The sequence below is a fragment of the Rhineura floridana genome, chromosome 5 (assembly GCF_030035675.1).
Source record: "Rhineura floridana isolate rRhiFlo1 chromosome 5, rRhiFlo1.hap2, whole genome shotgun sequence".
Classification (NCBI taxonomy): Eukaryota; Metazoa; Chordata; class Lepidosauria; order Squamata; family Rhineuridae; genus Rhineura; species Rhineura floridana.
In genome coordinates this window covers 8,392,814-8,464,902 of record NC_084484.1, presented here as the reverse complement: position 1 = coordinate 8,464,902, position 72,089 = coordinate 8,392,814, and the positions used below count along the sequence as shown (strand labels likewise).

Below are 72,089 nucleotides of genomic sequence, written 5' to 3'. Positions count from 1 at the left end.
TCAAGGTCTGGTCAGTGCCTGCATGGGAAACCACATGAGAACCATCAAGGTAGTAATATCAGCTTGGACAACACAAAAAAGTTATCTGAGGGGAGAAACTGCATTAAGGCCTAAGACCACCCTATTTGTTCTAGCCAAAGTGCTGAGTTTCCCTTGATACTTGGAGCTCTTTTCAAGGAAACATGTAACCAAATTATCTAGGTAGGGTCTTTCATAAAACACGGGTAAAAAACTAAAGATAGAGAGATCTGTCAGTTTTGGTTCTCTCAGTTTCTCATTTTTCCAATCTTAAATTCAGTTCTCAACATTTTTGCAGCAATTACTGTATTTTAAGAAAAAAATCCTCATGAAAATTCTCCAGCATTTTAGTGTAAATTTCTCCCAATAAACACATTTTTGTAGGCAGTTTTGATTAATGTACACATTTTCTCATCATATAATGCATTTTGCATGTTATTTTCATTCACATTCATTTTATGCACACTTTCCACAAATATATATGCATTTTTGTAAACATTGTTTGGTTGGCAAACTGCATTGCAAAATTCAAATAAGTGCGAATTTTGAAGGATACTATGTTTCAGTTCTTGGTATTGTTTTGGAAAGTGTGAATTTAATAAATTCAGCTTGAAATGCTAACAGTTGAAATTCTCCTCCATCCCTAGTGCAAACAGATGCCCTTCTTAGATAAAACACAAAATGGCATAAAAATGACAAGATTTTTATTTTATTTTAAATATTTCATTTCAGCAACTTGCCTTTCTTTTCAGGCATCTCTCCCAGGAGAATGTTCAGCTCAAAGGAGGGGGAGCATTTGCTCAGGAGTGGAATGTGCTGTGAAAATCCCTTCTGGCTCTCACCTCTTTCTGCTACCACCTGCTTTGTGGTGGTGCTCTTCCTCTCAAGCAGTGTTGTTCCTTTTAGCAGCTGACAGAGTGAGAGACATAATTTCCCCCAGAAAACCTCAGGAAATGATGCTACATTATGGCTTCCAAAACAGAGGTTGGGTCATTTTTAACAGAGTTGTTGACAATGTGAAACTATCCACACCTTTGGAATCATGGCTTATATAAGTCACGTTCATCACAAATGGGAGGTGCATCCCTATATGTGATCCCTCACAGTTGAGGTGCGTGTGTGCATAGTGAAATCATATTAAGTAGGGCCAGTTATGCTAGCTAGAGGAGAGAAAGGCCAGTGAAATTTGCCTTGTTCAAATGCTTTCTTTTTTTAAAAAAATATGAAAAGCTTTTCAGTCAAACTTAAATTGCTGCCCTGTTTCTGTGTTTCAAAGTGCTATCACATCGCAGCAGCTTATCTATAATAAAATGTTCATGCTCTTTTAGTCTCCATCCATAAGATAAATTTTCAATTCCCATAATCATTCTAGGTTTTTGTTTCACTTTGCATCAGCTTGAATTCAACTTTCTTGAACATAGGTGTCCCTCAAAGCATAGCTATGCTCTGGCACAGCTCCCTTTCATATTTATTTTATTTATTTATTTATTAAATTTCTATACCGCCCCATAGCCGAAGCTCTCTGGGCGGTTCACAACAAGCAAGACAGCAAAATACAATTAAAACCACTTATAGAACAATTTAAACATACTAAAATACAAATATACTAGCATACTAAGATGCTAAAATAAGTTGAGATGTTAAAATGTTAAAATTAAAATTATTAAATTATTAAATTTATTAAAATGCCTGGGAGAAAAGGAATGTTTTAACCTGGCATTGAAAAGATAATAATGTTGGCGCCAGGCATACCTCCACAGGGAGATCGTTCCATTATTCGGGGGCCACCACTGAGAAAGCCCTTTTTCTGGTTACCATCCTCCAGGCTTCCCTCTGAGTAGGCACCCGGAGGAGGGCCTTCGATGTTGAATGAAGTGTACGGGTAGGTTTGTATCAGGAGAGATGTTCCATCAGGTATTGTGGTCCCAGGCCGTGTAAGGCTTTATAAGTTAAAACCATCGCATTAAAACCATTCATTGCATTGCAAGGGGCCACACTCAGTGATGGTGTGCATGCTTTCCCTGCAGAAGGTCCCAGCTTCAGTTCCCAACACCTCCTTTTAAAAAATTCCCAGTAAGGCTACAAAAGACCTTACCTGAGACCCTGCAGAGCAATTTCTAGTCAGAGTATACTGTACTTAGATGGACCAATGGTGTGACTCAGTATAAGGCAGCTTAAGATGTTTGCTGCCACATAAGTAAACATTCCCAGGGGATCAAATTCCCAAACAAGAGCTAATTCATTTTATATCTAAAAATACAACTAGTTCCCAGGAGTGATTGCCATGGAAAAGGATAGCCTAGCCAGGATTATCCATGCAGTGGTAATCTCCTATTAAGACTACTGTAATGTGTTATACGTGGAGTTGCCTTTGAAGATGGTCCTGAAACTAGAGCTAGTACAAAATTCAGCTGTCAGAATCTCAACTGGGACAGACTGGTTGGAAAACTACCCCAGTTTGGGCAGTGGTTCATTGACTGCTAATTCATTGCCAAGCCTAATTCAAGGTGCTGGGACTTTCCAACAATGCTCTATACATCTTGTTTGTTATCATTCAGGTGTCAGGTAAAAGCATTTTTATACTCCCTGGCTCTCTGGGTGTGTTTTATTACATCCAGGCTGTGTACACATCATACATTTAAAGCACATGCCTTCCACCAAAGAATCCTGTGAATTGTAGTTTACCCCTCACAGAGCTACAATTCCCAGTGTCCTTAACAAACTAGTTCCCAGGATTCTTTGGCGTAAGCCATGTTCTTTCAATGTGCTTTCAGTGTATGGTGTGTACACAGCATAATATTTAAATAGCTTTCTGTGGTTGTATTCCTCTGTCCTGCTATTTTACTTTTGGGCATTTTAAGAACTGTTTTATATTGTAATTATTGTAAACTATCCCAGGATCAATTTGATGAACAGTGGTATAAACATTTTTGGGTAAAGCAATCCTATGAAGGCTGGAGTGGAGAAGATCTATGATGGAGGAAACACCACTTCCAAATCCCTGCTGACCTTGTGTTAGCTAGAGTGGAAGATGTGGAGAGAGGGGGCAGCTTTTTATCCATTTCTTTATTCTTTTTCCTTACTTGATTCCTATTTTAAAAATTCTCTTATTGTTTTATTTATTTATTCCCCACCTTTCTTCCATCATGAAAACCAAGGAGGAACTCAAGTAAGGTGGGAGCTTAAGTGTCTTCAGAACATGCCTAGTTCACTAGGAGGGAAAATAACCATATCTGCACAAGGGCTTGCATAGTTTCCCCCCTATTTTGGAGGTATGCTCAGGGAATCTACCTTACATGCTCATGGAGAACCCCCATTTTATTTACATTTTTATCTCACTCTCCAGCTGAAAATATGTCCTATACTGCAGTGATGACACTGTTTGTTCTTGTTCTTAAATAGATCAATAGAGAGATTGATGAAATTTGCCTTGCTGTGAATTCCATTTCCCAAAAGATGAATTCATTTTTAGTAGTCCTAAATAGCATGTCATATGAAACATAATATTCCTTACATACCTCTTCCATAAAAGTGCTCACTAGAGAATCCCATTATTATTAGTGACCATAATTGAATCCTCCATGTAATTTCATGCACACTATGAGTCCATCTCAAAGAAATGGTGCCTTTATGGAAATCATATATTTTTGTAAACAAATCTCAGCTGGATAGTATATCACAAGCCACTGTTGAAATAACTGGCAAAATGAATATAACATAAAGGTGTAAGTATTAACGTACCAAATTAAGCCTGCAGCAGTAGTGCAGTGGCAAATTCAGAAGTGCAGGGTCCCTTCATGATAGTTACAGCCATGGCTAGGCTGAGTATTAGAACTTTGTTAATTATTTTCCCACAACAACAGATATCCCTAGGAGCCAATCAGCATGAATGGAAGAGTGTTAGCTACTAAAAAGAGTCTCCTCAGTGGCTGGCTCACTTCCTTTCACTTTGATTAGCTCCAATCAGCAGGAAAGGATAACAAAGCATGTTAGAAAACTCTTCTCAGTGGCTAACACACTCCCCTTTCATGATGATTGGCTTGTAGGATGCTAGAAACATAGGGACCCTGCTCCCAAAAAAGGAAGGAGTTTAAGACCCCCTGAGCCCCTAGACGACTACACCCCTGGCCTGCAGGTGCAATTATTTATTAATAAGCAGTGAAAATGTTGAACTTAGCAATAAATGAATGATGATCAAATTGTCCTGTTAATGGAATGTTTTCTCAATGAATTTCAAAGTTACCCTAGAGCAGTGTTCAATCGTTCTTTTCAATAGGGAAAAGCAGATTCCTTAAGTTTCACTCCATTATATTGTATCCCCTTGCTAACAAGATACATTTTACCACACACACACTGTGGTAAAGCAATGCCTCTGCTCATCACTGTCCAGGTCCCAAGAAAGCTTCATCCCCTCTGTGGATCTAGATGTCCTTATAAGTTCATAGCTATGGGCTATGTTAACCTGTTACTGATACTCTCTCAAGGGTAACTCAGCTACCACCATAGATATTGTTTCCACCTTTGTTTATCTTACATTTGTTGTGATAGCTAGCCAAGAACCAGGTGTGTATTTAAACCAATCAGATTTATTTAACAATAGATATTAATATAAACAAGAACACTCTAATCTCAGGTTCTCAAGCACATGGTTATAGAATAATGTTATTCAGATTTTATAAGTTACACTCATTTAGTTATACTAGGCTTTTCTTTTTAACTTGCCAACCCAGGATTGAACATTTGCCTCATTCTGGGAGTCTGGACTCCTATATTAATTGGTTCCACGCTTGTATGTATATTTGGTAAATTAGAACCCAGTATCTGGGGAGGAATCTAGCAGACGTAAATTTCATTAAGACTCTCTGGTGTTCAGTATTAGTTCCCCTCTATTCAGCACTGGTTAGGCCTCATCTTGAGTACTGCATCCAGTTCTGGTCTCCGCACTTCAAGAAGGATGCAGACAAACTGGAACAGGTTCAGAGGAGTGCAACAAGGATGATCAGGGTACTGGAAACAAAGCCCTATGAGGAGAGACTGAAAGAACTGGGCATGTTTAGCCTGCAGAAGAGAAGACTGAGGGGAGATATGATAGCACTCTTCAACTACGTGAAAGGTTGTCACATAGAGGAGGGCTGGGATCTCTTCACGATCGTCCCAGAGTGCAAGACACAGAATAATGGGCTCAAGTTGGAGGAAGCCAGATTTCGACTGGACATCAGGAAAAACGTCCTAACTGTTAGAGCCATACGACAATGGAACCAATTACCTAGAGAGGTAGTGGGATCTTCGACACTGGAGGCATTCAAGATGCAGCTGGACAGCCCTCTGTCGTGAATGCTTTGATTTGGATTCCTGCATTGAGCAGGGGGTTGGACTTGATGGCCTTGTAGGCCCCTTCCAACTCTACTATTCTATGATTCTATGGGACCCAAGACCCATCTGCAGCATGAGATCCATTTTACTGCACATGTCTGACTCTATACTCATTCTAGGGTAGTCTTTCCTAATCTGGTGCCAAATGTTTGGGACTACAGTGATTTTTGGCATTTGGCTTTTCCCATGCAAGGATAACCTGCTGAAACTTCCTTTTCTATGTTACCCCTATGCAACCTTCTTTTCATCTGATCACAGAAACCACAGTTCAAACATGTATACAGCTTAGCTTCATTTCTTACAAGCATCTGAGGATAAGTTTACAGTATAATTCACGGTTCCCCTTATGAGGTTGTTCCCTTGTGAGGCTGTTTGTGTTGCAAAAAGTTAGAAAGCTTTGTGGAGAAATTATCCAGAAAAATACTTAACAGCTGGATTTCTAGTTGCCAGCACTGCTCTTGCTACTAACTGTACAGACATACCACTGAAAATAATGGTGCCAATTAAGCCTTACCTAATCATATTCTATCAAGGGACCAGTATGGACTGCCTTCAAGTCTATTCCATCTTATGGGCGACCCTTTGACTAGAGTTTTCACGGTAAGCGGTATCCAGAGGTGGTTTTACCATTGCCTTCCTCTGAGGCCGAGAGGCAGTGACTGGCCCAAGGTCACCCAGTGAGCTTCATGGCTGGGTGAGGATTCTAACCCTGGTCTCCCAGGTCAACACTCTAACCACTACGCCAGTACTGAGGTCTAAAAAGACTGTCAGCTATTTTTATTGGTACATATAGCAGTGAAGTGCAAAAATGAATAGTCTGGTAAGACTGTTGGTTGAAGGAATAATGGAATTTTAAGGGTTATTACTCCATGGAAATAAAGCCATTCTGAGTACAGATATACATGCAGCCATTATGGAGTCATGAGGTTAACACTAACACTATCTAAGAAGGTAGAAAGAAGTAAAGCCTGAGAAAAAAAATTCTACATATCAACAAGTAGTTACTAAGGGCACAATCTAAACATAGATACGCCAAGCTGAGGGGCGGCTGGATGCGGCATAGTTGTGGCAGAGAGAAAGGGTGTCGGCGCTGCCGGGCTTCTCCGGCAGAAGCCCCTCCCCTGCAGCACTGGGAAACTCCACCACCACATAGGTGCAGCCGGCTTAGCTAAGACCAGCACACGTGGAGCCTATGGAAGACCTGAAAAGGGGGCATTTGCGGAGCATGTCGGGTGGACTTACACCACATCCTGAGCCCATTTGGCTTGGTACTACAGCCCTCTGTCCCGGCACCTGATACACTGGGAAAAGGGGTGGCAGAAGGAATCATACATTTTGTTCCCTTCAGCCACACCCTGCTGCTGTAGCCATTGTCCTCACCTCCCAGTGGCTCCTGAATGGCAGTTGGATGTAGCAGCCCCTTCCAATGGCTGTACACTCTCGCCAGCCTCGTCTGAGCTGGAATGCTCTGTAAAGAAGGAATCAGTGAGAGAATAGGTTCCCTTTCTCTCTATCACCCCCCCCACTGGTTCAAGTTACTTGTTACAAGTGTTGCTGCTTTAATCCTAACAGTTTCACACTTCCCAGACCAACCAGGATCTGTCTATGATCTCTGATCTGAACTAGGATCACCTCCCAGAGTATTGTGAGAACTGTATATTTAATGATATTGTTATGAGCATGGGGGGAGGGCTGGAATGGATGATTTCTGTGGGTCACCTTTCCAGCCTCTGATTTGGAATCCTTTTTTTTTTTTTGCAATTAATTTTTATTCCAATTTTCAAAACCAAAACAATACAAAAAGAATACAACACAAATCAATAACTAGTACAATACAAAAAGAGATATATATATAAAAGAATATTGACTTCCGATTTGTCATAGTTCAGCTATAAATCTATAATATATATCAAACCTATCTCTTAATAGATTATAAAATCACCTTCCTCCAGCGGTTATCTTAGTTGGTTTCAAATCTCATTAACATCATATCATTTTAATCTTCCACAAAAAGTCAAAGAGAAGTTTCCAATCCTTGAGATATATGTCAATCAATTTTTTTTCTAAATAAACATGCCAGTTAATCCAACTCATCAAATCTACTAAGTCCAGTAATTTCAAATCGCTATAATTCAGCTATAAATCTATAATGTATAACAAACCTATCTCTTAATAGATTATAAAATCACCTTCCTCCAGCGGTTATCTTAGTTAGTTTCAAATCTCATTAACATCCTATCATTTTAATCTTCCACAAAAAGTCAAAGAGAAGTTTCCAATCCTTGAGATATATATCAATCAATTTTTTTTACTAAATAAACGTATCAATTAATCCAACTCATCAAATCTACTAAGTCCAGTAATTTTAAATCACTCTTCTGTCATTATCCATATTGGGTCCATCTTCCATCTTCCATCTTGACGCACCCAAAAATCTTGCTGTCATAGTCATATAATAAAAGTCTGATAGGAATTTCCTGCATCACAGATATTTTCTTGCCATCAAATCCAAACGTATCACTGAAGTATTGTTGCAAAGCCACATCTCTGTTCCTCTTTTCCACATGATACACTAGTACATCTCTTGAAGATTTTTCCATTGACACAAAACAGGGATTAATTCTGTTAACTTTCTCCATTTCAAGTTCCATCAAATCCTTCCAGTCCAGGAATTTTTTTGAACCGATAATATCTTTATCTCCAATCTCTTCAATTCCTTCAGGGACAGCGCTGAATTCCAAACTGTAATATTTGTCTCCAGGATCCATCACAGCCAGGAAATCCAAATCTTTTTTCATGTCCATAATTAAGCCAATCTCCATAGTTTGAACCTTGCCTTTAATTTCTCTGTCATCCTTTTTTTGTTTTCCAGATCTATCTTTATTCTCCTTTCTCATAGAATCCTGAGTTTCTTTCAGCTCCTGTCTCATTTCGTGAAATTCAATTCTCCACGCTTGTCTATTATTTCTCAGTTCTTGTTTTATTGAGTTAATCCCATTCATTATTTTCTGAAACATGTCTAGAGATAAAGTCCCTTATTGTACATCCATGATCTTCTTAATTGTCATTCTTAAAGCCAAAGGAACAAAACTCCTTCAATTTTCAATGTCCCAAACAAAGAGCAGCTTATTTCTTTAACCAGTTACTAAGGAGTTCATCTTTCCAACCAACTAACGTCACACGCTAGACAGCCCTTATCTCTTATCTGCCCGGAAGTGTAAGAACTGCTTTAGTTCACAGTGTCCAAATAACTAGTAGCAGAGAGAATGAGCAGATTCGTCAAAAAAAAAAAGTAGATCAGGAAAAATAGTCCCAGCCATATATTACACAAAAGTCTTATAAATCAAAAAGATTTCTTATCTCTTCCAATCAGAAATCTCCCGTCCGTTGTAATCTTTAAAATGCTATTTTCCATGTCAGCTTTTTGCAATAAAAAAAAAGATAAGCTATTTATATTTTCTTCCCCCTTAGTTCCGTGAATAAAAAAAGGAAAGTCTTACCTCACCTAGGTTATCTCAATTGCTGTTACTTTGACAAATCTCTTTAGCTGTATAGATAAGAAAATGATGAATGTAGACAGGAGGATGTTTGCCTGTTAATCCGTAAAAAAAAACGGGTCACTTATCCAGCTGAGCTAGCATAAAAATCCTCGCTCTGTCTGTGCTGCTGGAAGACAGACAATTCTGACGAATTCCAGACTCCAACAATCAAAGCAAAGCTGTGTGGGAAATCTCACGTTTCTTCCTTATCCAGAAGAAATTATTCCCAGTCAGAAAAGAGTCTTCTGACTGAATTTAAACTGGATAAGTTTCATCCAAGACGGAGCTCGTCTCAGAGGCTGCACAGGCGTAGGGATCCTCCTGGGAAGTCTCCAGCCTCTGATTTGGAATCCTATGCCTGGGAGGCTGGCTCTGCTAGCCAGATGAATCTCCCTTGTTAATCAAATAGAGTGGCCAGGTAGTTAATGGGCCTATTTAGTTGCCCCGGCAACTGGTGAAAGGGGCTAGGAAGATCCTTTTGTCATTTTGGACTCTGCAGGAGAGCCTTCCCCCCACTCCTGGCAGCTAGCAGAGGTGTGTGCTTGTGGTTTCGGGTGTGTTCCACAGGATGGCTGGGGCTGCAGCCATGGAGAGAGACTGGCTCCCTGCATCATGGCAATAGGATGCCCCTGCACCCAGATGGAAAAGCTGATATTAGACTGCTGATGCCTTGAACCCCTCCATCCTAAGCTCAGGTTGGAATGTGTGTACATAAATAAACCATATTTCATAAAGACACCGCAGTCTCCGCTGACCTTCTTCCCAAAGGAAACCAAACCCTGGATGGGCGCAGGGACCCCCGAAATCTTACCGCTTGGAGATTGGGGGGAGGCGCACAACACTATTCTCTAATTCCCTCTTTATATATATATAAAGGGCACATCTTTCTTTGAGGGCATTTGGAGGAGAGACATGTTTCAGTTGCTATTAGTAACTGATTTGTTATTTTAATGGATTGTGTTTTTATGGATTCGATGCATTCTTATTTACTTGTTTTATTGTAAACCACTCTGTGGCTTGTGTAATAATAAACAAATAATTTAAAGAAACAAAGTGGGGCATGGGGAGCTACATTTGGGGTTAATACAAAATGCCAGTGCCATGTGCCACCAACTCACCAGGATCCCAATTTTTAACATGATATCACTTTTAAAAATGGCTACTCTTAGCCCCAGGAATACCTCATCATGCCCCAGTTCGGATCAGAGGAAGGCCAGGCAATTCAGATCAGAAGCTCAGTGTGCTGGGCCTGCATCATCACTGCTCACCACACATTCTGATGTCTAGTTAGCATCAAGGTAGTCCACCTGACAGTCTTAGATTATATCACGTCAGACTGCAGATGGTGCCCCACATGAATGCATGCTCTTCCATACCCTCCACATAATAAGCTTAGCATGTCAGGAAGAAGCTTAGAGTAGAACCCATCTCTCCGGCCTGTTCATTTGCTGCAAACAGGAAATGTTTATCTTGTTTTGTTTTACATGTACTAGTATACAATCAAGTGAGCTGTCATCTGCACTCCGACATAGCTTCACCACCTCAGTGAGAAATTAGTTCACTATATACATGAACCCCTACAGTCACTCATCACATGTTGAAAGTTACTTCCCTTAGCAAATACAAAGTTAATTTAAAAATAAAACAAAACAACAATTTCTTAGCAAATTGCCAGTTATCATGTGATAGGTGCAATCATCACATTAAGATTATGATTCTCAAAATCTGTAGCTATAACAGTGAGCTTTGATCCCATTTTTCTGGTGCATTGACAATGCCAGCGCAAAACAGTTGCCTGGGGTGATGGTTTGGGGAGTGGTCTGGGAGAGTGGGGGCAGTTTTAAAACTTGCATCTGTGTATGTGTTTGTGTGTGTGTTTGTAAGCCTCTGGCTCTGTGTGTGTGTATATGTGTCCATTTGGGAGCCCCAGGGGGATGTTGAGCCTCGGCTCCCCCTGAAGGAGCAGGGAGGGGAGAGGCATGAGTTTCAGGCGCCTCAGCCACCAGAAGGCACGGAAGACCAAGGAGTTGTTGAGTCTGCTCGGGACCTTCGGGGGGGCGGTGAACTTGAATTCCAGCCAATTACCACGGGTGGCACGAGCTCCGTAGAGGAGAGTGCGCCACCCCCAGTAGTTCCTGAGGGCCCGTCAGGAGACGCCCCAGAGGTTGTACCAACTCCTCCCTTGCCAAGCAGTTCCCAGGACACTTCCAGCATGACGCCACCTCCTGACCTCAAGCCTGCAGCCCAAGAGCAGGTGTCTTCCGATGAGCCATTGGAAACATGCCCCCCCTCGCCTTGTGCCCGCCGCAGTGAAACATGGACAAGGCAGAGACAGGACTTACAAAGGAGTCAGAGATTACGATCAAAAATAAGCTGGCCTCTCAAAGAGGGGAGTCGCTGAGTCAACTTCCTTCACACGCCACAGAGCATGTCTAGTGAGTAAGGCAGGTTTCTATATGAAGCACAATCTCCTAGATGTATCCATTACTCTAATAAAGCAAGATTTAATTGCACCCGCGTTTCCGTCTCGTGGTTCCAGCTTTGGATGGGACAGCGGGTTGGGAGTTCCTGAGCACGGGAGTCCATGTGTGTGTTTGTGTGTGCGTGTTTGTCCTTGTGTTGGGGGGTTGGTGCGCAGGGGCAAAGCCCCTAATATATAAATATTATTGTATTATACTTAAAAGGTCTGAATATTAAGGGATGGTGGTGGCTTGCAATGAATGTATAATTTATTGCAAGAGTTATCAAAACTCCCAAAATCAACAAAAATAATTTTAACAGATATGACCGTGGGCCAATTAAAATAACAGTGAAGGAGCATAGTTGTACAGAAAAACTCTGCCCAGCTACTTCACATTTTGCTAATGATGAATATGTGAAATGTGAAATCACTGATGGGAAATAAAGTTGAATTGTTGAAACAAAGTTATGAAAGTCATTCTTTTTCTGAAATGATGTTGATACGAATAACCACGTTCTAATCTCAGTATGGGCCACTCTTTCCCAAGTTCCTCTTGCTACCTCTACAATTATTGTAGACATCAGCCACTGATCTATAGCTCAGTTATGCTCACAGATCCTGTGGGTGAGATGTCCCTGTTCCTGTTAGTGGAGGGGCCACTTAGGCAGAGCATTCTGCTCCACTAAAGAGAATGGGGAACCATTTGCAGGTGAAGAAGGTCTCAGTAAGACTCCTCTAAGAAATTGCTGAGTTGGGTGATTTTCAATACCCTACTTATATTTCTATGATACCTATTTCAATGAATGTATTCGGAAGAATCAAGTATATAACTGAATACTGTCTTATAAAAAAAGGAGTTCTGGAGAGTTCCTATTATTTTCACAACAGAGCTGTGAAAACAGAAAAGCTGCATTTCTTGTGGAGACTTACAATGTGGTACCACTTGAGAAAAGCACACTGTTCCAACATCTTCACAAAGAAAAATAGTTAATAGGCTTGACCTTTCACTGAGTCCAAATGAAAGATGGCAACATAATATAAAACTAAGCACATCCCAGTATGGATAGCCATTCCAATATCTCAGGGCATTAGTATTTTACTGGAACACAGGACAGAAACCTTCAATGAAAACAACCAAAAGAAACATATTGGGAATATGTAAATATGATATTTACAATGCATAGATTTCTTTTATGATGAAGGAAGATTTAAAATTATTAGGATTATGGCCATTCTGGAAATAAACCTCCATGTTTAGGCTAGCAGAATTTATCGATGCAGCACTTAATGTGCTCAGAGCCAAGGGTTAACTCACCTGGGCATGAATGGTGGGCTTGCCATAGTCTTGTAGTCTGGGTGGGTGCTGCCCCAGTGTACTAACACTGCAGGTGTAGCAACTAAAGCATCAGTTTAAGTGAGATGTCAGATGCATCCAAAGCCAGATGGTAAGATCTTCTTGCCAGCCTGGCATCACATTTAAACTGGTCCATGATCTAATTCTAATTTACAGTGCAATCATAAGCATGTCTATTCAGAAGCCAATCTCTTTAAGCTCAGTGGATTTTACTACCTAGTACATGTGCCGAGGATTGCAATCTTTATATGCTCAGAAGCAGAGGTGGCTGGTTTGCTAAATGAGTCTTACACAAAGTTAGGATATGTGGTCATTACAATTACAATTTATACAAGATTTTTAAAGGTTTTTTAATACAAACAATAACAAACATTAATACATACATATGAATTTTTTTAAAAAACACAGAATTGTCTCCTGAATCAAAAGTGCCTAAGTATTTAGTCCATACTAATGAATGAATGAATGTAAAAGCTGCTGGTTATCTTGCTTGTAGATTTTAAATCTGTGCCTCAATGGAGCAAGATGTGTATATTGTGGCCAGACGCGTTTCAACTTGTGTGTCTTTATCAATGGCCTTTCAAACACATACTATACAAGATAAAAATGTAAATAACATATTCATAAGTCTTCAATTCATATGGCTGATTAGGTTAAAAATTATATACAATTTCTTAAGGGATAGTGGAAAACACTTACTTAACAAGTTTTCACTTAGATGAAGAATAATAGGTGCAGGATGGATGCATTTCTATTTATTCTATATCCAAAATAAATTAAGATTAATTGTCAGTATGGGGATAGATCTTTTCATTCCAATTAATAAATATTTATTAAATTACTTACCATTTTTTATCCAGTTCCTTTGGACAATTTTTATCAACAGCATTCATGTAAAGCCCCCTTGAAATCAATGAGGGTTGAATGCAAATGCCTGCTAGGGTATTTTAAAAGGACTACTTGTTAAGTGGACTCAGCTGTGGGAGTTATCTTGAAGTCATATCGTGAAAGATTGATCTTGCTGGTTTTCAATCATCCCATAAGATAGTAACTTAATAATACATAATTTTGTAATGACTCAACATGAAAACTATACTCTACCACCTTAACTTTAAAGCTAATAGATAATTAATATACAGACACTGAATTCATAAATCTCATTATCCAATTGCTTACTGACATTTACTAAAACCATTGTTATAAATCTTTATTTTCCATATAACACATATTTGCTGTCACTTGCGAAACCTGGCATTGTGTTGATCCCTGATTTCTATTGACATATTGGATGTCATAATATTGGGAGCCAATTTAGATCTTCATTCAGGCCTTTTGGGGCCATGGTTTTTAAAGTATATATCCAGAAAAGCTCTCTCTTTTTTCGTTTCGTTTCTAACGCTGTTCCTGTAGCTTTTTCCATAATCCAAAATTTGACATCCTTTTCTGTATGTCTATGGCTAATGAAATGTTTGACAAGGGGTGTATGTTGTCTTTTGTTCCTAATACAACTTTTATGCTTACAGATTCTCATTTTAATCTTCCTCATTGTCATACCTACATATAAAAGATTACATGGACATTTTATGATATATATATAACCCCCTTGGTTACAATTGAAAAATCCCCTTAAAGTGTAGTTTTTATTATTACCATGGTTCAGAAATTGATGCAGTTTGATACAGTTATTGCATACACTACACTGATTGCACGGGAAATTCCCTAGAATTTTAGGATGCAAGACAGAATCGTTTGGTGGATTTGTGTTCCTATTTATGTTACTGTGAACTAGGAAGTCCTTCAAATGTTGAGCCCCTTTAAACACAAATAATGGCCTTTCTTTACACCTGGGAATATCAGATAAAAGATTCCAGTACTTCAAAATGATGTCTTGTATTTTCCCATTATATCCATCAAAAGTTAGCGGTATAGTCATTCTTGTTTTCATTATATTCTTTTTTCTTTGTTCAAGTAGCTGTCTCGTTTCTGTCGTTTTAGCTTTATATTTTGCTGTTTTTAAAAAATTTTTTAGGATAGCCCCTTTCTAGTAGTTGTCCAATTAAAATCTCTGTCTGTTTATCGAAATCTGCTATGTTGCTGCAATTTCTGTGCAACCTGATCATCTGAGAGAAAGGTAGATTTTTTTTAATATAGCTAGGATGAAAACTATCAGATTTTAGAAAAGAATTGGCATCTAGTTTTTTTGGAATGTATCTGTGGATAATGATGAATTCTGCTTCTTCACAGTAATATCTAGAAACAGGGCTGCCCTTAGGATGTGTGGGGCCCGGGGCAAAAGCATAGTTGCCCCCCCCACATTCTTTCTCTCTATATTATATATATATATTTAGAGAGAGAGAGCGATTTTATTTATGAATATATGTAATTATAATATTTAATTAGTTTTGGGATCTACATAACTGATGAAGCTTTATTTTACTTTTTGTAATATTGGGTCGGTTTTAAAAGCAGATATGAGAAAAATCAACTCCTTTGAAATGTGGTGTTGGAGGAGAGCTTTGTGGATACCATGGACCACGAAAAAGACAAATAATTGTGTGTTAGATCAAACTAAATCAGAACTATCACTAGAAGCTAAAATGATGAAACTGAGGTTATCATACTTTGGACACATAATGAGAAGACATGATTCATTAGAAAAGATAATAATGCTGGGAAAAACAGAAGGGAGTAGAAAAAGAGGAAGGCCAAACAAGAGATTGATTGATTCCATAAAGGAAGTCATGGACCTGAACTTACAAGATCTGAACAGGGTGGATCATGACAGATGCTCTTGGAGGTCACTGATTTATAGGGTTGCCATAAGTCGTAATCAACTTGAAGGCACATAACAACAAACACGTTTTTGAAAACATTGTTTTAAACTTGTGTGTGTGTGTGTGTGTGTGTGTGTGTGTGTGTGTGTGTGTGTGTGTGTGTGTGTGTGTGTGTGTGTGTGTGTGTGCAGAGCTTGGAAAGGTTACTTTTTTAAACTACAACTCCCATCAGCCCCAGCCAGCATGGCTACTGGATTGGACAGATGGGAGTTGTAGTTCAAAAAAGTAACTTTTCCAAGCTCTCTCTGTGTGTGTGTGTGTGTGTGTGTGTGAGAGAGAGAGAGAGAGAGAGAGAAGGGCCTTTGTGACACTTGTGCAGCTTCACTCCAAACAACATTGTGTTTTCAATAGACCAAAAAACATTCCAATCACAAGTGGGGTTGCATTCCAGATTGAGGAGGGGATGTCATTACATCTCTCTCTCTCACACACATTGCATATTTCATGGTTGTTATAAAACTATTCACAGTACTGTAGAGGTTTGGGGTTTTTTTTCCAGAGAACTGCCCTGAGATATTGATGCAGCTGAGGAGTAATTGGATGTGCTTTTTTTCCCCCCATGGCAGTGGGACAGGGAGGGGTTCCTGCTCTGTTGCCTCTGCCCAGCTCTAAGCAGTATGTCTGAGCTAGGGTTGCCAGGTCGGAACCATCCAAAACCCTGAGAAAATGGGAGCGGGCCCTAGTGACGTCAGGGAGCGGGCCCTAGTGACATCAGGGGGCGGGTCCTAGTGATGCCACAGGGCGGGCCCTAGTGACATCACAGGGTGGGCCCTAGTGATATCATTAAACATGATACAGTTGCTTGGAGCATACCATTCAAAAAAATTCTCTGGAGATTAAAATAGAAATCTTACCTAAAATAGGGTGTTCCTAGGTCCATCTGAAGTGACAAGGTCATTCTTTCTCACAAGCTTAGGGTGATGCAAAATGGAAATGGACTGCCTTCAAGTTGATCCCAGATAGGGTCTTCATGGTAAGCAGTACTCAGACAGAGGTGGTTTACTATTGCCTTCCTCTGAGTCTGAGAGGCAGTGACTGGCCCAAGGTCACCCAGGGAGCTTCATGGCTGTGTGGGGATTCGAACCCTGGTCTGCCAGGTCACAGTTCAATGCTTTTAGGGAACATTTAATCTAGCTTACTTGCTTCTGGCAAGAAGGGTTTACGTGCCCTCAGGCCAGGCCATTATTGGAAGAAAGGAGCTTAGTGTTGCAGAGACGTTAGATGGGAGCACAGATAGATGCCCCTGAAGGCAGCAACTGTAAACATGCTTATTAAGGAACTAAGCCCCATAGAACTCAATAGGACTTACTTCTGAGTAGATATGGTTGCAGCCATGTTAAGGACAAAGGAGGGCATTCTAGGCAAAACAGACAAATAATTGGGTGTCAGAACAAATTAAACCAGAACTATCACTAGAAGCTAAAATGATGAAACTGAGGTTATCATACTTTGGACACATCATGAGAAGACATGATTCACTAGAAAAGACAATAATGCTGCGAAAAACAGAAGGGAATAGAAAAAGAGGAAGGCCAAACAAGAGATGGATTGATTCCATAAAGGAAGCCACAGACCTAAACTTACAAGATGTGAACAGGGTGGTTCATGACAGATGCTCTTGGAGGTCACTGATTCATATGGTCGCTATAAGTTATAATCGACTTGAAGGCACATAACAACAACAACAAACCTCCCTGATAGACTGTGGGAATGCTGTGGACACAATATATTTCAACTTTAGCAAAGCTTTTGACAAAATGCCACATGATGTTCTGATTAGCAAGCTAGCTGAATGTGACTGGATGGAACAGCTATTGGGTGGATCCACAGTTGGCTACACAATCATATTCAGAGTGCTAATCAATGGTTTCTTCTCAACCTGGGGGGGGGTAACTAGCGGGCTACTATAGGGCTTGGTCTTGGACCCAGTGCTCTTCAACATTTTTATTAATGACTTGGATGAGGAGGGGCAGGGAATGCTTATCAAACTTGTAGATGATGCAAAATTGGGAGGAATACCTAATTCCCTGGAAGACAGAAACAAAATTCAAAGGGATCTTAATAGGCTGGAGCATTGGGCTAAAAACAGCAGAATGAAATTTAACAGGGATAAATGTAAATTTCTACACCTAGGAAAAAGAAACCAAATGCAGTTATTAAGATGGGGGATACTTGGCTCAGCAATACTACATGCAAGAAGGATCTTGGGATTGTTGTTGATCACAAACTGAATATGAGCCAACAGTGTGATGTGGCTGCAAAAAAGGCAAATGCTATTTGAAGCTGCATTAACATTTGGAGGCAATATGCCTCTGAAGGCCAGTTGCGCTTATTTATTTTATTTATCTATTAAACTGATATCCCGCCCTTCCTCCCAGAAGGGTCCTGCTTGCAGGCTTCCTATTACGGTTGGGGTGAGGAACTAGATGTTCTTATGTCCTTAAGGGAACCTGAAAACTACTGAAAGGTACCAGGAGAACAGATGGGCCCAACTCCTGCTGTGCAGCTCCCAGCATGGGCAGCTGAAGCAGGGTGGCCAAGGCAAACTAAGACTCCGAGCCCTGGCCTGAGGCAGGATTGGACCAGATGCGAGGATCCGCTTCATTTACCCAGGAATGTTGGATACAGACCCATGGGTGCTCTCTAGCCCAGTGCTGTCTGCACTGGCAGCGGCTCTCAGGGCTTCAGGCAGGGGTGTCTCTCAGCCCTACCTGGAGATGCCGCTGAGGACTGAACCTGGGCCCTTCTGCATGCGCAACAGTTTCCCTAAAAATAAAGTAAGATTCTAGTCCTTATGGTTCTGAATGAAGGGTGATTTAAACAGGGAGCTGCTTTATACTGAGTTAGGCCATTGGTCCATCTGGTTCAGCATCAGCACTGACAGCGACTGGCAGCGACTGTCCATGTTCTCTACCACTGAGTTACGGCCATCTTCCCTTGATTTAAAAGGGGGGGACGGGCTCTGGCCTGCAGGTCCCCTAATATCACCTGCTCCACAGGCTCTTCTCAGGCGGGAGGGTGTTCAGCACTGGGCAGTCTCTGCTTGAGGAGAATTTTGAAAGTGCACATTGGGCAGGCTGGCAGCTGACCCAAGGCATCTTCTCCTCAGGCCACTGACCCACAGACAAAGCCAGCTGGGGCCTCAGGTTGATTTGGCTGCTGGTGGTCAATGGCTCTTGACAGACAAAAAGAGGCTTCCTACTCTGCTGCGGGGGGATTTGCACGCACACTGAGAGGTTTAACTTCCAGAGTCTTGAGTGGAGGCAACTCAATGCTGAAAAAAGACTAGAAACTTGTTAGCAGAGTTAGGTTTGGGATCAAGAGCAGACCCAGCGCTGATGTGTGTGTGTGTGTGTGTGAGAGAGAGAGACTTTCCCTGTGAAGTAGCAGACTTTTACGCTGCAGCAATAACTGAGGATTCAGACTTAGTAAAATAAGGAACAGCTTGCTTCATTGATGGAAATACACAGAGCTTGGAAAAGTTACTTTTTTGAACTACAACTCCCATCAGCCCAATCCAGTGGCCATGCTGGGTGGGGCTGATGGGAGTTGTAGTTCAAAAAAGCAACTTTTCCAAGCTCTGATATACACAATAGATAGGAAAGGGATTCTAGTTCTAGTAAACTACCTGCATTGGAGGTTCATGGACCTGACAAGGCCTTTGCCCTCATGCTGCAGGTGAGAGAGACAAAGCAAAGACATCTCTTCTCTTCAAGAGACAGAGAAGAAGCAGGAAGGAGAGAGTTGGAAGGTGTGGTCGGCATTCCTAAGAGGTATCAGTTTTCAGGAAGGAAGATGAGCATATGACCAAAGGAAAGGCACAGCCTAGCAACCTGGAGGTCTCCTCTCTGTCTCCCTCCAGACGTGGAAACACCCAAATCGAGTTGCATTTCCACAATTCCAACACAAGTGATGCTTAAAATGGAAACTGTGATTTATCAGGGACAGGGATTAGGAAACAGACGTTGTTCCTGGGAAACCTGGCCTTGTTTTCCCTGCCTTCCGTCTGCAAGATTCTTTCTTTATTTTAAGACCCACTCTGCACCCACCTGTTCCCTGGGCTGCCAGCTTTCTTTGGGTGGCACCCAGAAAATCAAGATGTAGAACTTTCATTGTCACAGAGATGAGGGGACGGGCCTGTTCACCTGCTGAAGTTCCATACACACACAAACCCAGCTGGAAAAATCACATGGCAACCTCATCCTGCTATACATTTTGCTTATTTAAACATTTGGTTTTCAACAATCCAAGGAGCAGTGGCAGACATGGAACCACCAGCTTTCCACAATCAGAAGAGGGGGGGGGCTGGGGTGTGAGAGTGTGTGTGTGTGTGATGGAATTTCCTCCCCCAAGGTGTGGTGATGGCCAGAGACTGCTGAGCCCCATCTCTCAGGCCTCTCTCTCTCTCTCTCTCACGCTTCTCTCTCTCTCTCTCTCTCTGGCCTCTCAGGCCTCTCTCTCTCTCAGGCCTCTCTCTCTCTCTGAGGCCTCTCTCTCTCTCTCTCCTCTCTCTCTCTCCTCTCTCTCTCTCTCAGGCCTCTCTCTCTCTCTGAGGCCTCTCTCTCTCTCTGGCCTCTCTCTCTCTGGCCTCTCTCTCTCTCAGGCCTCTCTCTCTCTCTCAGGCCTCTCTCTCAGGTCTCTCAGGCCTCTCTCTCTCTCTCTCAGGCCTCTCTCTCTCTCTCTCTCAGGCCTCTCTCTCTCAGGCCTCTCTCTGCAATCAGCCGCAGTCCAACCTGCTCCTGCCACCCAGCAGCCTTCTGCTTCCAAACGAGATTCCAAACTGCTCTATCGGCCACGATGCAAACCGCAGCCAGAAACGCCCATCGCGGCCGCTCCTCCCACCCAGCAGCCATGCGTGTCAATCACGCATGCGTGCCTGAGGGGGAGGTCCAAAAGCCGGAGATCAGCCTCTTCACACCAAATATGGCCGGAGGCCGGAGACGGCCCACTTTTGCTGGAGACTCCAGCAGAAAACCGGAGACCTGGCAACCCTAGTCTGAGCTGATAGTAAAAAGCCTTCATCCACCTCACCCCCACCCACTGTTTGAAGCTGGGAAAATGAGTTTTAACCAGCCGTCTCCCCCCCCCCGCACCCCTGAGTCAGAAAAGCCATTGGTTGGACAAGCGGGTACTCCAGTTCATGGTATGGAGAGCATATTCTGTGGTCAATTATTGGCATCTCCTGGAGGCCAAGAATGTTGCAAAGAATGAAATGAAGACTCTGAACACCTGAGTCCAAGGGTCAAAGTGCATGGGGAAGAGATGGCCCATGGCCACTGCCTGGGGAGGGCGGCATTCCCAAGGGACATGAGAACTGGTGTGTGTTTACATAACGGGCCAGAGCGAGAGAGAGAGAGATTATTTCGTAACATACCCCAGGCGCAGATGGCGAGAAGATCCTGCTGTCTTGATGGGGGAAAGCCCCGTTGCCTTCGAAGTCGCTCAGCTCATTTTGCTGAGGAACTAAATACGCGGGTGGCTTCAGATATGCCTATGAGAGCAGGACAGGGCGGCACGCCTGGAGGGCAAGACCGCGAGCCAAACGGTCTGTGCGAGCAGCCTCAGCAACCTTTGCAAAGGAGCATCCCAAAGGAGAGCGCGGAGGGAGGCCGGAGATTCCCCGGCGAAAACAGCCGCTCATCCTCGGACACTTTGGCTGCTCCTGCACAAAGCAGGTGTGGCGGTGGGAGCAGCTGTTGTCCCTGAGGTGCGCAGAGGATGGGGAGGTGACAAAACACTCCCAGCAGCTTGCACTTGTGCCGGGGGATGGTTCCCACAGCGGAGCAGATCAACAAGCGCGGGGACTCCTCCAAAGCGCGGGGCCTGGGGCAACTGCCCAACTTCCCAGGGCCTAGGGGCGGTACTGTCTAGAAAGTTAATTTGTGAAATGCTGTAATTCATATCGAATTTTATGGATTGGTGCTTGCTGTTAATATTCATCTTAAACTTCAACTGTACCTTCTCTGTACCTTCCCAAATGAGGAAAACATCATCCAGATATCTCTTGTAGGCATTTATATACTTAAGAAAATGGTTGTCATTATTTAAAATATGTTCCTGCTCAAGCTACTTGAACAAAGAAAAAAGAATATAACGAAAACAAGAATGACTATACCTCTAACTTTTGATGGATATAATGAGAAAATACAAGACATCATTTTGAAGTACTGGAATCTTTTATCTGATATTCCCAGGTGTAAAGAAAGGCCGTTATTTGTGTTTAAAGGGGCTCAACATTTGAAGGACTTCCTAGTTCACAGTAACATAAATAGGAACACAAATCCACCAAACGATTCTGTCTTGCATCCTAAAATTCTAGGGAATTTCCCGTGCAATCAGTGTAGTGTATGCAATAACTATATCAAACTGCATCAATTTCTGAACCATGGTAATAATAAAAACTACACTTTAAGGGGATTTTTCAATTGTAACACCAAGGGGGTTATATATATCATAAAATGCCCATGTAATCTTCTATATGTAGGTATGACAATGAGGAAGATTAAAATGAGAATCTGTGAGCATAAAAGTTGTATTAGGAACAAAAGACAACATGCACCCCTTGTCAAACATTTCATTAGCCATAGACTTACAGAAAAGGATGTCAAATTTTGGATTATGGAAAAAGCTACAGGAACAGGAACAGCGTTAGAAATGAAACGAAAAGAGAGAGAGCTTTTCTGGATATATACTTTAAAAACCATGGCCCCAAAAGGCCTGAATGAAGATCTAAATTGGCTCCCAATATTATGACATCCAATATGTCAATAGAAATCAGGGATTTACACAATACCAGGTTTCACAAGTGACAGCAAATATGTGTTATATGGAAAATAAAGATTTATAACAATGGTTTTAGTAAATATCTGTAAGCAATTGGATAATGAGATTTATGAATTCAGTGTCTGTATATTAATTATCTATTAGCTTTAAAGTTAAGGTGGTAGAGTATAGTTTTCATGTTGAGTCATTACAAAATTATGTATTATTAAGTTACTATCTTATGGGATGATTGAAAACCAGCAAGATCAATCTTTCACGATATGACTTTAAGATAACTCCCACAGCTAAGTCCACTTAACAAGTAGTCCTTTTAAAATACCCTAGCAGGCATTTGCATTCAACTCTCATTGATTTCAAGGGGGCTTTACATGAATGCTGTTGATAAAAATTGTTCAGAGGAACTGGATAAAAAATGGTAAGTAATTTAATAAATATTTATTAATTGGAATGAAAATATCTATCCCCATACTGACAATTAATCTTAATTTATTTTGGATATAGAATAAATAGAAATGCATCCATCCTGCACCTATTATTCTTCATCTAAGTGAAAACTTGTTAAGTAAGTGTTTTCCACTATCCCTTAAGAAATTGTATATAATTTTTAACCTAATCAGCCATATGAATTGAAGACTTATGAATATGTTATTTACATTTTTATCTTGTATAGTATGTGTTTGAAAGGCCATTGATAAAGACACACAAGTCAAAACGTGTCTGGCCACAATATACACATCTTGCTCCATTGAGGCACAGATTTAAAATCTACAAGCAAGATAACCAGCAGCTTTTACATTCATTCATTCATTAGTATGGACTAAATACTTAGGCACTTTTGATTCAGGAGACAATTCTGTGTTTTTTAAAAAAATTCATATGTATGTATTAATGTTTGTTATTTGCATCTGTTACGGTTGATTTTGAACTTTAGATCTTAACATTTGGTTTGCTAAATGAGACATTTGGCAACCACTGCATGGTGATCAACAGGGAAGAGAAATTCCAGCCCTTCCCTTTCAGTGCCAGTCAGGAGGTAGCAGTGGAGGTGAGGAGTTGTACTCTGTTCTGCATGGTGCAATTGCATAGTAGGGTGCAGGCTGCTGATATCAGCCGAAGAGATATCCACATAGCAGCTATATCCTGGCATGGTGGTGCATAAAAATTAGAAAAGGAATGCCCTTCCCTCTCGGTTGCCATGCAGTGGTTCCCTGCAGTTTCACCTAGCAGCTGCTGCTCAGAAGCTAACAAATACACACTCACTTTCAACAAAAATCATAACTCATTTCCATAGTCCCAGTTTTACAGGCATATTTTACAAGTGTTACTATTTTTACAAGAAGAATCTGGGAAAGAAAAAAGGACATCCTTCTTCCAGTTACTATTCAGAATCCTCCTGCCAGTTGCAAAATACAAGAGGCAAAACCAAGTTGTAAACAGAAGGAAAGCTGCAGCAACTCTTTTTTAATGTCCCTTGTGCTTATGGTAAAAAAACCCAAATGCAAAAATAAATCTTTCTAAGAAATAGCAAACAACTTAATTATACCCCAGGTATGTATTTTTTCAGTGTACAAAGCACATTTCATAACATGTACCCAATAAAGTGGTGATGTTAATTATAGCCTGTTCTTGGCTATATTTTTTGTTCTGTATGAGATGCAACAAAGGGGTCTAACAAAAACCCCCAAGCTTGTGCCCTCAGAAAAAGGCAGACTATTCTTCTGTATGGAAAGGATGGCCATTGGCCATATTCATTTGGAAAGGGGTTAAAATTTGCACAAAGGGCTCATTCACACAGGAGCTGGACATTGTATTAAATATGCAACTTTTGCCATCGCAACAGATTTGCAAGGTTCACACTTCCTACCTTCAATTCTGCTGTTTTCATTCACACTACTCGGCATTCCTCAGGGAAGGATTGGTGTTGCTGTTTCATGCCCCCGCCCCCAATTTTACATGTTTACTGCCTCCGGAGTATTGCTGTTGCTAAAAGAGAAGTGGATGGGGTTCTTGACAGTTTCATTGTTTCTTGTCAATTGCATGCCTCTCCAGGCTGAAGCTAGAGAGGTGGGGTGCAATTGATATGAAACTGATTAGAGGGGGGATTGAGTGAAGTAGGCAAACAGAAGGGGATTGCAAGCCTCTCCCCCTGAAGGTTGGATGCAATTGACATGAAACTGATTAGAGGGGGGAGTGAGTGAAGTAGGCAAACAGAACTCAGATGCAGAAGGACAGAGCGAGGTGGAAGTGGTTGCTGCTTAAGCCACTTTTTGCATCATCAGCAAATTGGGTTGATACTGATTAAAAGAAGAAAACTGTGTCATAGCTTCTGCTTGCCTGCAACATTGTGTGAACCATGCCAATTAAACAGGGATGCAAGTAGCACCAATCTCACAGTAAGTCACCGTGTGAACGAGCCCAAATTCTCTGGGGGTAGGGGAGAAACCTGTATGTGTGTACAGAATGTACCAGATTCAGTGTATGCTGTAGAGAGAGAAAAAAGGCATGTAGCAGGAATGAACTTATTTCAGTTTTAACCAAGCATCATAGCTACTGTTTGTTGCAGAGAAGAATTCTTGGCATGAACACATATGCTGTGTCAGCTGTAGCATCTCTTTCCCTCCCTTTGTTGTCTTGTTTATGAGCTGGTTCAAACTGGTACTAGAATAAGGCTTGTGTGCACACAACCAAGCACTGTATTGTGCTTGATTGTTAAAATACATTTTTAACAGCAAAAGCTTCAATGTCACTTGCCTGGTCTTGGATGGTCTTCTGCTTGGTTTTGGATATCATTAGGAGAGGATTAGACACATTCATGGAGGATAAGGCTACCAGTTGCTGGAAACCACAGGAGGGGAAAATGCTCTTGTGCTCAAGTCCTGCTTGCAAGCTTCTCATGGGCATCTGGCCCCCTCCTTGCAGTCCTTCCGTCGGCAAGCAAAGACTTTTTTATTTCAACAAGCCTCTGGAACTGAAAGCTGTTAAGGACAGGTCTTGAAGGGAGCTGCATTGCTGTTGCCTAATTGTATTATTTTAAACTGAGTTTGAATTATTTTAACTGTATGTATGAATGGTTTTAATACTGTAAATTGTTTAATTTGATTTTAATCTAGACTTTTGTATGTTGTTAATTATATGTGTGCTTTTATCTGGAAGCCGCCGTGAGTTCCAGTTTTGGAAAAAGGGCGGAGTAAAAATAATAAAATAAAATAAAATAAATAAATATCTGATTGGCCACTGTAAAAACAAGATGCTGGATGAGATGGGCCACTGGCCTGATTCAGCAGGTTCTTCTTGTGTTCTTATTTACACTTGAGGTAAGACTGAGAACTGAGTCACTTGGCTAACATGGAATCTCAGTATTTGAACATATAAGAACATAAGAAGAGCCTGCTGGATCAGGCCAGTGGCCCATCTAGTCCAGCATCCTGTTCTCACAGTGGCCAACCAGGTGCCTGGGGGAAGCCCGCAAGCAGGACCCGAGTGCAAGAACACTCTCCCCTCCTGAGGCTTCCGGCAACTGGTTTTCAGAAGCATGCTGCCTCTGACTAGGGTGGCAGAGCACAGCCATCATGGCTAGTAGCCATTGATAGCCCTGTCCTCCATGAATTTGTCTAATCTTCTTTTAAAGCCATCCAAGCTGGTGGCCATTACTGCATCTTGTGGGAGCAAATTCCATAGTTTAAATATTTGGCAACATCAGGAGAACTAAAACTGGTCATGTGATGAAATCATGTGATTGCTCTTGGAGTGCTTCTTCCACCAAGTTGTGGAAGAGCAGTAATGGGCAGTGAGGTGAAGTGGCAACCTCTCTGCCACCTCCCCTGCTCCCTTTCGCAGTGACTCACCTGTTGGGAGGTCAGGTAAGCAAAAATAACAAAAAAATGCATTATAATAGGGAAAAGTTTTGCCAAAAAGTGAATATTAGGGGAAATTGCATTCAAACATTATGCTTGGAGAAATTTGCACTGCACACATTTTATTAGGGTAGCTCGCTAATGTACTGAATTTGTTGTTCCTGAAGTGAAAGTACTGTCTGTGAGACTGGTGATCTGGAAGTGAACTAATAGCCAAACTGGATAGCAAGGAAAGAAGTAAGTAAGTAAGTTGTCCGTCAAGGGGAAACAAGCAGTTTAAGAACAACTCACAGTGCAATCCTAACCACATCTACTCAGATGTATGTCCTAGTGAATCCAATGGGGCTTACTTCTAGGTAAGTAGGGTTAGGATTGCAGCCTCAGATTGATAAACCAGTCCACAGTGAGCAGCTTTATCCCTTAGGCCCCCAGCATCACCTATCCTCTGCTGAGCTGAAGCCATGCTACCCTTTAATAATCTGTAGCTGCATGATGATATGCAGCAGAGAATCAGCTGACAATCACTCCTCTGGCCACTAAACTGCTGGAACAAATAGCAAACTGCTGGGCCCTAGTGTCTAGGGTTTCCAAACTGAAACACTTTTCACTTTACACCAGTCTTCCTCAACCTGCTGCCCTCCAGATTTTTTTAAACTACAGCTCTCATCAGCCCCACCCAGCATAGCCAATGGTCAGGGATGATGAGAGCTGGAGTTCAATACATCCAGAGGGCACTAGGGAGAGAAAGTTTGCTTTACACTGTCATGCACTGCACTGATATTCACACCAATCTACTTTTATGTAATGCCTGTATAACTCCCTAGTTGGTGGTAAAATAATGGATCAGTGAACCCGTCTTAATCTAACTTTTGCTATTGCAAGTGTTCAGATCAAATTAATTGCCAGATGTGCTGTGTTTTCCCAACACTCACTGCTGGCAGTCTGATGATTCACCCACACAACTGTCATGTTCTATTCCTAATCCATCAACACCTACTATCATAGACGTTTTCTAAAATTTAAAAATCAAGAAATCATCTTGATAGTAAATGGATGCATTGAAGGATATTCAGATCTGGGATTTAATATCTGAAGGACTTTCAGCTAGCAGATTTGACTTTTAGAAATGAAGAAATAACATTGTTCATATAGTTGGAATTAATGTAAAAATGTAGAAAATCAATAGTGAATCCCACTATCCTTATGCTGAGATATTCAGAATGTTATTTCTAATGGGAACTCTACGAAAAGCAAGCCATAAAGCAGTGCCAATCAGTTCACACATGTGCGCTAAGGAGATACAGCCCAGAATTTAAATATCTCATATATCTTTTGTTAAAAAAGCTTTTCCCCACCCTAAAATAATAAGTTTATCCAACACGGCTGCCTTTCTGAAAATTAATGCTGTAGATATGAAGGCAGATAATTTTCTGAGAAATTATTTCTCATGTTGGGCAATTATCATTAATGAAGAAAATTTTCTTAAATCTTAATAAATCAGGGACTGAATTGACTGGCCATGCATCCAAATTACTGCATTATTCACACTAGAATTACTCCAAAGATTAGCCGTAAATTGCCCTCTAAATTGAATTTATAGTTCCATTTTTCATAACTGCTGTGTTGTGACAGACAAGAAGAATCTTTGAGAAAAATGACAGAAAAAGACCTAATTTCTTAGTGCCCTGCCTTCAAGACTGGGCTAAACCATCTCTACTTACCTTAATGTTTTTAACATTTTTAAGCAACCATAAAAACCTGTTAGGAAAGGAAGTCTGTCCTATTTTATGCAATCCTCTATGCAAGTACCATAAACAAAACTTTAGCACTGTCTGGAAAATGCAAAGTAACTGAATTAAGGACAAGCTGCAGCAATAGCAGCTCTACATACAGAATGATCATTTTAGCTAAGTTGGAAAGCTTAATGGTGTAACTTTATCTGCACTTAAGGGTGAGCAAAGTTTTCTGTCTTTCTTCACTTTTTTATTTATTATGTTTATGAGTCACCCCATGACATATATTCTCTGGACAATGAGCAAATTAAAAACAGACCATTTTAAAGCTGACAATTTAAAACAAAATAATAAAATAAAACCAAATGAACATTAATGTCCAGCAAACAAGATCCAGAACAATATAAGTATAATCATACTACCTGATCACAAGAACAAGAGCTAAATTTCATAGGGCTAAAGACTCACGCTTACCAACATAAAAGCAGACACTACAATCAATAGTTCAAATGGTGTTAAATGAATTAAAAGAAATCATAAAAATTTAAGGGCCTGGGAGAATTTTTAAAAAATATATCATCATAGGTAAACAAGCCTTTCTAGGAAAAGGATACCAGGCATGATTACCCCTGCCCCACCCAATCCGTGTGCGCATGAGCTCTGCCCTGTCCTCTCTTGACTTTCCCAACCTTCTGCTGAATTTTCAGTTAGAATCCTCCTTTCTATTAGGAATCCTAATTGTGCAGGATTCACAGAGAAGATTCTAACCACATTCAACTGAATGCACTTAGAATTCACCTTCTAACCATCATGCTCAATGTGAAAAGGTCAGGACAGAAGGTGGCATACAGAGGTTGGGGGGCAGTTCACAAAAATGGTACCCAAAAAAGCTTTGCAGGATCATGGTAGAGCATATGGTTAGACAGCACTCAGTTGGAGGTGTGATTTCTATGAAACAGCACATCCACATGGGGAGCTGCTTATATGGCCTTTGCAATTGGCAGTTACAGTGGTTCAGAAAAGTGCTGTTGCAGTAGTGTAAATAATGGGGACCACATGTACAGCTCCTGCATGAAGGTACCAGATCACACAAATGGTGCACTACCAATACTGTTCCTAGCCTTGAACCCAGCGGTGTGAATGGGCCCTTTGACTGAACACATAATCCCAAGTACTCCAGATTAGTTAATTTGTTTACTTATTTATTTTCCTTATTATTTGATTTATATCCCGCCCTTCCTCCCAGCAGGACAAATTTACTTGATTTGTCATATACAACAATTATTGAGAAACTAGACATTCGTACAAGGCATTTTGAGAAAAACTATTATCTAATTGCTGCCTGTCCATGTCCACCATTTTCCTCAATGTTGATAGCAGGAGTGGCATTTGGGGTTTCAATTGTTTCCATTAAAAGTAGGAATGTTTTACTGCTGATTTCATGAACTATTTTTCATAGAATTTGTTATCTGAATTGTTCTTTGGGAGGATTTTTTTGGGGGGTAGTTTATTCTGTTACACTTGTTGTACTCTTATTTTCATATGTAAGTCACCTTGGAGGAATCTTATATGGGAGGTGACATCAGGGGTGCCAACAGGATTTTCTGGGCCTGGTGTACTGTATATGGATTGCCCCCCCCCACTGCACTCACAAAAGAAGACACAAGTTTGCACACACTTTTATGTCAAGTGTAAATTTGTACCCTCTTTGGAGGTGGGAGTGCCCAAAAATAAATCAGGGGTCACACATGAGTGATACTGTCACCCAACAGACAGAATATCAACAGGTGAAGCTTTCCCCATAGTTGTTGTTCCATACTGGAAAAGGCTCACTCTTTTTAATATCTGCCTGCCATATAGCAAAAGCATGAGAGCCCTTCAGTGCCAGCCTTAATTCATGCAAATACCTCACTGTATAAAAGAAAAACTTCAGATAAATTATTCCAAAACTAAGGTAATGGTTTTTGGGAAAAAGCACCACAATTTCAAGTGGTCTATTGGAGGACATCCAATTGACCAGAGTCGTTCATTTAAATATTTGGGTATCTATTTTCAGGATACCCTTTCCTGGAAAAAACACTTTGCTCATATTAAAACTGCTGCACTGAGGTGCTCCGGAGCTATCCTTAGATTCTATAGGTCAGCAGGGGGCAATCTTGTTGACCCGGCACTGAAAGTTTTCCAAAGTAAAGTTCTCACCCAGATATTATATGGGGCAGCAGTCTGGGGCTGGGAGGATTCCTATCTCGCCAACCTCAAAACTATTCAAAACAACTTTCTAAAAAAGCTCTTGCGACTCCCCAATGGCACCCCTGCAGCGCTTCTTCGTGCCGAGGTTGGTTTACCCCCAGTTAGGGCTCAGGTCCACCGCACCTTACTTACATTTTGGGGAACTATAACAAAGTCAACATCAAAGATAGTTGTGAAAGCCACCTGGTTGGCCACTGTGAGAACAGGATGCTGGACTAGATGGGCCACTGGCCTGATCCAGCAGGCTCTTCTTATGTTCTTATGTTCTTATGTTCTTAAAGCCTGTTATGATATAGCTTCTGCTGACAAGACCTGGGCTTCTAGACTAACAAATGTCTACCAGCAGTATCACATTTCAGAACAGATCTTAATTCCTTAATAGAATCAAGCTGTGGGAAGCAATTTACAGGCACTGTTCATGGATGGACAGGCTAGCAATTACTAACATAAATTTTTCCAAGTGGTTTGGTATATTCAGACATGACCACATGTGAGCGAGATACCTGACATATCCTATATCAGTCCATCTGAGACAAGCCTTTACGGCACTTAGGTTTCAGACAATGCCAAGCGTGGTCCTGCTTGGACATTATCAACAGATACCCTGGGAGCAATGATTGTGTATCTGTGGATCACCCGTGGTGGAAGATTTACCTCACTATCTCCTGGAATGCCCCTTATATCTGCATCCTAGGACCAAATTTTTAAGTGAACTGTTAACACACCAGAGAACCGCCCAAAAAATGCACCTTATTCCCTTTCTTTTATCTGATAAGGATTCTGTGGTCACATATAGAGTTGCCCACTTTGCTATAGCAGCACAAAAACTCCGGGCCAAATGTGTTGCAGAACTGGACTTCGCCAAAGGACAATAATATATGTACAATCTATTACCTGGCTAGGGGTTAATGGGTTTTACTGAATGCATTGGAACGCCTTCTGATACTTTGTTTATTGTAGACATCTATGTATATTGTTGGTTTTAATGACGTGAGTCGATGTTTTACCTATGTTGCGACGGCTTATAGCTATGCAAATAAATTTTACTACTACTACTACTACTACTGCAAAGAACTCGAAGTTTCATGGATTGTAAATGAGTTATGTAACTGTGGGTCTTTCATCTGCTGATCTTCAGCTGGCAATGCTACATTCAGTGCAAACCAGGCATCGTATTTCAGATTTGGGGAGGTCAAAAATGATTTAAGATTTGCAACACTTCTTTTCAGATGCTTATGTTTGGATAAATTCAATATTTACGTAGTTTAAAAGCAAGCAGTGTTGTTATGGTTATTTATTAATACTTCACAAGGGTGGGTTTTTTTTCCCTCATTTTTGAGCAAAAAGGATTTGAAATCCCTGCTTAGCCATGAAGCTCATTTGGTGCCCTTTGGCCAATCACAATCTCTTAGCCTAATCTACCTTACAGGCTTCTTGTGAGGATATAATGGAAAGAGGGAGAATAGTGTGCACCACCTTGATCTCTTTAAGAACATAGGAAAAGCCTGCTGGATCAGAGGCCAGTGGTCCATCTAGTCCAGCATTCTGTTCTCACAGTGGCTAACCAGAGGACCAAGGGAAGCCCACAGCCAGGACCTCAGCGCAAGAGCACTGTCTCCTCCTGTGGTTTCCAGCAACTGGCATTCAGAAGCATAGTGCCTCCATCTGTGAAGAAAGAGAGTAGCCATCATGACTAGTAGCCATTGATAGCCTTATCCTCTATGAATTTGTTTAATCCTGTTTAAAGCCATCTAAGTTGGTGGCCATCACTGCCTCTTGTGGGAGCGAATTCCATAGCTTAAGTATGTGTTGCATGAAGAAGCACTTTCTTTTGTTTGCCCTGAACCAACATTTAGTTTCATTGGATGCCCACGAGTTCTAGTGTTATGAGGGAGGGAGAAAAACTTTTCTCCATCCACTTTCTCCATGCTACACATAATTTTATTCACTCCTGCCATATTGCGTTTTCCCTCACATTTTCTCTAACTTAAAAAGCCCCAAATGCTGCAATCTTTCTTTGTAGGAGAGTTGGTCCATCCCCTTGGTCACTTTGGTTGCCCTTTTCTGAACCTATTTGAACAACAAGAACCTATGTAAGTGTTTATACCGGCAGCACCAACCCCCCCCAATTCCCCCCACCACGTCCCACGGGAATATTTCTCTCTATTCATCATATCAATGCCCTATGCTATAAAAACAACAGCAACAAAACATTTGGACAACTTGAGCTATATTTTTTTTAAAAAAAATCTGTAAATGCATAATTCACAACATAGCAGAGGCAAAAAGGAGGTGAGGAGACACTAAAAATAAAAACACAAAGCCAGGAAAGCAGGTATCTTCCCACCCTCCATGCTCTGATTGCTACATTACACTCCTGATTTTTTCAGTAAACAAAAGCCAGTTTGCCAACTTTGAAAAAAAATACTCTGAACATGTACAGTTTCACATTTTAAATTCACTTAACTGATTGTTTTGCTCACTTCCTGCCTTGGGCCAGTCATCAACTCTCAGCCAAACCTACCTCACATGGCTTTTATGAAGATATAGAAGGAGGTATAAAATGGCTGCAAAAGGGGACTTAATGCTTGTATTATAGGCATCACATTGTTTCTTTTAAACAAAGTGATACATCTTCATAAAATAACATGTTTTGTTCTCCACCCCACCCCCACCCCATTAGTACATCAAGCGTCAAACCCATCTGGCATGGTTATTGTGTGTTTAGATGCTCCCAATTGTATTCAAATGAGCTTACTTCCCGGTTGGTGTGCACATGGGGCCCACTCACCATGAACCGTTCTCTGCCCTTTCCTCACAAGTAAGCCTAGGCTGCCATCCTGTACCCACTGACCTGGGAGTAAGCCCCATTCAACACAAAGAGACTTACTTCTGAGAAGCCATGTATACCATTGTATTGTAAGTTAATTAGACAGTACGTTCTTGCCTGGAATTTAGTTCCTAATCTTCTTTGCAAAGTGTTTAGTCTTACATTTGCTATGTTTTTGTGGGGGTGGGGGATGCTTCAACACCCACCCACATTTACTGAGTAGCAGAATGTGCAGAAAATAACTAATACAGAGTACCTGAGCAAAAATGGAGATTGCAAGGTGACAGAAGCTAGCCAGAAAGAAGAAAACAGCACCAACTTTTAATTCCTGGTTGATTCACTCACAGGTCTAAGTTCACTCATTAGCTAAAAACCTGAAGGGGTGAGGAATTGGAGCAGCAGGCCAACTCATTTTACAGAAATTGCCCTGGGTGAGGGGACTCACATTTTGGACTGTAAGTTTTGTTCTAGACTACTTAGAAACTTACTTTTTAAAAAAATGAAAGCTGGTTCCACTCTCCAAACGGACACTTTCTACCTGTCCGCAGGTGGCATATAAATATTTTAAAATAAATAAATAACTGGGAAATTTCAGTTGTGGGAACGGAAGATTCAAGGCAGGTTTCAAAGGTCAGTGGATATATTTAATACTGAGTTGCCACAAGGCTTATTGTTATTTCAAGGTGAGGGCCAACGCAAGACATTTTGCTGCCTAAGGCGGAACAGCAAGTAGTATATCTTCTCCTGCCTCCCCAGCCAAGGTACATAATATTCAAGGCCAGTCTGCACTCTGCACCTGAGTCAGAGAGTACATATTGCGTGTGTCTCCCCATCCCTGGCAATGAAAATACAAGAATAATAAATTAAACAACTATCAATTTCCTGCCCTTTAATGGCATCCCGAATCACCCCAAGTCTGAGATGGCTGCCTCACTCTGCCTAATGGTAGGGTTGGTCCCAGTCCAAGGCTACTAGTTATAGTCATTTTTTTGTACTTCAAAACAAACAATATACTTCAATACAATGTACTATTAAGAAACAGTCACATGTGATCTGACATGGAGGAAGGGTGTTCCTCTTCCCTCCCCAACTGGTACAGAGTCTGGTGACCTTTGATTATCTCCTTTCTATAGTTCATATCCTGAGTCGGCACTGATGGTAGGAAGGAATAAGTATTCAGCATCTCTTCTTCTGAAAAAAAAAAGTATACACACATGCAGACTCACAAACGCATGCTCCAAAAACATGGATATTGTGAATTAAAGTCTTAACTTGCATACCAGGTGAACTGTAAAGAAATGCTCATATTGTGCTTGTTTATAACTAAAACTCCATGCACCCATACTTTGCCTTGTTCCTTCAGCCCCATTCTTTTTCTTTTGGAGGTTGGAGCCAATACTCAAGCTGGCATCAGCGCACTCTATAAATGTTTGATCAGAATTTGGTTATACAAATCTATGGTGTGACCACCTTTGGAATACTGTGTACAATTTTGGTTGCCTCTGCTCAAAAAAGATATTGTAGAGTTGGAAAAAGTTCAGAAAAGAGCAACCAAAATGATCAAGGGGATGCAGCAATTACCCTATGAGGAAAGGCTGCAGCATTTGAGGCTTTTTAGTTTAGAGAAAAGTTAAGAGGTGACCTGATAGAAGTGTATAAAATTATGCATGTAATGGAGAAAGGGGCTAGAGAAAAGTTGGTCACTGTGAGAATAGGATAGTGGACAAGATGGATCATTGGCCTGATCCAGCAGGTTCTTATGTTTTTTGTTCTTGTTGTTATGTGCCTTCAAGTTGATTACGACTTATGGCGACCCTATGAATCAGCGACCTCCAGTAGCATCTGTTCTTATGTTCTTAAATAATATAAACTATGGGATATAAATCAAATGATAAATAAATAAATAATGAAATTAATTACCCAGAATCTCATTGGAAGGAATGGGTGAATAAAACCTATTGTCATTCTCAGGTTTCATTAAATAGCTGTAAAAGCTGAATCTTTTCAACACAGATCAAGCAGGTATGAAATAATGAGGCACCAGGGAGAGAGATTAGAATGGGTGAAATTACAGAACAAAGCTAGAAGGACTGGGCACAAGAGCAAGGAACTGGGTGGAATTGTATGCAGCTATTTTTACTTTTTTAATTTAACACAATAAATCCTTTGTAGCACCACGAAAATTCTATACAAAATCCAATTTCTGGAAGAGACTATTGCCTGGAATCCTGGAGAGTCAATGCTAGTCCATGTCATCAGTACTGAGCTAGATGGTATCAAATGGCCTGTGTCTGTACAAGGTAGATTTGTTTGTTCCTAAAAGAGGAAAGAGACCCAAGGGCAACAGTGACTCTGAAATTTATTTATGTATTTTATTTACAACATTTATGTAGTGCTTTATTGTAAAAAAAGTCAAAACGGTTTACAGAAGGAATTAAAACAATGAAATTATTGGCAAACACAGTTCAAGACAGTTATTTAAAATCATTCAAAATAATAAAACCAACAATAAGTTAACAATAGACAAAAAGACATAGTAGCTTCTACATGCCTGGGTAGGCTTGCCTAAACAAAAATGTTTTTAGCAGGTGCCAAAGAGTACAATGAAGGCATCTGCCTAATGTCAATAGGCAAGGAGTTCCAAAGTGTAGGTGCTGCCACACTAAAGGCCTGATTTCTTACAAGAGCAGAACAAGTACTATGTGGCACCTATAGCATGGAAAGCACACCTTGAACTTGGCCTATTAGCAAATCGGCAACCAGTACATATTTCAGAGTAGAGGTATTATGTGCTGATAGGGTCTCACTCATGTCAGCAATCGTGCCACAGCTTCTGGACTAACTGCAGCGCCTGCATTAGGTTCTGCTGCATGGGGATTTCTGTGACCTAGGCTGACTGGCTGCCAGGATTTTTTTTAGTTTTGGTTAGGAACCTGACTGGTTGTGGGACTAGTAGGAATCTTGTTGTGGTTGTTATGGTAATGCATTTAGGAAATCATCACTGTCTTTTCTTTTTCTATTTGTATTTCATTTATCTCTCACCTTACTTACTTACATCCATAGAAGCAACAGTGTTTCCATGTGGTCAGCTAAACCCCCTTAAACCCACTCATGATGCACCTTGTTGTTGGCATGATGGTTTGTTTCTTGCCCAATGGTGGTAAAAGAGAATTCACATACTGGGAAGTGCAGCTTCAATTGCTGTTGTTCCCAAGCTGCTGCCTGTGAAGGTAGACCAAACCATGTCTGTTTTCTCTCTGTCAGTTATTATTCACTGTTATTGGGTTGGCTGTCAAAGTTAGTCTATAGCAGCCCACAGGGTGGGCAGAAAAGGGTAGAGAATCTTCTTAACTCTTACTCATTTTTCAAACCTCTCAATGCAGTGGTCAAGTCTGCAAAGATGTATGGAGCAGCCACATGAAATTGATTGATTGATTGATTGATTGCACTTGTATACTGCCCCATAGCCGAAGCTCTGTGGGCGGTTTACAGCAATAAAAAACATTAAAACAAATATACAATTTAAAACACATGTTTTAAAAACAATTTAAAACACAATTTTAAAATTTAAAACAAAATAAAAACAATTTAAAACACTTACTAAAATGCCTGGGAGAAGAGGAAATGCAAGCAGGGCATTCCAGGCAGCGGTTTGCTTTCCTGAACTCTGCTTTCATATCAATATCTTTGCAGAGGATCCCTAGTCAATAATAATAATAATAATAAATTTAATTTATATGTCGCCTATCTGGCCAATGGCCACTCTAGGCGACGTACATGAAAAGAATTAAAATACAATACAATAAAATACAATAATACAAGTAAAACAGTGCAGCAGCAAATAATAATAATGCAGGGTACGAGGCATTTAATCATAACAGTTAACCCTCCCCGGAAGTCCCAAAGGCCTGTTGAAAGAGCCAGGTCTTCAAGGCTTTGCGAAATGCATTTAGGGAAGAGGCGTGCCATAGATCTTGTGGGAGGGAGTTCCAGAGAGTGGGGACCGCCACTGAAAATGCCTTACCAACAGCTGTTGAGTTCTATGGGGCTTAGTCCCTTAGTAAGTGTGTTTAGAATTGCAGCCTTCAGGGGCATTCATCTCTATTCCTGAGTGCCCCCATCTAACATCTGCACAACACTAGGCTCCTTTCTTCCTACAAGGGCCTTCTAGTGACTGGCCTGGCCTGAGGGCACTTAAACCTTCTTGCCAGAAGCAAGAAGGCTGATACATGTTCCCTACCCAGGCTCCCTAAGGAGGTGAGAAGTAATGATCCCACCATTTCAGCTGGACCTGGGAACACTCTAATTTATCTAAGATTAAGAGGGGGTTTTGTTTGTTTGTTTGAGTGGTATGCTCCAAGCAACTGTGGTTGATGCTTAATTACATAACTGGGGCCCGCCCCTGCAATGTCAGCATTTGGTATGCTTCTGACCTGGCAACCCAAATTTTGTGGGAAGGGTAGTCTATTGTTGACATAGTTTGAATGCCCTCCCATGGCCATTCACAGTGCCACTCTGCAACGTCCATTCCACAAATAGATTCCAACGGGAGTTTGATGAGTCAGAACTGCTGCTGAGGGAAGTACAGCTGGGGACCCTTAGAACAGCTTTGGGTGGGTTTTTTTAAAAAAATTTCTGTATAGTCTATAATGTAGGAGTGGAAAGAGCACAAACTAAAAATGCTTTTCAAAACAAGCCCATGGGCTGTCTTCCTGCTGCAGAACTTATGTTAGTTATAAAGAGTAGGGACACAAAAGCAATTTATACATGATTTTTTTTGGGGGGTGTGCTTTTCTTCATGTGTTAGGAAACAGCCTGATCCTAAGAATGTTTACATGGAACATTCTTTACTTGGAACATGTTTACATGGGCTCCTACTGGGAGGAAGGGCAGGAGATTAGATAGATAGATAGATAGATAGATAGATAGATAGATAGATAGATAGATAGATAGATAGATAGATAGATAGATAGATAGATAGATAGATAGATAGATAGATAGATAGATAGATAGATAGATAGATAGATAGATAGATAGATAGATAGATAGATAGATAGATAGATAGATAGATATGTGGGAGTAAGGCCCACTGAATGTAGTACGGCTTACTTCCAAGATTGGATTGTAACAGCGGTCATGGCTGCTGCTATGGCTGGCTTCCCCTTTCCCACTCTCAGTTTCCTTCAGCCTCTCGGATGAGCTCATTCAGATCTCCCTATTCATTTTCAGAACCCCAGGCAGGGCAAGACCAAAACTAGTGCCAATGGATCATGAGAGGGAACACAACTTGCTGAAATCTGAGAAGACCATTAAAATTAAAAAATAACCCTCAGGAAGTGCCCACACCCAATTACTTCCCAAAAGCAGCCATTGTTTTTATAGTAGGAGTCTGACAGCTGATAAGCAACTGTGATCAACATCTGGAAGTTTCTGGCATATAGCAATCAACACTGGACCTCCCAGATCACATACTGCTTCACTGACACCCATAAAATATTGTTACCTAAACCACCACATTCTGATTCTCGGCATCAGAAAAAAAAGGGGGGGAAAGAGTGGTTCACTCACATTGGCCTGCAGAGTTGAGCAGAAATCAGCCAGTGCCAGATGCTCTTGCCTTAGGACATCCTTCCCATGATTTTTGGCAGACCAGGACTAAAAAAAAAAAAGAGAATGTGAAGTAGGCATGAAGGAAAAGAAAGGAAAGTTGTGAAAGAGTTGTAGTTTACATGTTGGAAAGGTGTCTGGGGACAGAGGAAAATCCCATGTGCCTGGTTGCCTAGGCAACTAAATTTTGATGCTGGCAGCTGGAAATTGGAAACAGCTGTCTTAATACAGTCCTTGTAATAGACTTCCATAGGAATTTCATGCCTGACAGCAATTTTCATCTATATATAACGTTGAAGACATGTTGGAATGGTTACCATTAATTCTCCTGCAGCACCTGTCTATATCTATAAAATTTACGTCAAAGGAAATTTAAAAAAATTCAGCGCTTAACTCTGTGTAAACATTGCATTATCTACCCAAGCATCCTAGATATTTGTTGGTCACTTTTCCTAGACTCTGCCTATGCAGGGTTGCCATCAATCAAGATGGTGGCCGAGGTTTCCCTAAGGGGCTGAAGCCTCTGCCGCCATCTTGGTTGATGGCAGCAATGCACGCACAGCTGCAAAAAACAGCAGAGAGAAAGGTAGGTGAAGCAGGGGGATGGTGGGCGGCTTGGAAGCTCCTGTCCTGCCACGGATCGCAGAAGGGGAGCGGAGGGGCCCACGGCAGGCTGGTGCCCAAGGACCCTGGCATGTCTGGGGCTGGCAGCACCTCTGAGGAACTTGTCCCAACTGTAATGGACAACGTGGGGGTAGACAACGCAGCTGGGGGCACTTCAGCAGGTGGAACTTGCTCCCCAGAATTAACAGGATCTCTGCTGGCTGAACCCTTTTCAAGGACATCAATCCTGGCAACTAAATCAGAAAGGAGATGAGCCTTGGCAACCTTAGAAGCTAAGCGAGCAGATTTCTTACCCTGTGGTGTAGCACTGGGCCCTGATCCTGGATCAGCTGGCTTCTTGTGCTCCTTCTCCAATGCCTCAATCCTCACTACCAGAGCACGAAGTACTCCCATGTCATTGCCATTGTCTGACTACAGCGGCTGAGGTGTAGGGCGCTTCACAGCCTGTTTCACAACACAAACCCCTCGCTTCTGCTGAGCCTTCTTAGGCGGCATTGTCGAACCACACCTTACCTAAGCAGAATTAAAATGCTGAAAATCCAAATAAATTGAACACTGGTAATGCAATCGACTAAGCAGTAATTATTATTATTACTATTGTAGTTACTATTATAACCACTATTATTATCAAGAAATTAAGTACCAGAGGCAAGACATAAGCACATGTCCCCCCCACTACCAAATACACTTTCCCTCCCCCTGACCCAATATTTAGCCTTGCGGAAGCAAAGGCTAAGAGGGCTCAAGTAGGAGATGGCCTAAGCAGGCCTGCGCAACCACCCGCAACCACTGCCCAGCCTCCGAAGAAGCAGCCTGGGTGGGCGAAAGCCAAAACGCAGGCAGCAAAGAGATAGGCCACAGCAAAACCAGGCCTCCTGCCTGCCTGCAAAAAGAGGGGGCCCAAAAGCAAGGAAAGGTCCCAAGTAGGCTGACACCACCACCCCTCCACAGTCGCCGCAAAGCCACCTAAATGTGGGTCAAGGCCTAGCTTAGGCTGCCGCCACCCACCCCCCATGCGAGTTCCATGAAGCGGCTGCAAGGCCAGGCCTCTCACCCGGCTCTCAATAAGCTGAGGCCCAAATGCAGGCAAATTTATTTATTTATTTATTTATTGCATTTGTATACCGCCCCATAGCCAAAGCTCTCTGGGTGGTTTACAGCAATTAAAAACATTAAAAACAAATATACAAATTTAAAAACATATTTTTAAAAAGCAATTTAAAAACACATGCTAAAATGCCTGGGAGAAGAGGAAAGTCTTGACCTGGCGCTGAAAATATAACAGTATTGGTGCCAGGCACACCTCGTCAGGGAGATCATTCCATAATTTGGGGGCCATCATTGAGAAGGCCCTCTCCCTTGTTGCCAGCTGTGATGTTCCTGTATTAATGTAAACATGGTAAGTGCTGTTTGTATAGAAGATACATGGTAAGTGGAATGAAAGAGGAGGGGGGAGTAGATGAGCAGTAGAATGCTGGATGATTGGCTGAGCATTTGAATGGCTGAGAGTATAAATGGAAGAATGACAGTTGAATCTGGGTGGGGTTTTTTGGTGGGGTTTGGAGGTGGGTGTTAGGTGGTGGATGTCAGGAGAGTGTGGAGAAAGAGGGAGTGGAGTTCTAGTTAATGATAAGTCAAGTATCACAGGAATAGATGAAACCATATGCTTAAGTACCATTAGAAAAGTAATCTTGTTATTTCTGTTATTTAATAAATACTATTTTGGTTTACCAAAGGCCTGATCCTTGGCTGGGGTTTCACAGACCAGAAGGGAGGGTAAGGTAATTACCAAGGCTGAAGGGAAACAGTAACAAATGGTGGCAACAGTGAAGAGGAGATTATAACATTACAAGTATCCAGAGCAACCCCGAGTTATATGAGTTATCTACATTGATACAAGGGGGTTGGGAACAGCATAAGCACGCAGTCACAAAAGTAACCAGATAGAGGGAGACTCAGGCAAGGTCTCTGGGAACATTGGTTATAGAACGTGACTGGTGGTGCTGCCTAGCAGGGGGATCTAGTGAGATCTGTGCTAGAGCGGAGAGAGAAACCATAAAAAAGGACAGTCCAGACTGGTGGAGTCCCTGGTGGTGCCTAGTGAAAGGCAGTAGCCACAAGCAGGTAGGAACCTGACAGGGAGAGCCAGGGAAGGGCGTCACACCAGCCTCTGAGCTTCCCTCGGAGTAGGCACCTGGAGGAGGACCTTGGATGTTGAGTGTAGTGTATGGGTGGGTTCATGTCGGGAGAGGCGTTCCATCAGGTATTGTGGTCCTAAGCCATGCAAGCCACTGACACCCCCCCCACGAGCCACAAGGGAGCACATGCGGCCAATCAGGCCAGGGCCAGCACGTGGTTGGCGAAGAGGGAAGCTGCTGCCAGCCCAAGACACCCAAGAGCTGCTGCGCTCCTGGGCCTGCACTCTGCGGGCTGAACACAAACGCCCACAATCGCGAGCAATGAGCCGACCAAAATCGAGGATGCAAAGGGAAAACCTCTCAGAAGCTGTGATGATTGCAAGCTGTGCCACAAAGCAAAAGAGAGGCAAGTTTGGGGGAGGAGCAAGCTTTTAAACCTGCTCCAGATAGGCCAGCTGGCCCCACCTGACATCTCCCCCCCTCCGGGAACAAATCCTGAGCCTTCTTTTAACATAAGGGGGTGGCGGCAAACATCCCCCTGCTCAAGGTGGGAATGCCAGTAGCGGGGTGACATGTTGGTGATACCTTGTCCCAGTGAGCAGTCTCGCTGCCGCATTTTGCACTAGCTGCAGCTTCCGAACCAACCTCAAGTGTAAGCCCACGCATTACAGTAATCCAACCTGGAGTTTACCAGAGCATGGACAACAGTGGTCAGGCTATCCCAAAATGGCTGCAGCTGTCTTACCAGCCAAAGATAGTAAAAGGCCCTCCTAGCCACTGAGGTCACCTGGGCCTCTAGCAACAAAGGTGGATCCAGGAGCATGCCCAGGACCTGCTTTTTCAGAAGAAGTATGACCCCATCCAAAGCAGGCAACTGACCAATTATCTGAACTCGGGTACCAGCAACCCACAGTGCATCCATCTTGCTAGGATTCAGGGTCAGTTTATTGGCCCTCATCTACCCCTCCACCGACTACAGGCAGCGGTCCAGGGCTTGCACGGCCTCTCCCGATTCAGTTGTTACAGAGAAATAGAGCTGCCAGCGTACTGCTGTCAACGTACTGCGTAATGCTGGAAATTGCCCCAAATCTCCTGATGACTGCTCCCAAGGGCTTCATATACTGTAGATGTTAAACAGCATGGAAGACAAGATGGTACCCTGCAGCACCCCACAGCACAACTGCCAGGGGGGCAAAAGACAATCGCCCATGGCTACTGTCTGAAAATGACCTTGGAGATAGGATTGGAACCCATGTAAAACAGTGCCTCCAATACCCATCTCACCAAGTCGGCCCAGAAGGATACCATGGTCAATAGTATCAAAAGCCACTGAGAGTTCAAGTAAGAATAATAGGGTTACACTCCCCCTGACATTCTCCTGATAAAGCCCATCAGGGCAACTAACACCTATTCAGTCCCATAACCAGGCCTGAACCCAGACTGGAATGGGTCAAGATAATCTGTTTCATCCAAGAGTACTTGCAATTGCTGCACCACAACCCTCTCAATCACCTTCCCTAAAAAGGGGGTAATTGCGACTGGGTGGTAGTTGTCGCAAACCAATGAGTCCAGGGTGGGCTTTTTCAGGAATGGTCAGATCACCACCTCTTTCAGGGCAGCTGGAATCACTGCTTCCCACAATGATACATTGACCACACCCTGGATCCACTTGGTGAAATTCCCTTGGCAAGGTTTAATAAGCCTAGAAGGGCAAGGGTTGGGATGCTGGCTGTATTGTTCCAAGCACCTTGTCTACATCATCAGGTCACATCAACTGAAACCATTCCCAAGAGGTTGCAGTAGATGTTGCACTGGGGACTACAGTAGATGTGGACGGGGCATCAAGATTGCTACAGAGGCGAGCAACTTTACCCTCAAATTGCCTTGCAAACAATTTGCAGTGGGCCTCCGAAGGGTCTAAAACTCTATTTCCTGGAGTTGATGTCAATAGACCCCTGACAATATGGAAAAGCTCTACTGGATGGCTACGTGAGGATGTGACGGTCGTAGAGAAGTGGGTCTTTTTTGCAGCCCTCACACCGCACAGTAGGCACAGTTGTGATGTTTTACTCATGCCTGATCAGCCTCACAGCACGTCTTTCACCACTTGCACTCTAGCCATTGTCCAGCCTGTTTCATTGCCCTTAGCTCACTGGTGTACCAAAGTACAAACCAGGCTCCACAATGCCGAAGAGGATGCTCAGGGGCAACTGTGTCGAGAGCGCAATGCTCCTCGTTGTTCCACAGCATGACAAGGGCTTCAGCAGGGTCACCTGCTCTCTCTACTGGGAACTTCTCTAGGGCATTCAGGAATCCTGAATTAGTCTCCGGGGGTGGACCATCTTCATCTGTCCACCACCCCTGCAGAGGAGGATAGGAGCCACAAGACTAAACTTCAGCAGGACCACCTCTTCCTCCATCTAGAGCAAAAACCAAGTTGAGCGTGTGCCCTGCCCTATGTGTTGGGCCAGTGACAACTTAAGACACCCCCATGGTCATCCTGGAGGCCATGAAGTCCTGAGCCATAACACTAGAGGCAGCCTCCACATGGACATTGAAATCACCCAGGACTATTGTTCTGGGCTCCTCCAATATCACAGCCAAGATGGCCTCTGCCTGCTCGGTCAGAGAAGGTGCCGGGCAGCAGGGTGGATGGCACATCAGCAGCAACCCTAGTTTACTTTCTCCTCGGCCCGACACCATGTGCAGGCCCTCAAAGCAGCCCCAAGACAGAGTGGTTTCCTGCTGACAGAGATGGAAGTCTTATGGAGTACAGCAACCCCTCCCCTGTCCATGCAGCCTGTGCTGGTGTTGCACTGAGTATCCAGGTGGGCAAAGCTGGATCAGATCAACTCCTACCTGCTCACCCACCCAGGTTTCGGTAATGCACACCAAATCAACACCTTCATCCATAATCAAATCTTGGATGAGTGTGGTCTTATTGTGTACTGATCTGGTATTAAATAACACAAACAGGCCAGTGGGCACACTAGCCCTGATTTAGCCGTTTGCCACCACACACACACACACACACACACACAAAGAGAGAGAGAGAGAGAGAGAGAGAGATCCTATGAAAGTAAATTGTGCTTAAGCCAAACAGAAATTAATGGTGCTATTGATTCATGTCCCTGCCTCTAGTTCCTTCAGCAGTTTTGTATTCTGTTTTTTCTTCACCCTTAAAACATGTTTTGGATCCATTCAGCTGGGTTCACTTTATGTTTTCCCATTTGCTCTAGGCCAGGGATGAGAGAGAGAGTGCTGCTGGATGAACTGTTAGGGAGGCTTAAAAAATTTTGTTTTGGGCTTATGGAAGCTCATTGTGACATTTGAGAAACCTGATAGCTGTGTATCTGTGTAGGGTTTTCTCTTTTATTTTTTCATTTATCACCCTAAATGTGTGCCATTTAATCCCACAACCTTTTTCTAACAGCATGAACACCAACTCCTTTCACCTACAGTGAATTGGGAAAAATGAATCTCTGTGCTGTTGTGACCCAGGGTGGTTTATTATAGTTGTGACATAATTGAAACTAATGTTCACTTAGAGCAAGGTTTTGCAACAGGGTAGTGATAATGGATCTCTAAAAGTCAGGAACACATTATTTGTCAAGTATGAATTTATAAAAAAGTAGTTTGCTCTGCTATGTAGAGGGGAACAAAATACATCAGTTATTTTGTATAATCGTTGTGGTTTCATAATCACTTCCCATATCTTCATTTCAAATTGGGAATTTGAATCTTCACACACATATATACAAACACACAATACACAAAGGGCATGTTGGCATATAGAGGCACTGCCAAGTAAGACATATTGTAATAATTAGCAGAATTATTTCTGGCATGCCATGAGCAATTACAGGATTAATAACTACCCAACCACCACATAGCACTATGTTGGAATAAATTGACCGACAAGGTTTTTCAGTTCGGAAATGAAGCTTAGATGGGTCATCAATAAAAACGACTGTGGAGAGTAGACTTTTGAGAGCATACATTTTACATTTACAAAATATGGATGTGATAATTCTGCTTAATGACTGGAAGAATCTATTTAAAAATTCATTTAAAATATTTTGCCCTTTTTTTAATTGCCTAGCTCAAGCCAGCATCTTAGACAGTCACACTAATGTACCATGTAACCTGTATTTAATTTTGTGTTCTTATCAAAAGGAATGCTCACAATGAGGTCCTAATTAGCCTTCTGCATGCAGCAAAAGAAAGTTTTCTCCTATATGATCAACTTTAGGCTCAACTACTTTAGATGTTACCCTGATGTGCATGTATAGTGTGGCACGCCAATTAGAATGAAATTAGGCAAAGACCCATGAAGTTTGATAGGAGGAAGAAGGAATGGAGAGGCTTCTCTTCTTCCACTGCCAGTGGGAAAGCAGACCAAGCTGTGAGCAGACAGACAGAGCGATTTGTCCCTCTCTGGCAGTATTTCTGTGCTGGCCAGGAAAGAAAAGAAGCGCCTCCCACAGCAGTCAGCAAAGAAACCAAGTGAGCTACCAGAGGAGGGATAGAACTATCTGTTCCTCCTCAACCAGCTGCATTTTTGTGCTGGGTATGTGGGCTGGCAAGGGGGTGGAGACAAAAATAGGAGTGGCAGAAAGAGAAAGAGCAGGGATTGGCTCAGCCCACTGGTGACATGCTGCCTCCAACAGGTTATGAAAAATGTGGCCCTCAACAGAAAAGTTTTCCCTGCCTCTGTTTTAATTTGTCTCTCACTATAAAACCTCTTCAAACGATTAAACTGTGTTGCTACTGGGGATGGGGTTTGCTGCCTAGTTCTGATCCGCTTGTATTCTGATAGTCCGCTGTTCAATCCTGATCCACTGGGGTTTTTAGTTCCCTCTTGCTTTTGCACTTGCCAATGCGATCCGCTGTTTGTTTCTGGTGGCAAAAAAAAATTATGTGATTTTTAACATAAATGCTTATGTAAATCCATGGAAGTTAAGGGATAGTAGCAATTGTAATTATGAAGATAATTACGTAAAATCATGGAAAAAAATCAGGGGGGAAAAGCCACGCCGATTACAGCCATGGCCCACAGCAAGAAATCAGTGCCAGTCTAAAAAGATAGTGAACTGTTGGTTTCAGTCAAAATCCGGTACTAAGTCTGATTTAATGGATATTCTCCTCCATCCCTAGTTGCTACCTCCATTTTCTAAGGCCATTCATAGACATATTTGGTGATGATCCAGTGGGGAACAGGCATGCACCTACTCTTCTTCCATCACGTACCTACTGTCACATCTTACATTAGCTGCATGCTGGAAATAAGAGACAAATGCTTGCCCATCCACCATGGGAAGTGGACCACTGATGTGTATGTTTACGAACCAGGCCTGAGTCTCCAGGCTAGGCATGGGGGAATCTGTCAGTTTTGCTTTCTCCCAGTTTCTCATTTTTCCAGTACTAAGTTTGGTTCTCCACATTTGTCATTTAAAAAAAAAAAGTTCTCATGAAAATTTTTCAGTGAATTTCTTCTATCATACAGATTTGTGTTTGCAATTTACCCTAATGTGCACCTTTTTGCAAAGCAATTTCCCATAATATAATGCATTTTGTACGTTATTTTCACAAATATATGCATTTTTAAGCACACTGTACCCGAGTATATGCATTTTTAAGCACATTACCCGGCTGGAGAACTGCACTGCAAAAGTTGGAGGAGTGTGCATTTCAGAGGATGGTTGTGTCTTGGTTTCTGTATCATTTTGGAAAATGTGAATTACATTCACCTTTAAATTCAAACTGAATAGAATTTGTCTTCCATCTCTACTCTAGACTACTGTCAGAAATGAAGCCCCGCTTACCTGTGCAGCATGGATAAGCGGTGCATAGTTGTGAGGAGGGAGCGATGCTGCCGCGGCCATCTTCGTTAAGGGCAACGTCGCGCGTCACAGCGTTATGCGTGCGTGACGTGCGGCAGGGAGGGGCGGGGCCATGGGCCTATTTAAGGCCAGGCCGCCCCTCCTACCTCCTCTTTCAGCGAGCGACGAGAGGACAACGAGAGACATAGCAGAGAGAGCTGCAGGACAGTCGGTGTTGATTGGGCCTATTAGGCCTAATTGGTTACCCCCAGAGGGGGTTTTGGGAGCCCCAACAGCTGTGGGTGGTAGCGTTGCGGTGTGGCTGCGACTGGGGAGGGCCTCGTAGTGGGGCCTAGCAGCGGCACGTCCAATACCCCCCCACCTAGCAGTTGTGGAGGGGTTGATTGAGGCTTTTTATTGAGCAGCGCGACGTTAGTGCTGCTGCTGGTTAAAAGAAAGACACACAGCATACTAAAAGGAAGTTTAAAAATAAATGAGACTATACTGGATATACAAACAAAATTAAATATAGTCATGCTATATAACACTGGTTAAAGACAGACTCATGCACATAAAGGGAAATTAAAAATAAATCAGAATAAAAGGGACGAACAAACGAAATTGTATCTAATCCTTCTAGTTTAAGTTTTCTCTGAGCACTCTTCCCCCAACAGGTTCAGCTTAGCCCCCCCTGATGATATACACAGGTTGGTTCTTTATTATATTATTATAGGGTGGATGCATGATGTGATGGCAGAGCCCTTTCGTGAGGCTTATGACTTCTTGCTAGGCCCAGGCATAGGTACAACTTCTTGCTAGGCCCGGGCATGTAGGAGGTTTGAAGTACTTAATTATATGATTATTATACTACATACTAGTATATTGGTGGGGCCTAGTGAGCCTTTTTAGCCTTTGGGCCTTTCATAGTTATATGATAATAAGGGCGGAGATAACAGTTTGCTAGAAAATGTCTAAATCGCTGTATCTTAAGTGAGCGATCCTTTTGCATTCCAAGTGTTAATTTCAGGCTATTTGTTCACTCTGAGACAGAAGAGGCATTTACCTGAATTTAGTTAGGAATGGAAAGTTTAGCAGATGGTAATCATATTGATTGGGGAATAGGAATAAAGAGGAAAGCTCGACTTGCCTAATAGAGATCCCTCATATTACAGGATCTTAGACTCTTATTGACATAGGGCTGCCTTTTAAGGTCCAGGCAGACTCTTCCCCCCTTTACTGAGGATTGTGGCACCAACAACGAAACATCATTACCTGAAATTACATTTTAGTTAGGACTTCTGATATCATTACCTGGAATTACATATAGTGTGCAACTGTTGCATTGGCTCATCTATTTAGATATGTGTTGGAAAACCTGCTATAGTGCAGCCACATATTGGTGACAGCAACACATCCTCAGCACCTGCTGCTCTTGGATTTATGATATCATTTACTAGAAAGGGATATAGGATGTTAATTTTGCATTTTGGACATCTATTATGATAGGTGTTTGGAAGCCTACAAGGGGGAGGCCGCTGCAGTGGGCCAAATATGGGTGGCAGCGCCATATCTCCCGTATCTGTGCTTTGGGGAACTGGGTTAGCTGCACTAAAATGGTGGCTGGGAAAGTGTGCTTACTCATAAATTATTTCCTTTCTTTCTGTGAAACAGGGAAATATGAGGCCAGTGGCCCTCACAGCAGTGAGGAGAAGCACCCAGCAGTAGCTGCTCAAGGAGAGCGTTCCTCCCTGTTAAGCTCGAGGTACTGGGACCTTGGTTGCAGACTGCCCAGTTCCTGGGGAGGTTTGTTTTGTTATGGGGTTTTCTTTCAGTTTCTGGATCCCATATTGTAGTCTCAGGGCTTGCCTTAAGGGACTGCACTCTTAAATTTGTCTTGGGCATAGACGCAATGGCAATCAGTAATAGCTTCCTACCAGTTAGTTAATGCACTGCCTATGGGAAAGGATGACATCTAATCTGTTTTTTCATCTACTGTGGGGATACAAGGGGATTTATAGCTGCTGGGTTTTTGCCTTTTCAGTCAATTCTATGAGGTAGAGCATTACATATAGGCTGCTCTATTCTCGCACGGAGCGCTTCAGCTCCTTCCTTGAAGGGGCTGTCGGGACGAGAGGGTAAAAAATTTGGGTGCATGTTAACACCTGATGTCACAGATTATGGAATGGCTATGTAACTGGTTCATCTTAATGGCTGTGTCAATGGACCATCCTGCCCGGTGTTAACCTTCCTGGGCATACCACCTAATTCACCACCAATCATACTCATGTGGTCAGTCAGTAATGGCTTCATGCCAGTTAGGCCAAGAAAGTGTTTCTTGTCTGCCCTCCAGGTATTAGAGGTCTTTTCCGGTGGGTTATGAGGTCGTAGCAGGGCTTTCACAGCCTTACTACAGGTTCAGGGTTGTGGCTGTATAATAATTTAATGCTTGTTGTGATCAAATATAGATCAAGAAATTAGAGCCAAACTGCAGGTTACATTTTATATTCTGGCCCACATCATTTGGTCTAGTTTTCCCACACTCCTGGGGAAGAACTAACTAAATTGCTGTAGAATTATGTGACATAGCTCAGGGCTAGAGCATCTGAACTGCAGGCTGAAGGTCCATAGCATCTCTAGGTAGGGCTGAGAGGTAGAACTGGAAGTCCGTGGATACATCGGGGTTTTTGTGCTGGCTGCAGGCTTGGACTTATAGGCAGTGAGGCTTGGGAACTCTCCCATCCATTTTAGTGGGATAACATGGTCATGGGACAGGTCTGTGACTTCCTTCTATTTCGGAACGGTAGGGTTATGGCCCTTGTCTGTTCCTTTGTTCTCTAGTGCCCAGATTTTAATGTTTTATTTTGGGCATGGTAAGGTAGAGTATTGACACTGTTTTATTGAGGTGCTGTCATGAACTCAGGTGGAGTGGTTCAGCTGTGCTGTGCAACCGCACATTGGGAGATTGGGGAGCGGAGTCAAAGATGGCCATAAGCAGGTCTGTCGCCCCAGCATGCTCAACAGCTATCAGAATGCAGGAGGGGTTTTTCCCAGGACTTCTGGGCCGGCAAGGGCTATGCGCCAGAGTGGCCTATTCGGTGAGTCACCAGCTGGGATTGCCTAGTGAATGGCTGGAGACTGGGCCTCTCAGTCCAAGCACTTCAAGGTAAAGGCTGATGATTTTCCCACTTATTCCAGGGACTTCAGAGTCCACTGTATGTTAGCTGGGTGGGCTGGAGAACACCCTGCCACCCTCGATCTCCGTTGCCCTTTCTCACGGGACATTTTATTGAGTATGGTGGGCCAGTGAAAAACAGTATGCTCCTCAAGATATGAAGCCAGACTATTCCAGGCGGCAGCCCTTATGCTGGTTTTTGGAGCTTTTATGATAGGTGAGGTGGTGGCCGGATCCAAGGGAGATTTGTCTCGACGGGCCCTCCAGCAATCAGATGTCTCCATGGAAGGGAGTTGTACCTGTATAACATTGATGGACCGGCAATGTTGCTGGACAGGGATGGAGCAGCTGTGCACCCTATCCTGGGCTTACAGTTAGGCCTCAGTCAATGGGCTGCAGTGTGGTGGCTTGGCTGGCGAGGAATACTTTGGGACGGGCTCCTACCCACTTTGTCCCAGCTTGGCTCAGTGCGGACATCTCTGCATGTGGTGGTCATTCCCCGAGTTGGGAATGACCTCAGTATTTGAGGCAAGGCCCTCAGGTGACGGGCATGTGCGGACATGCAGTTCGGGATGCAACAATGGCCTCAGTTACCTAAGGGCATGGCCCTCAGTTGCAGGCATGTGCGGACATGCACTTGGCGAGGCACAAGAAGGGCATGACCCTCAGTTTGGCAGGCATGTGTGGACATGCAGCTGGCGAGGCAACAGAAGGGCATGGCCCTCAGTTTGGCAGGCAGGCATGGCATGCAGTTAATAAGGCAACTTCGGCCTTGGGTACGTCTGCTTTGGTCAGACATACTCCCATGAAGGGTTTGGCGTGGTGTCTGGAGCCCGAAAGGGATGGACCAAGCGCGAAAGAAGGCCAATCGGCAAATTCAGTTGGCTATTCTGGGGCAGGGGGGGTTGGCTATTTCACACCCTGCATTCAGCATTGGATGGGCGAACTGTACAGGGCCGATGTCATTCACCTGTCTGATGCAGGTAACGTCTTTTTGGCAGACCTGCAGAGGTGTCTGCGAGAGGTGCTTCTCGGCAGTGGGTAAAACGGGACTACATAGAGATTTGTCCCCTTTTTGTGGCGGGAAGGTGCAGAAAGGGAAATAGGTAAGGACAGCTCGGTGGCCCCCTTAGGCACCTTTGGAGGTGATTGGCGGTTCCAGAGGCCTGTCTGTCCGAGCTTTGCGGCTTGAGGGCAGGATATGGGCTGCTTTTGGGGCCAACTTAACTCATCCACCCGAGGGCTGTGCGTCCCTGGGGAGTGGTGACCTGAGAAGACCCCCCTACTCACCTACTGGGTGTGGCTGGCGGAAGGGGTAAGCAGATGGGGCTTGCCCTTGTCCCCAGCAGGGGCTGGTCGCCCGTGAGCTGTATGGCAAGATGCTTCCTTATAGATAGTTCCACACCTAGGTTTCCCTCTGCAGGTCACTTTAAAAGGTGTTTTTGTACAGTTTAATAAAGTGGCCCTTGTTCAACCCAAGCTGATGTGTCCTTGTCTTATTTCGCCCCTTCACTCGCAAATGACATAGCCTCAAAACACAGGTTCCGTCAGTGTATTTAATTTAAGATTTTGAAGATTTTGTCAGTAACTTTGACCCATAGGACTAAAAGCTGCAGGACTCTCTGCTATTTATACATTTCCATTTTTTCCTTTCTCTATACCATTACGTGAATTAGAAGATAATGCACAGTTAGCTTCATTTTTCACAGTTTGCATGTCTAACAGATTGTTTAAAGTAATTAAAAATCATGAAAAATTAATTGAAACTAGCTGATTGTTGATGAGCTTTCTGACAGTAATGTTAATGCAATTATTGTACTAGTGAAGAACCAAGAGCTGCAATAGCTTATTAATATTAATATGTTGAAGGGAGCACATAAAAACTTTGTATGTAATAAAGTGAATGTTCTGAAATAAGCTTTTTAACTGCAATAGTGCTGCATCAAGGACAATTTTGGCTTATCAATGTCAACAGAAATAGTCTGAATAGTAATGTGTAGGTTTGAGTTAAAATGTGGGCCACTTGCTGAGAAATTATTCTCCCCTTCACATTCAGGAGGTTGAGGTTCAGCATATATTTCATGAATTTTCAGAATACCTTTTTCAGTTTTATTTCATTAAACTGCCGTTGCAAAGAGCAGGTCTCCCCCTTAGCCCAGATTGAGGCTTCTTGCACCCACACACACACATTCAGGCATCCCATACCCTCTCTCATTCCTGGCACTGAAGTACTGGTTCCATTGTGAATCTCTTTGCAGCCCTAATTGGCTGCAGCTTCAGCAACTTGCTTTCCATAAATCATCATTCTTTCTCCTAGTGGCAGTGATGTCATCATCTAACAGATATGACAACATGACAAACTTCATTGAGAGCAAACGAAGCTAATTCTTAGTTGAGGGCAATGCTTACTCAAAAGGTGTTGCTCACATTCTAAATGAGCACACTTTGCCCTCAGATATTGTCATGTAGACAACTCTAACTGGAAAAATTATGAGAAAGAAGGAAGGTGATTTAAAACAAAACCAATGGTGCTGAAACTAATAGGTGTTATAGCAAGCTTTTGGTGGCCTTTTCAAAAACTTTTCAGTCCTTCCCCTGAAAAATTTATTTTACCACCAAAAATATTCACTGAAGAACACATGGCCTGCCATATGCGTAACTGAAATACTCACTTGGATACAAAACATTACATGTGGAACCCAACTGCAGTGAAATATTTCTTCAGGGAAATAAATTCTCAGATTAATCAAAATCAAAATGAACAAAGGAGATTATATGAAATGTCATAGCTTTCAATATTCACTGGAATTATAGCAATGCATTGTGGCAGGTGTAGTTTGGTCTCCCTGAACAAAAGGAGCATAAATTCTGAAAAAGATAATAATAAACAGACGTAAATCAGTGTCAGGGAAGGACTGGTACAAGAAAAACATCACTTTGGTCAGCATTAAGGGTTGCTTCCAATGGTGGCTTTGCCTTTTGCAGAAAGTACTTCTGCTTTCACAAATCAGGGAATTTTCACTGAACTTTTTACCCACTTAAGCACTGATTATGAAATGTATGACTTTGCATAAATGAAATGGATTTGTAAACACATTTTCCACCCTTCACCACTGTTTTCTGTTAGATGGACCAGTCACTCCTCTCTCTAGCTCTACCACTGTGGATCCTTAAGGATGCGGTCCTATACATAGTTAACTGGAACTAACTTCTGAGTAGGCGTAAATAAAATAGTCCTATGAAAGACCCATAAACTGTGACTTCAGACAAAAAGAACATTGCACAAAGTAAAAATGAAATCATGTTGTCAAATCTAAGATAAATGTTTCAGCATTATATTTTAGGTGGTTTATCAGCCACCCAGTCTAACATTTCATTTTTATTTTGTTTCTAGCATTTTCATTTTTAATGATTTTTATGGCAGCTTTATTTCTCCATGAATCTTCTAGTGTTTGAATTTATATGCTATGGGATATTATAAACTGAAGTCATTTTTTCCTGCAGGGAAAAATCCAACTGTGATAAAATCCACAGAGTTCTTTCTCCACTTTCTCTCTGTTTTTACTACTAGAATCAATGAGACACATATCAATAAATGTAGGTGTTTGCTTTATTTATTTATTCGTGACATTTATATCCTCCGTTCACTGTCACAGTAGCACCCAAAGCTACTGACAATCAAACATATAAACAAAAGAAAACCATAAAGAAAACAATCAATTACATATGTCTTCTATACTATATTTGCCTAAGAATGTCATCGTGCTACAGGGTCAGGCCTCATTGCCATGGAAACATGAACACATTGCTATGTGGATGTGGCCTCTGAGCTCTATCTGTGCATATTCTAACAATACTGAGATCTTCTCCTGCCCTGGTGAAGAAGGGATAACAGAGAGGGACCATAAGAGGGGGAAAGTGGTGGTTTAGAACAACAGGAGCAGTCTGAATTGACTGCGAAGGAAGGAACACTGTGGGTTTGTTTGTTTTTAAAATAAAGTTTTAACAAGGAGAAATAGCAGAGATGAGTACAAGTACAATAGAAACAAACACCAAAAAGTTAGCACAGGTAAACAGGTGAGCCTTTCCCAACTCCCTTCTTGCTATAGTCAAACTCCACCCATTGTTCTTCCATCCCTGCTTTACTCAAACCCCTCCTGTTGTTTAAAATGGGATGCATGTGCAAAGACACACCAGAAAAAACAATTGTTCTCAAAACTATTTATGTATAAAGGAAGAGGTACTTGGCACACTGTTTCTGGGACATCACACTCAAAGCACAGTGAAGAATTAGGATATGCAAAATGGGGCTGGTTCAGTTTTCACACTGAGGTCTCAAAAGCAGACACACCCCTCCACTTTGGAACATGTCATAGACTGCAATATTGCAATATCTGCCTACCAGAGCTGCCTGTGTTTGCCCTGGACTCCACCCACAAGGGTCCCATGTTCACTACCAGCTTCAGGTGTGCATATAAACCAGTGGAGGCTGGTCCATTAGGGTGAATAGGGCACTGCCCCACCAACCTCAGTCTGTCCTTGGCCAGCCCCCACTTGCCTGCCTTCTGCTTCCAACCAGTCCAGGGTGTGGCACTGTTTGTCAACATTCTCCTCCTTAGTCGCAGTGTTGCCTTTGAAGAATTCAGCGGGGAATAAGATGGGGACAAAACTAGAATTAGCTGGCTCTGCATGTCATTGGCTCTGGCTCCACCTATTTTTTCAGGTTCCCTGCTTTCTGCTCTACCAGTCATAGTGGGTGCCAATCCACTGGTATGAACTAGGGCTCTGTTCAGTTGATCCAACACCAGGCATAAATATAATTTGCCTGTCTCTCTAATCTCCAGGTTCGAAAAACTTATCTTGACGCTGTCATTGGTTGGTTCACACATGAATGTTATTGGATTTCTGTATAGTTGATGACTCCTAGCTGAGAGTGTGGATTTCCTCTAATGAAGCACTGTGTTGAAGGCGATACAAAAGTCATGCCTCTGATGTATAATATGAGATGGTTCATTCAGTCACCACATGTTGCCATTATTATTATGAACATCTAAGTGTGAAACAGATTATAGCACTGAGTTACAGGATCCATTGAACATCTTCCCATCTTTAGAGTCATGTGATTCATTGAAAATGGAGAGCAATTTCTGGTGTTGCATGGGTTTTAACATGTGCAGAAATGACCTATTGCAGAAAAAGGAAAGACATGGTTGGATATACAGGATAAGCTACACAAAGCTAAAATCATTCCTTTGGGGGACTATAAAGGAAGTGATGAGGGAAAGGCCAATTTGCCAGAGTTAAGTGCACAGATTCAATATAGCTATCTGAAAGGGGCACTTTGCTCAGCTTTATGGTTTCAATTAGGAGTTCATCTACTCGAAGACCTTTTTCTAGTAGAACTCAGCAAGATTGTAATTGGTTGCCCCACTCTGATCTTTTAAGGCTGCTGGAGTAAACAGAGATCCAAATTTGGTGGGCAAGGGTGTGGGGAAGCAATAGAATTTCATTATTGTACAGAAGAAGGCAGGAAGAACAAATAAAGATTATGAGGCACTAAAGATTACGAGGCATTGATGTCTGTGACTGATAAATGAAGACAAGGATTATATATATATAATAGCAGCCTTCATCAGCTGCTAACATACAAATGCTAGGTGGCATACAACCCAGGCGGCAGTTATAGAGCTTTGAGGATGGAATGCTCAGAGGGGCTTCATTTGCAGGAGCTAAGTAGTGCTGGTACTGTCCTCCAGGTTCAGGCCATGGGGTGCCAATGTGTCCAGAGAGTATATCCAAAATAAAAACCTCTGTTTTGTTAATCACAATTATGTGCATATATGTTTAGGTGATAAATGGAATCCTTGTACGGATCCAGAGCAACCTTGGGTGAATATGTGTTTATATATGAAACAAATACAACAAAAAGCCAAAATATAGCAATAGACAGGAGGCAAGATCACCCTCAATTGTCCATATAATTAAAATCCAAAAAACAAAGTGACACAAACCTTCCACATTGATGTCTGCTGATATAGCAAGAATTGCACCAATAAGTAACAGAGCAGAATAGAACATCATCCCCCCCTACATTTGTGGGTTATAATCTGCTAGTTGGCATAAAAAGAATGAAGTTAGATGGATATAATTAAGAAAGCCATATATGTCTAGTTGCAGCTGGTAAGTGATCATGCAAATTGTGTTCGGAAGCATATGTAATGAATTTCCACCAAGTGGCACCAAAGGACTCTTATCTTTTCCCTGCAAACAATGGAATTCATTTTTCCAATAGCACTATATTCCATACATTTCTTATCCATCCAGTGATATCCAAGCCAGTTCTTCCATCTTTGCACCACTATTTGCCTGGCTGCCAGCAGTAAAAAGGAAACCAGATCTTTAAATTTAATGTCTGTATTCTATCCTCCATATAGCAATAATAAAAACAGCTCTGCAATCATCTCAATAGTTTCACCTATTATTTTAAGAAGGTCCCTATGGACTAATGTCCAAAATATTCTAGGACAATTTCACCAAAGGTGGAAATAGGTACCCTTCATCTGGCAACCTCTCCAACAGTTGGGACTAGACATGGACGCTATATGGGATATTAGAGCAGGCGTACGAAACCATTGGTATCAGCATATTTTCAGGTATGTGTTTTGCAGGGTTGCAGATACAAATTGAATAGTTTTGCTTTCCACAGTTTTTGCCAATTATGCTCCTCAATCTGTAATTGTATGCCATCCTCGCAGATCCTCTTGTTGCTGCTGTTATGTGCCTTCAAGTCGATTACGACTTATGGCGACCCTATGAATCAGCAACCTCCAAGAGCATCTGCCATGAACCACCCTGTTCAGATCTTGTAAGCTCATGTCTGTGGCTTCCTTTATGGAATCGATCCATCTTTGAATTGAATTGAAACTTTATTTTTACCCCGCCCTTTTTCCAAACTGGAACTCAGGGCAGCTTACAAATAGAACTACATGTAGTTAAAAACATAGAAAAACATACAATTAAAATACAATTAAACTGGCCTTCCTCTTTTTCTACTTCCTTCTGTTTTTCCCAGCATTATTGTCTTTTCTAGTGAATAAGCTCTTCTCATGATGTGTCCAAAGTATGATAACCTCAGTTTCATCATTTTAGCGTCTAATGACAGTTCTGGTTTAATTTGTTCTAACACCCAATTATTTGTCTTTTTTGCAGTCCATGGTATGCACAAAGCTCCCCTCCAACAGCACATTTCAAACGAGTTGATTTTTCCCTTATCCACTTTTTCACTGTCCATCTTTCACATCCATACATAGAGATCGGGAATACCATGGTCTGAATAATCCTGATTTTAGTGTTCAGCGATACATCTTTGCATTTGAGGACCTTTTCTAGTTTTCTCATAGCTGCCCTCCCCAGTCCTAGCCTTCTTCTGATTTCTTGACTATTGTCCCCATTTTGGTTAATGACTGTGTCGAGGTATTGACCTTGACAAGTTCAGTGTCCTTATTGTCAACTTTTAAGTTACATAAATCTTCTGCTGTCATTGCTTTAGTCTTTTTGACATTCAGCTGTAGTCCTGCTTTTGTGCTTTCCTCTTTAACTTTCATCAGCATTCGTTTCAAACCATTACTGGTTTCTGCAAGTAGTATAGTATTGTCTGCATATCTTAAATTATTGATATTTCTCCCTCCAATGTTCACACCTCCATCTTGGTCCAATCCCGCTTTCCGTATGATATGTTTTGCATTTCTCCATATTCTGTCCTTACAGTAGCCTCTTGTCCACAGTATAGGTTGCACATCAGGATAACCAGATGCTGTGGCACCTCCATTTCTCTTCAAGCATTCCATACTTTTTCATGATCTACACAATCAAAGGCTTTGCTGTAATCTATTAGGCACAGGGTGATTTTCTTCTGAAATTCATTGGTCTCTTCCATTATCCAATGTATGTTTGCAATATGATCTCTGGTGCCTCTTCCCTTTCTAAATCCAGCTTGGATGTCTGGCATTTCTCACTCCATATATGGTAAGAGCCTTTGTTGTAGAATCTTGAGTATTATTTTACTTGCATGGGATATTAAGGCAATGGTTCAATAATTACTGCATTCCCTGGGATCCCCTTTCTTTGGAATTGGGATGTATATTAAACACTTCCAGTCTGTGGGCCGTTGTTTAGTTTTCCATATTTGTTGACAAATTTTTGTCAAAATTTGGACAGATTCAGTCTCAGTAGCTTGTAGCAACTCTATTGGTATGTCATATATTCCTGGTGATTTGTTTCTTCCAAGTATTTTAAGAGCAGCATTCACCTCACATTCTAAAATTTCTGGTTCTTCATCATATGGTTCCTTCGTGAATGAATCTGTCATCCTTGCATCTCTTTTATAGAGTTCTTCAGTGTATTGCTTCCATCTTCCTTTCATTTCATCTCCGTCAGTCAGAATTCCCCTGTTCCCGTTATTCAACATCTCTACTTTTGGTTTAAATTTCCCTTTCATTTCTCTAATCTTTTGGAACAGGACTCTTGTTCTTCCCTTTTTGTTGTCCTCTTCTATTTCTATACAATAACTATTGTAATAGTTCTCTTTGCCCCTACGTACTAGTCACTGTATTGTTGCATTTAGGGTTCCGACCATGTTTCTATCTCCTTTTGCTTTTGCTTTCCTTCTCTCTTTAACCATTTTAAGAGTTTCTTTAGTCATCCATTGAGAGCCAGTGTGGTATAGTGGTTAAGGTGTTGGACTACGACCTGAGTTACAGTTACATGGCCCAAAAAAGTAGTAATAACCATTACAATTGCAATTGCTCTGAAAGTAGCTGATTACTTTACTTTTCCTCCAAAGTAATTACTACAATTACATTTCAGTTACTTTAAAAAAAACACCTACAAGGTGCTGGCCTTGGCTGCTGCACATCTAAGTAGCCTAAAACAACATTAAAAATAAACAAACACATACAGAGGTGGTAGAATAATTATTTTTATTCATAAGATAGCAGTGGTGGTCTCTCCGCTGGTAAGGGTGGTGGGGAGGGAGTCTGAGGCCACTACTCAGATATTTGCACATCAAACCAAGTGCAACCCCCCTCACTCAGCCAGCCAGCATAATCTCTCTCACTTAATCACCTCCCAGACCCTGCCCTGCCACCAACGAAGGGACACTCACTCAAGCAAACACTTTCCCCTGAGATGCAAAAAAGTTAAAATACTGCAAATGCAGCACAGTAGCCAGAGAGGGTGGTGGAGGCCAAGTGCAAACACAGTATTCTCACACACACATGTATGTTGTCATCTTTCACCTCCACAGTTCTTTATCTCCATTCTGCTGCTGCCTCCTTCTCTTCCTTCATCCATGTTCTTGACCTCCGGATCCTTTTTCCCTCCACTCCATTCTTCACCACCACTATCCATTTTTTTAGATAATTGTTTTCTCCACTCCACCCCGTCTCACTCTCCACCTCCTCCCTCATTGCCTCCTACCCATCCACAGAGCATGAGGGAAGAGCGACGCTGTACAGAAGCACAGTTTGAGACGCATGATTTTCATCCACAAATCAGAAGAGCAGAAGACTTCCCCTGCTCCCCCCCAAGTAATGCCCAAAAGTAATTCTGGAAACGTTACAATTACTCCACAAAAGTAGTAAAATTACTCCTAGTTCTATTACAATCAAAATGTAAAGGAATTACCCACTCGTTACTCAAAAAAGTAATGAATTACAAGTAATTCGTTACTTGTAACTAGTTACTTCCAAGCTCTGCATGAAGCTCACTGGGTGACCTTCGGCCAGTCACTGCCTCTCAGCCTCATGAAAACCCTATTCATAGGGTCGCCAAAAGTTGGAATCGACTTGAAGGCAGTACATTTACATTTATAGTCATCCATTGAGGTCTTTCTCTCTTTTTAACTAGAGGTATTGTCTTTTTGTATTCTTCTCTGATAACGTCTCCTACTTCACTCCATAGTTCTTCTGGTTTTCTGTCAACTAAGTTTAAAGCCTCAAATCTGTTCCTTATTTGATCTTTATATTCTTCTGGGATGTTATTTAAATTGTATTTTGGCATTAAGATTGCTTTGTTGTTGTTCTTTAACTTTACTCTGATTTTCGATACGGCCAGTTCATGATCTGTACCACAGTCTGCTCCTGGTCTTGTTTTTGCACAAAGTATGGAACTTCTCCATCTTCTGCTACCAATTATATAATCAATTTGATTCCTATATTGACCATTTGGTGATGTCCATGTGTACAGTTGTCTTTTCGGTTGCTCAAAAAATGTGTTCACAAGAAACAAATTATTGGCTTCACAGAATTCAATAAGTCTTTCTCCTGCTTCATTTCTGTCTCCTAAGCCACATTTCCCCACAATTCCTAGTTCTACTCTGTTCCCTACATTTGCATTCCAGTCCCCCATGATTATCAGCACATCTTGTTTTGGTGTATGATCAATTTCTTCATGTACTTCTGCATAAAATCTCTCCAATTCCTCTTCTTCTGTGTTTGCCGCTGGAGCATAAACTTGGATGGTGGTTATGTTAATAGGTTTCCCATTTAATCTCATTGATATCACTCGTTCAGACTTTGCATTGTAGCTCCTAATTGCTTTTGCTACATCACTTCTCACTATTAAAGCAACCCCATTTCTTCTTAATTTCTCATTTCCTGCATAAAATATTTTGTAGTTGCCTGATTGAAAATGTCCCATTCCCATCCATTTTAATTCACTCACGCCAAGTATTCTAATGTTGATAAGTTCCATTTCTTGCTTGACAATTTCTAATTTTCCCTGGTTCATGCTTCTCACATTCCATGTTCCTATTGTGTGTGTCGTATAACTCTGGACTCTCCTTTCACATCTGTGCGCATCAGCCTCTAGGCTTCCTTTTGGTTTTGGCCCAGCTGCGTCATTAGTCACAGCGCTACTCATACTTGTCCTTTGTTCTTCCCCAGTAGCTCATTGAATGCCTTCTGACCTGAGGGTCTCATCTTCCAGCACTACCTTGTGTTGCATTTTGGATACAATGTTCATAGGGTTTTCATGGTAAGAGGTATTCAGAGGTGGTTTACCATTGCCTTCCTCTGAGTTTGGATGCATCTTAGTCTGGTGTCTCAGCTTTGACCGTTCCGCCTTGGGTGCCCCTGCTAGGAGTCTAGCCTCTTGGTCTAGACTCCTGATGTCTTTGCTCTCAGCTTCTTCAGCACTCTCAAACCCCCTTACCACATTACGGTGTGCATCCTAAAGGGGGTGTGTGGGGTCCTCTTAGAGGCATTTAAAGATCCCATTTGAATGTCTAACATCAGTTTATAAAAATGTGCCACTAACATCTTACCATGAAAACCATTACCCAATATTACTCTTTCAAATCCTGCAAGTGGTCTCGTGGCATGTAACCTAGTAAGAGCATCATTTAACAGGTGCTTCAATTGATGTTCTTATAACCAGCCAAGGTTCCAGTTGACAATATCCATTCTTAATTGCTTAGCATAGTTGGGAGATCCCCTATAAAAAAAGTCTCTGAGCTGGCAACAACCATGTGTCTCTCAGGGTTTAAGTCTGTGTTTTTGCGTGTCATCCATTAAGCATGGATAGGTGCATAGCGGAATTAATGGTGAATACATTGGAGATAACTTTGGGATTCCATTTCAGCCACACCAGGAAGGTAGCTTTGAGAAATGGATTATTGATTGGTGGGCTAAACAATTTCCTTCATGGCAGAAATGGCATCAACCCAGTGGGCCTGTAGCCAACATCTCCTCCTCCAATGAAACCCATGATTTATCCACTTTCAAGCCCATAAAAGCTAGTTGGGTAGTTGAAACACTTCATAATAGATTTACAGTTGAGGCAGTCCCCATCCCCCTTCATCCATTTTTTGTAGTATATTTTCAGTGCCATGCAGGGAATTTTATTTTGAAATATAAAGGACTTCAGCAGCCACTGCCACCTTTTCAGAGTTTCTGGATGGAGGGGAATGGGGAGCACCTGAAACAAATATAGGAAAAGGGGAGTAATCTGCATTTGAGTGGTAGCTATTCTACCAAGGATTGACAAGTTCAGTTTATTCCATCTATGTATGTCCTTCCACAACTTACTACTGAAGTTTAGCTTTTAGTTTAGTGAGATGCCTAGGGATATGGATTTCCAGATATTGAAATGATGTCCAACATAGCCAGAGTTTCAGATATTTACATACTCTATAAAGAACATAATAGGGGATTTTTCAAAATTGGTTTTAAGTCCTGCCAAAAGATTCTCTTCGTAATGCATGCATGGATGTGACAAAGGTTCTAGATGAAGACAGAGGCCTAATTCCCACTGACACGGAAAACCTATGTGTGTATCACTTCATCCACAGGTGGAGGCTAAAATGACTGAAAGCTCCTCAATACCAAAAAGAGTCAATCAATAAATCCATATACATAGAAAACTAGCAGGTCAGGAATAAACTGTCTGTACAAAGGCTTAAGATAAGAAGTATTTAGAAGTGTTAGAATCATAGAAGGGATGCACGGCAAAGCTCACGGTATATTAATGGAGGAATCCAATCAGGACAAAAGAGACTTCTGGTGTCTATATACCAACGCGCGGAGCTTGGGAAACAAGCAAGAGGAGCTTGAAGTCTTAGTGCATCAAGGCAAATATGACTTCATAGGGATAACGGAGACTTGGTGGGATGACTCCCATGATTGGAATATAGCCATTCAAGGATATAAACTCTACAGAAAGAATAGAAGCAACAGAAAAGGAAGGGGAGTAGCGTTATACGTCAAAGACAAATACACCTCTATGGAAATCCAAGAGAGTGAACAAAGGGGTCCGGTAGAGACCATTTGGGTAAAAATAAATGGAGAACCAAAAAAAACCAACATGGTAGTAGGTGCCTACTACAGACCCCCTGGCCAAGAAGAGGTGGTAGACGAGGCCTTTCTCAAACAAATCTCTGAAATCTCAAGAAGGCAAGAAGTAGTAGTGATGGGGGACTTCAACTACCCAGATATCTGCTGGGAGACAAACTCCTCCAGCACAAAGCCTCCAACAAATTCCTGATGGGCCTTGCTAATAATTTCCTCTTTCCAAAAGTAGAAGTAACAACGGGATCGGCAATCCTGGACCTGATCTTAACTAACAGGGACGAATTGGTCATGGGAATTAAAGCAGTCGGTACCTTGGGGGAAAGTGACCATGTAATGCTGGAATTCGGGATTCTGGTGAAAGCCAAAGAAGAATATAGTCAAACATGGACCTTGGATTTCAGGAAAGCCTATTTTAGCAAGCTCAGGGAAATGATGGGTAGGATCCCGTGGCTAGATAGACTAAAGAAAAAAGAAGCCCAAGAAGCATGGGAGTTCATGAAGAACATATTACAAAAAGCGCAATCGCAAACAATTCCAAAGAGGAAGAAAAACGGAAGACATCGGAAAAAGCCAATGTGGCTACACGGAAGACTGGTGGAGGAGGTAAAAATAAAAAAGAGCATGTATAAAGAATGGAAGGAAGGACGCATCACCAAGGAAGAGTACCGACGAGCGGCTCAGGCTTGCAGGGATAGCGTAAGGAAAGCTAAAACCCAGAATGAGCTGAGGCTGGCGAGGGAAGCGAGGAACAACAAAAAGGGTTTTTTCAGATATGTTCGAAGCAAGAAAAAGACCAAGGAAACGGTGGGACTGCTGCTCAATGAGGATGGCAAAATGTTGACAGATAACGAGGAAAAGGCAGAACTGCTTAATGCCTATTTTGCCTCTGTTTTCTCCCAAAAAGGGAACAGTGTGCAACCTTGCATCGGTAGCAATCTCAGTAAGGGATCGGGATTGCAGTTCAAGATTGATAAGGAGATAGTCAGGAAATACCTAGTTAACATAAATGAGTTCAAATCTCCAGGGCCGGATGAACTGCATCCCAGAGTATTGAAGGAACTTGCTGATGTACTCTCGGAACCTCTTGCCATCATCTTTGAGAAATCCTGGAGAATGGGAGAGGTGCCAGAGGATTGGAGACGGGCAAACGTCGTCCCGCTCTTTAAAAAGGGTGAAAAAGAAGATCCGGGGAATTACAGGCCGGTCAGTCTGACTTCAATACCGGGAAAGATATTAGAACGGATAATAAAAGAGTCCATTGGCAACTATCTAGATGACAATGCTGTGATTAGTAGGAGCCAGCATGGGTTTGTCAAGAAAAAGTCCTGTCAAACTAATCTCATCTCTTTTTTTGATCGGGTCACTAGCTTAGTAGATGGTGGAAATGCTGTAGATGTCATCTATCTAGATTTCAGCAAAGCGTTTGATAAAGTCCCCCACGACCTTTTGATTAGCAAACTGGTCAAATGCGGACTAGATGGAAATACTGTCAGGTGGATTCACAACTGGTTGGAAAACTGTACTCAAAGAGTGGTCGTCGGTGGCTCTGCTTCGGACTGGAAAGAGGTTTCGAGTGGAGTGCCGCAGGGTTCTATCCTGGGGCCAATACTCTTCAACATTTTTATCAATGACTTAGATGACGGGGTGGAGGGAAGCCTTATGAAGTTTGAGGATGATACGAAACTGGGAGGGATAGCTAACACAATGGAAGACAGGAATAAAATCCAAAGGGACCTGGATAGACTAGGAAATTGGGCTGAAATTAATAAAATGAAATTCAATAAAGACAAATGCAGGATTCTGCATTTAGGCCACAAAAACAAAATGCACGGGTACAGGATGGGAAACACCCAGTTTAGCAGTAGTGCGTGTGAGAAGGACCTTGGAATTGTAGTAGATCACAAGTTGAACATGACCCAGCAGTGTGATGCTGCGGCAAAAAAGGCAAATGCGGTTTTGGGATGCGTAAACAGAGCTATAGTTTCCAGGTCGAGGGAAGTAACAGTCCCACTATATTCTGCATTAGTCAGGCCTCATCTGAAATACTGTGTTCAGTTCTGGGCACCTCATTTTAAGAAAGATATAGACAAGTTGGAGCGGGTTCAGAAGAGGGCGACGGGGATGATAGCCGGTATGGAGAACAAGTCTTATGAGGAAAGGTTGAAGGAACTTGGCATGTTCAGTCAGGTGAAGAGAAGGCTGAGGGGTGACATGATTGCACTCTTTAAGTACCTGAAGGGCTGCCACATAGAGGAGGATACAGATTTGTTCTCTTCTGCCCCAGAGGGTAGGACTAGGTCTAATGGTTTTAAGTTGCAGGAGCGTAGATTCAGATTGGACATTAGAAGGAACTTCTTGACAGTAAGGGCAGTCGGCAATGGAACCGACTGCCTAGGGAGGTGGTGGGATCCCTTTCACTGGATGTCTTCAAGCAGAGGCTGGACAGCTATCTGCGGGAGATGCTCTAGCTGTGGATTTCCTGCTGTGAGCAGGGGGTTGGACTCGATGGCCTACAAGGCCCCTTCCAACTCTATGATTCTATGATTCTAAGAGATAGGTAGAGGTTCCTGAGAAATGGCTAGTGGGCCACAAAATTAAGGACAGTCTGGCTATTGTATTGGCAAGAAGCCTGACCTGGAATCATTTACATTGTGGTTGGGGGGTGGGGTGAGCAGGAGGAATCAGTGGCTGGACCTATGCTGGGATTTGGGAGGATAATCCTGTCCCATCTCCTTCATTTTGCAATCTAGACTGGCTCACCACAGCAGCTACCAGTCCACAGTTTATGAGGCTTTTGGTTTGATGCTAACAACAGAAAAACAATTGTTCAGTTTTACCACACTTTGCCAGCATGGCACGTAGTGCAGATTTCAGCATCATGAGGATTTTAGCCTTAGTTTTTTATAAACCAAGTTTTTAAGCTTAACCCCCATGTGAGTAAGGTTGAAGACATTGTGAAAGATACTCGAAGTTAAAAATAACTAACATTGTAAAGCCCAATTGATTTCAGTGAAAATCAATGGTATTTTTAAATGCTACCCTTTGGCTTGATCAGGCCCTTTGTTCTTTACTAATCCAGCCTGGGTTTTATCACATGAATCAGATTAACTGGTCCATCCAAGACAATCAAGACTTGCTGTAAATGACAATTTTCCAGATCATGAACTACCAAAGCTCAACAAAGCTGCTTCTGCAAACAGGACGACAAATTAAGCAGATCCAAAATTCTAAATATGAGAGATTAGATGATTGCTTTGAATGCTTATTTCAGTTTTGGAGATTCCTTCAGTATCAAATAATGGAATAAATCATAATCAGGACAGTTGTGCCTCATACTACTTCCCTGATGTCAATGGTTTATATAAGATAGAGCTAAGACAACTATTTTTCTCAGAAATGAACAGAATTTGGGAGGAGAAGATGAATTCTCTCCATTATTATTCTTTTCCTTTTACAACATTCTTTTTCCTCAAAGGTCAATATAAGTTTTGTGGCTTTTGTATTTACTTATTTAATATATTATTGAGGTTTTTTCTCTTTTCATAACGGATGATAAATTTCAAGGACCAGTTATTCTCCATTAATTGAGTCACATATTACCATACAAAAATAAAACCCACACAATTTCAAACCACAAAACATCAATAGACATTTAGAAATATATTTGTCCTAAGTGTAAGTAGGTCCCTGTGGGGATTCTTAGCTGTTCCTGACTACAAATTGCACCTCCTGGCCTTTAATGTTATACAAAGCAATTTGAATCCTAACAGAAATCATTACGTTAATTATCCCCTTTCCTCCTAAGCAGATAACATCAACTTGGGCAGCTTAAACTTTCTTGTTAATTCTGACCGAAATCTAATACCCTGAATCAAAATCACCACAAGCCAATAAATGTGGAATTAGTACCAAGGGAAATTGTAACTTTTAAAAGGTAAGTCATCCATATAGTGTTTAGACACATTCTCTGAATAGCCTTGTGAATTTCCAGCAGTATTTTTATTAGCAAATATTATCATGATGTTGCTGTTACAGAACTATAATGGAGGGCTGCAGGCATGATGTGGCCTACTGCTTGCAAACATTAACCAATAATTGGCCTGAAGTGAACCTGACACTGAATGGTAATATCCTAGGATCTGGTCTGAAAGGGCATGAGAACATCACCTTGCTGAAGCTAAACGGGGCTGGGGCTGGCTAGCGATGGGCTCCGTTTCTGCAATGATCAGATTTGCCATTGGATTAATAACATCATGGGTGGGATGTTTCCAGCTGCCCCACTGCCTACTGCCTTTGGAGGGCTTGTTAAAATCTGCTGCAGGAGTGGGACTCTGAATACCATCATGGATGGGGTGTCCGTATGAGCAAAGTCAATACTGTCTAATTTCCTTTAATTTTTGCTGTATTGCCAAGAAGTGTAATGTTGCCTGTTAATAGATGTAATGCTATATTTAAAGTGTTGAAAAGGGGTTTGTATTGACTGTGATATTTGTTCTTATGTTACTGTTTATTACTACTGTTTTATAAGTTTTGTTATTAAGAAATTGTTTTTGTAATTGTTATGTACTTTGTCGTAAGCTGCTCTGAGCACAATTTTTTGTGGAAAGGCGGGATACAAATAAAAAGGATGATGAAGATTAATTATTATTTCTGATATTTTCTATCTTTGCACAGAGAATTTTGAAGTAGCAAATCTCCACCTGCTTTCTAATTCATTCTTTTTTTATTCATTTTTTAAAATTTGCTTTGAAATAATCAATAGTGTGATACTTTTATTGATCTACTTTCTGTGTGAGCTCTTCAAATGTGTGTTCCCTTTCATTGATGTCAATGAAGCGTTGATTGTAACTGACAGACAGAAAGCAGCAAGGGGGAATGAGGTGTTGATTGCAAACAGCAGGGAAAGACACTGACTTGTTTATATGCCTTAATCTGTCTGGTCTGCAGTGCACTTGAAAAGGAATATAAACAGGCAATCATTAAAGAGTTTAGAATAAAGATCGATACCAAAGGAGACTCATGAAGAAATAATTATTATAATACAATAATTCTCTGCAAAGCAAAGAAAAATCTGAGGAGATTGGAAAAAATGAAAATATATCACAGGAAAACGGAATTGGATCATTTACAACCACTAGGGGGGCACACTTAAAAACAAAATGTAAAAAAGGAGGGGATTCTGTCCCTAGTCTGGGCTAGTGATGGGTGAAAATTCTGCTGAGTTCAGATTTACCACCAAATTTTTCAATGGTCTGCATATTCTCAATCTTTGTGGAGTGATCCTGTTTGCTTTGAACTTCAGTGGCTTTCCCCCAATGCTGGATTTCCCCCCCTTGAATAGTTCCTTGAACAGATTGGTATTTTATTGATTTAACTCACACCACAGCAGTACAGGTCTCTCTCTCTCTGCCATCCCCCTCCACTCAAATGAAGCTCCAAGTGGAAAGAAGCAAGCCAAGTCTCACCCATGTTAAGGACCCTAGGCTTGCAAAAAGGAGGTGGGGGCACTGAAAGCTGCTTTCCTTCTTTCCTTACAAAAGGAAAACAGCCAGCCTCTGCTTGCAAATATGAAAACTGACCAGCCTCAGTCACAGCAGAGGAGGAGGAGGCAAAGCTGCTTTCCTTTCCTTTATCAATATTTTCTTTCAAATTATCAATATTTTCTTTCAAATTATCAATATTTTCTTTCAACATCAATACTTTCAAAATATCAATATTTCCTTTCAAGATACCAACATTTTATTTTAAAAATACTGGTATTTTCTTTCATTTATCCATATTTTCTAGTGCATCATGTCTTCTCATTATGTGTTAGTTGTGGGAGCAGGGGAAGTCTTCTGCTCCTCTGATTGGTGGACAAAAGACATGTGCCTCACACTGGGTTTCTGTGCAGTGTTGCTCTTCCCTCATGCTCTGTGTTAGGAGGCCACAAGGGAGGAGGTGGAGAGCCAGATGGTCATGGAGAAGGCAGTAGTATAGTGGAGATGAAGAGCTGTGGAGGTGAGTGACAATGATGTGTGTGTGTGTGTGTGTAAATTAGGGTTGTCCTTCCTGGGTTTCAGGGGTGATCTCTGGACTCACTCTGGATAGTGGATCTCAGCTTGCTTGCCCTACTGCCTACCTGCCCTCCCCCTGCCTGGAAGCCTGCTCACCCAGTCCCTCACTCACCCTATCACCCCACCCCCACTCTCTTGCCCCTACACTTGCTCACTTGCCCTACCACCACCCCACTCACTTACTTGCCATACCACCCCCACTTGCTCACTTGCCCTATTGCCCCCATCCCCTGCTCTCTCACCCTACTGCCCCCTGCTCACTCACTCACCCTACCACCCCCACCCCCGTTTGCTCACCCCCACTAGCTCACTTGCCCTACCGCTCACCACTCACCCCACCCCCACTCTCTCACCCCCACTTGCCCACTGACTGTAGCACCCCCACCCCCTCTCTTGCCCCCCCGCTCCCTCACTTCCTCACTCACCCTACCGCCCCACCTGCTTGTTCATCCCCCACTCGCTTACTCACTCACCCTACCAACCCCCTGCTCACTCACTCACCCTCCACCCCATCCCCTTGCTCTCTCACCCCCCTGCCTGCTCACTCACCCTCCAACTCACTCACTCACCCTACCGCCCCCACATCCCTCACTCTCTCGCACCGCCTGCTCAGAAGTTCTCTTCTGCTCTGGAATGATTTTTTCTCTTCCTCTGAGGTTAGAGGAGGGTGAGCAGCCGGCCAAGGCAGTGGCAGCCATAGTGGGGAAGAGAAAATAGTGCATTCTGAGCCTTGCCCCAGCCAGTGTCGGCTTGACCAAATCCTGTCTCTTTTCCCCCAGCCCCAGTGAAGCCATGGCTGGTACTATGATAGCAGTTGATCTGACAATAGCTGCTGCTGGATATGCAGATGCTTTGTGTAGAACTGTTGAGTTGACAACATATATCTACTTGTGGGAAAACTATAGACTTTGTGAACTACCCTGGGACTTGCCATGGATGTGGTATATGACATTCCTTGGAGCAGATTTTGGTTACTACTGGTTCTATCACATGGCCCATCGTTCTCAACTGAGAAAACCAACTTCGGGAAATACACCACACTGAAGTCTGAATAATGTTTTAGGAAATGTTCTGTAATCCATTTGCTTTTACTTTGATCTGTGTGCCTTCACTCACTTTGCAAATGTATAAATGTGAACAAAATTTATATTTTAGGCATGAAATATAGCAAGAGTTTTATTTATTTAATTTATTTAGCTTTATTTTATCTCAGAAGAGCTAAGAATGTACTTATTTGTTTTGTACTTAATGTATTTCAGTCTAGATTGTTTCTTTCATAATATTGAATTTATTTTATATTTTTACATTGTTGTGTTTTGTTCTGCTTGAATTTATTCTGTTTTGTAAACTGACTTCTCTTTGTTGTAACCCACTTGGGCACAGATTCACAAAATTGAAGGGGAGACTTGTAGGTCATCTAGTCCAGCCCCTACTTGATGCAAGAAAGCCAAGGAGAGAAGATCCCCAACAGATGGCTAACCTACTTCTATTTTAAGACCTCCAGGGGAGGGGAGCTGACCTTGCTTACATGGTCCAACTGTTAAGCTGCTCTTATCTTTTTGGGACATTTTCCCCACAACTAAAATCTACCCTCCTGTAACTTAAGCCCATTAGATCCAGTCCTAACCCAGAGGTCTTTGTACTCTTCTATGTGGCAACCCCAGAGTTATTTGAAGACTACCATCATGTACCCTCACTCAAGACTTTTCTAGAATAAACTTACCCAGTTCACTTAAACTTTCATCATAGAACTTGTTTTCCAAACCCCTGATGATCTTCAGTGTTGTCCTCTGAACACATTCCAATTTGTCTAGATCAGCACCCAGAACTGGATGCAGTGCTCCAACTGAGGCCTGACTAGTGCAGAATTATGTGAACATTTACTTATGACTTGCAAACTCCAGTTCTAATGAACACACCCTAAAATTGGTTTTGCCTTTGTGCTCCCACTGGAAGCTTCCCCCCCAAGCAAACTACAGGGGCAGGAGTGATGCAGTTCATGACTCAAAGGGCTAAATGCCTCCACTACCACACCAGGGTCCCAATCCATGTCAGACCCTCACACTGGCTATTTCTGAAAGAAAAAAGTGCACTCAAGGACAAACCATATGATTAATCCCATGTGTAGATTAAATTGGCCCTCAGCGGCTCTTTCTGCCTGCTTGTCTTGTCCCTGATTCTGCTACCCTCTGTGTGTGTGTGTGTGCTTATTTTTAATGTTGTTTTTGGGCTACTTAGATGTGCAGCAGCCAAGGCCGGCACCTTGTAGGCAATTTTTTTTTAAAGTGACTAAAATATAACAGTAGTGATTACTTTTGAGAAAAAGTAATCAGTTACTTTCAAAGCAATTGTAATTGTAATGGTAAATACTACTTTTTGGGCCATGTAACTGTAACTGTAATTTATTACTTTTTAAAAGTAATCTTCCAAGCTCTGATTAGGGCAGACCTGATGCAAGGTTTCTACACACTGAGTTCCTTTTACCAAACCCAAGGGGTAGTACATGATGTCAGAAGTGGCCCTGCACCTTCAGTAAGCCAGAAGCATTTTTAACAGAGAATCTGCAGCTGTTGCTGAAAGCTGCAAGATGTGCTTTTAAGCCTTCTTCTAAGCTGTGTTTCACTGGAAATTTGGGGGAGAACTAGAGAAGGTGCAAGCACTACCTAACTGTATCTAATGCAAACAACAAACCAGAACATTAAAAGACTGCAATTCTTTTGCATTGCATTGGTGAAAGGGACTTGAGATCTACAATAACATGCAAAAGGTGTATGCAGATCCCACCAATAAAAC

General features: G+C 42.1%; 2 long non-coding RNA genes across 2 annotated transcripts; one reads left to right on the top strand and one right to left on the bottom strand.

Annotated features, from left to right (window-relative positions):
• Window positions 1–13,165: 13,165 nt before the first annotated feature.
• On the bottom strand, window positions 13,166–13,658 carry LOC133385775 (uncharacterized). Its single transcript, XR_009762945.1, has 3 exons — window positions 13,592–13,658; window positions 13,445–13,505; window positions 13,166–13,336 (listed from the first exon to the last, which is right to left on the bottom strand). It is a non-coding gene; the product is annotated as an uncharacterized LOC133385775 (long non-coding RNA).
• Window positions 13,659–22,713: 9,055 nt separating this feature from the next.
• LOC133385774 (uncharacterized) lies at window positions 22,714–71,310 on the top strand. The gene is made up of 4 exons (XR_009762944.1): window positions 22,714–22,777; window positions 67,049–67,174; window positions 69,163–69,240; window positions 70,680–71,310. It is a non-coding gene; the product is annotated as an uncharacterized LOC133385774 (long non-coding RNA).
• Window positions 71,311–72,089: the final 779 nt, after the last annotated feature.